Below are 72,089 nucleotides of genomic sequence, written 5' to 3' on the forward strand. Positions count from 1 at the left end.
GTATTGATTTACTCCGCTGTGTTAGCGGCATTTTGTTATTTGTGACCGCAGATCAAATTGGGAAGAGCTATGGTGATGGACGCACATGCATTTAAATGTGATTGTGATAGTATTGGTGTTAATGCTTCAAAAAGAATGTGGCCAATTCATCGGGTTGTCCTGATATGCCTTTGGTTACATTCGTTCTTTGCACACAGACTATTAAACCGCCAAAACACACGCCTGCGTTGTTAACTTTCTCATTAAAAGTAATGAAATAAGAGAGACGAGGCGCACGAAAATAAGTGGATATCGGGTAAGTCTCACTTCGAATGTAGCGATGAGACGAGCGTTAGTCCACTTGCTTTGCTGCGCGAAGTGAAACAAATTATAAATTTTAACTGTGAATGTTTTGCAGTTTAAACCATGGTTCTAAGTGCCCTATTTGCCGAGATATCGCGCAGTGTCAAACAGCCTCGGCCAAGGGCCGCGGGCGGTGCTGGCGACCCCTCGCGGTCGCCGACGGGAGAGAGCGCATTTCGCCTGCGCTCCCTGCAATAAGGGCAAGCTTACTTCATGAGGCCGGTCATTGATCGTGGGACGTGACGGGTGATTTTGCCCCTCCCATCAACTGTCAGCCTTTGAATGATGGCAGCATGCACTGCCGTTGCATTCAACGGCATGGCGTCGTATCGAACAGTGAAAACAGTGGGTACCGGCCGAATAAGTTTTCTTGTCTCGCGGGTCCGTGCCGCTGCATTATGTACCACGTGACCGTCCGTTGGATTACCCATCAATACATGCTACTCCCGAGTGCGTCCGTAACCTGGGTGAAGAGATGTGGCACAAAACGTTTAAAATTGTGGAAAAGGGAGAGAAAGATCATCCTTTACACTTGTTCATCACCCTTCATCATCATTCACACACCATACTCATCATCATCCTCAGGTAAAACCATCCATTAATCCATCCGAGTGAAAAACGAGAGAAATTTTAACTGTGGATTTTTTTTGTAGTTCGATTCACGCCTCTGCCTGCCCTGGGTACCGAGATGTGACACAAAACGTGTAAACCCATGGTAGAGAGCAAAACAATCTTTCTGGCTCGTGTGTGCCCGACACGTATAACGTGCCACCTCGCACTTGTGACACCATGGGGTTTCCCGTTCAATGGCCTATCGCAGCATGCCAGGCTCATGTTACCACGTGCCATTAAAGCGGAAATCCCGCGTAAAACGTAAAAAATGAGCGAAATCCGCAAAATACGTGTTCACAGCTAATGTGCACGTGTCACATGACACGTGCAGTATGATATCGTATACGTCTGGGTGATTGCCCGTTGGATCTCCTATCGAAGCATGCTAGTCTTGACGTACTTTATTCCTTGGCTTCTGAGATATCACAGAAACGCGTAAGCCCCTCAAAAGAGCAAAAACCTGCAAATCCACAGGTCAACACGTGGACGCCATGACATGTGGTACGTGTCACCTCACACTATCATCAATATTGGGAAACAAAATCCACACATCTACGCGCACTGCGAACACTGCAACCGTCACAAACAGCGCGCCGTCGACCACCATGCGTGCGCCGAGTTTGTGCTTACGGATGGCCCGTCCGCCAGCTGACAGCCGGACAGACTCAGCCCCGGTCGCAGGGGTGTATCGCGATAGGTTCATTTTGGTTCAGTGTCAAATGTGTGGCGCGGAAGAGACAAAATAATTTCACCAACCCTGACTCACGTCGCTGCGTGTAGTTTGCTTTTGCTTAGTTCGCCTTATTGATGTTTTGCGGGGGGATCGAGGCAGTGTTTGTTGGATTTAATTACGATGTGTTTGAAGATTTCGTGTATCATACACGAAAGCTAAAAAAGTGTGTTTTGGACAATGCTGTTTATGTGTATGGTACCCACATGTAAACCTGTCGGTAGTGTTAAATGCTCAGGTGCTCTTCATGGTGCTCGTGTAACGTGGCATTGGGCCGCTAGTTGCAGCGAGTTCCGGGTGCTTTGCCTGCTGTCTTGCCCTATGATTGTGCGTATATTGTGTTTTTATACCTACATTTACAAAAACATGTGTGAACCTGGTGGTACAAAATATACCATCTCATTGTTATTAATTGTAAAGCTAATGCATCTCTTCAATCAATCCTAACACTGCTTAGATAAGTGATCTCTCTTTTTGAGAAAACAAATGTTTAAAAACAACTCGAGGCAGGAAATGCTAGCATGACATTTATGACATCTAGGAAACCTTACGATGCTCAAAATTTTCATGGATAAGGCTGGGTTGCGATTCCCATTCAATTGCATATTATGGTTGATGGGAACTGGAACCTGTGTCGCATCAATTTGTCACCATCACGTCATCTTCCTTAGGTATGCAAGTGCACATAAGCATCATTATGTGATGAAGGAGAGAGAATATCTATGAAAGCGATCAGATGTATGATTTTGCAGCTGTTCCATTATATGTCTTGGAGTCCAAGCCTAATAACTTGCTGTATGGGATCAATTATATCAAGGGTATCATGACGCCTAGCTTTTCCCTTGAAAGTTGATTATAACTATAGCGCTCAACTTTTTTTTGCTTAGATCTCCTAGGGACTGGGATGAAATTGTCAGAGATAGGTGCCTAAGACGGAGGCGTGGAAAGAGGGGCATCTGCAGCCTTTCCAGTGAGAAGAACTGTCAGAAGACTGCATTGCTGTGCAGAGATGTTGGACAAGCATCTATGTCACAAGTCACCGATAGTGAGAACTGTGCATGCTGTTAAGAAAAGGGATGCTGTGATCATGTCTATCACTTACGCCCCATTGTTGTTGAAGTTTGTAATAAGGACATTGTGTGGCTGCTCTTGGCATTGATGAGATCATGCTAGAGTGCTTAAGTCATGCATAAATAAAGGTGATCTGTGTCTGGCACTGTCTAGTTGTGACGAAAAAGTTTGCCTTCCTCTATTGGCGACAACTGTAAACTTTGGCCCTTTGAAAACTATGAAATCTGCATTCCAAACAAGACGTGAACAGAGTGGTAACTTCTTACGCAGCAAGTTCAAGATAAAGTTTACTTATCTGCCCATGGCTACTGAATGCCTTTCAAAGGTTAGAGTACGTTGTGACAAACAACAGGTTTCGATCTCTTCAGTCACTAAGATGACCTGATGCAAGATTTAAGGTGATTATATTGGATTCCTGTGGGATAAGCAATCCGTAGACATGTATGACATGACTAGCTTACGTGCGTCATGTTGACCTCGTGTGGCCTAATCTTGGGATCCCACGTACATCTCGACAACGTAATGGCTAGAAAAATGTAGCTGACGTTTAAGTTGCATAACGCGAGCAAAATGGTTGCAAAAATATTCTGAATCATTTAGCCAAATAGTCTGCTTAACCAAAAAGTCACTTAGCCAAATAGCATACTTTTTTTTTGAAAAAAAATGAAAGGCATCAGTTGACCCAGCCTCAGCAAACAGTAGTGTAGCGGGGGTCTGCAGGTCTTTCATCTGACCTCGACCTTTCTGGTCAGTATGATTTCCAATTGTTGTTTCTTTAAGATGGGCCCATTATTCCTTTCCGTCTGCACATCTATTTCCAAATTAGGCAATGCATTTCCGAAACAGTTTTGTGAGTTTTGTCTGCCGGCTTTCCAGCCCGAGGCGCCCGGCTGGGACGCCAACCCATTAGTTATTAATACACCTCGTAGCTGATATGTTGGTTTGTTCGGTGAAGGCATAGTCTTGTTATGATCGAACCTAGGATATTTTAGGGATGCCAGCCTAAGGACCGTTCCAAAAAGCCAAGCAAACTGCGGCAGGCATGCATCCGCCGTTTAACGTAACGTGCCGAGTATATTTATGAAGTCATCAGTCGAAGCAGCGGAATTTGGCTGGATGGTCATACCACACCGTTGCAGGGCCCTGCGACACACTGACGGAACGCTAGCATGACCGTCCTCCTGTAGGAAGGCCAGCGAAACGAACGAGGTCAAAAGCCAGCTGCGTGATCTACTTTGACGCCCAGGTGTACGCCGGGGTCGAGCAGTAATTTGCCGTCGTCGCGGCGAAAAAGCCGTCATGCAATCACTTAATCTAGACTCATTTGCGACCGACATGTGTCAAAATGAGATCAACACATTGTTGGCATAGAGAGAACATGAATCGGCTAACACGCTGATGTAGTTTTCAATGTTAACTCACGCATAGTTTTGACGGTAGCGACTTGTAGCCGGCGCCAAATTTTTAAAACTCGGCCCGTTGCAAATTTTAATTACAATTTGCAGGGCAACGATGCGTTGCACAAACTCGCGAGGCGACTGAAAGTGTAGCTTCGTCAATTGTAAAAGCTGGAAAACAAAATTTATGCCTGTACGCGCAATGTGTGTCGATATAACTCAAAACGTAAAAACCTGTCAAAAATGGTCAACTCCATCTTGTCAACACGTGTGTCCGTGCCACGTGTCACGTGGCGCCAAAAACAAACATCAGTGCGCTGTTCTATTTCATTGTCTATCTCACCGTGCAAGTTTCGTGTCGCTGCTCCCCTTGGTTATCGAGATATGTTTCCGGGAAGAGAAGCGTATCGGGCCGTCGCGAAATTGGCGTCGCACATGTTAAACCTGGGAATATTTGCGCTCTCTTTCGCCCAGCACGTCCTCATTCTTGTGAAATGCATAATTTTGGCACGACTCTGTCATGCGTCGCCAATGCGCCTCGGTCGTGTGAAAATTTCATCGAAAAATTCCCGACCGTTTAGCCCGTGGGTGATCCAGATCAATTGCCGGACACACAAACATTGCTCCTTTACCTCTAATGATATAGTAGAAGAAAGATAGAAGTAGATAGGTAGAAGAAAGATAGCTATTCTTGGATATCTTGTACGAAACAGTTCGGGGAGTTTGTACACATTTGCTGGTCAGGGTGGAAAGCAAAGAAATCGTGGTGTCCCACACGTGGTACCGTTATGCCTACCGTTAGATACATTCTAAAAGGTATCAGGACCACTTTAATGGCCCGTTTGGACTTGCCTTTAACAGAGAACGTTTTGGTGCTGCCAAATGAAGGTTTTGAAGCCCTTCGCCGAATGAGTCGACCCATGATTTCGTCAACGGAACGCCACAATGTTGCAAATTTCTCCTAAAATTTGTTGGCTGTGAAATATAAAGGTTTAGGACCCTTTGAGATGACCGCTGAAATTAGGCTTCCCTGAGAGATACACATTATAAATCCCCCGACTGAAAAATATGTCTAAAAAGGTGCGTATATTGTAGTGCTTACTGGAGTTCGGCTCCTTTCGAATATTAAAATTTCGGCCCTTTCTTGTGCCCCTGGAATTTGGTGCCTCTTGGAGATAAAGGTCATGCGGTTTCGAAATGAAGGTTTTGGTATTCCTTCACCATGAGGTGTTGGTGTCGCAAAGGGACGTTATGAGTGGTACAAGGGATGGGCAGCATGGCTCATGCCTTCTTCCAGGCACCTCTGTCTTTACTGTTCGATGACAAGCAGGAGACCGTCAAATTTAGGCGGTCCTGGAACATTGTCATCACGGCATTTAACAAAGCATTCTTTTAGGCACAGTGGCTGGTGCTTCCGGCAGGAGCCCAGCAGCCACTTAAAATCACTGCCCTCCTGGAACCTTTTGGAGTGGCCTCAAAACGGCATCATTTGTGGGCACGTGCGGCGCCCACTATAACAGGCGGGTGCTGTGGCGAAGTAGTGACTGGTTCTTTTCCAGCAAATGATGAGACTCTGAACCAAAAACGGATGCAGAATCGGTATACTACATTTTTGGAAGCTATGATACGTCTATGAAGAAATATTACTAAAACATAAACGTCCATCTGTTGTCCAGTGTTTATCCTCAAGAGATAAGCTTTTGGGGATGAGAGCGTCTCGACGTTTTGAGTGAGTGCTGTCGAAACACTCGTTATTCAGCACTACAATGCCCTCTAATCGGTACCCCCCCCCCCCCCCTCCCCCCCGATATATCGAAGGTCGTTTACCCAACGTAAGAGCTTTGAACTCATGATACTGAAAAAAGTGCTTAAGTACTTTCTTATGACCACAGGGTACAGTGGACGAAATGCGGGAAGATGTGCCTCGGATATTTGATGGGCAAGTTCTATGCCGCCCGCCACCTCAATGAAAAACGCAAAGCGCCGCTGCTGGCAGTTATGGCGTACATTTACGGCTAGCAATAACGGACTACCGAAGAAGCCCATGATTGGTCCCGAAGTCTTCCCCGCTGCATGGCCATCACGTGGGGAAAAGCTACCGTTTACGGAATATGATCGGCGAGGAAGATGGGCGCTTTTGCAAACTGTTTGGGAACCAAATTGTGAAAAGGAAAAAATACAGTACAACATCCCAATTAGACCAAACTCAAAGCTTAGTATTGGTCCGCACTAGCCAACGCTTGCAGCACGAACTTGTGTAGAGCACATCTCGAAACATTAAGTTTCGCTGCATGATCGAGTTGAGGCAAAAATGCTTCCAAGCATAGCAGCTTCAACCAGAATAATTTCAGCAGGTGATCTCTTCACATACCAAACAGCATGATGTTCAAAATAAACAGGCTTATACTAATAGTCGGAATCGTGGCTGTCTCCAGCATCTTGCGACGGACGTGACCATTCTGCTACGAGGCCATTTAAAGCGCCGTGCCACCTGAGGCGGGTGGCTTCGAACGCTCGCCACGCGCTTATTAATTGGATTCAGCGCAAGGCTGTGGATTGTAGTTGCCTGTATTCGTGTCGTGAGAAGCTCACTGGCTTGAGGACGTAGTTTATCGTCAGTTTCTTTAAGGCGCTGTGCGGCTTTTCCAGGGATCTTCCACGGATGGCGTCCACTGAAGTACCGTTAAAAAGCCTGCCGAGACACGATCTAGAATACCGACCTAGCAGGCACGATCTGGATAACCGGACTGCAGCTTCAGAGTTTAACGGAGAAAGTTTAAGCGACATATGTAAGGGATTCATCCGGAGCTTCCTGTTGCTCGGATGAAGAGCGGCTTCGGGGTCAGTGGCTGAGTATGGCCGGCGCAGGCCTCGCACGCTGCCCACCTTACCGCAGATTGAATGAACTGATCTGTTAACAGGCGTGATATAACACGCTTTCCATTGTCAGTATGCTCGTGTTCCTAGATCATGAGAAGAGTGTTGTGTGTCTGTGTAAATGTGTGTGTTGTGTGTGTGTGCGCTAAATTATTTGACCACAGGTTTTCAAAAATATCGTGTGCATCTGCTGATATCAAGATGTTATGGATTCGTACCAGACTCCTTTAACTGATGTCGCGTTAAGGCGATATCATCGCGCAGTCAAAGCGTCCCCCCCCCCCCTCCTCTCGAAGAGCAAGGCCTACGCGGCTCCGCTGATACCAGAGGCCGCCTGTCTACCTGGAGCAGGATTTCCAATTTACAGCCGTAAATTGGCTTTCAATAAATGTTGGACGGGGCACGATGACACAATCAAACAATGACATATTGAGGACCATGTTTATGAGCAGTAAAACCATGTTGTCTTGAGCACGCTTTCCACTTAAAGATATACCAGTAGTTGTAAGTCAGCCTATTGCATCCTGTCTGATGCCTGTTTCAATACTTTCAAATGTGGAGCATTCTCTATACGAATCCCTGCATCATGAATATGCGCAGAAACACGCCCGTTTCAACTCCGCGTCGCTACAGAGCACTATCTGGTACCTGAAGGCAGCTTAAGTTAAAATTTAGACTGTCAGGAAAGTTTGGCCTTTGGCGTGACCTAAAAAAGTATGAGATACTGGTGAAGCCAACCCACTTTTTATGTGAGGCCCTTTCTTAGCTTGGGAATTCCAGGGGGTGTATGGACCCTGCCCTAATCAGTAGCGCTTTTTGAATTTTGAACGCTATAAAAAACGGAGAATCAGGACGTTGGTTAACAGCTCCGCATCTCGGCGCCATCGCTTCCCAGTCCTGTGTTGGCCTTACAGCCTCTGCCGTGCCGGGCGCGCGGCAGCTCTAGTGCCGGATGTGCGCCCACTCTATTGCCGGACGCGCACCGACTCCAGCGCTTGGCACGCGGACTCTGCTGTGCCAGACACGCTGCCTCTCCTGTGCCGGACGCGCGGCCGCTCCAGCGCCGGATGTGCGCCCACTCTATTGCCGGACGCGCACCGACTCCAGCGCTTGGCACGCGGACTCTGCTGTGCCAGACACGCTGCCTCTACCGTGCCGGACGCGCGGCCGCTCCAGCGCCGGATGTGCGCCCACTCTATTGCCGGACGCGCACCGACTCCAGCGCTTGGCACGCGGCCTCTGCTGTGCGAGACACGCTGCTTCTCAAGTGCCGGATACGCGGCAGCTCTAGTGCCGGATGTGCGCCCACTCTATTGCCGGACGCGCACCGACTCCAGTGCTTGGCACGCGGCCTCTGCTGTGCCAGACACGCTGCCTCTACCGTGCCGGATACGCGGCAGCTCTAGTGCCGGATGTACGCCCACTCTATTGCCGGACGCGCACCGACTCCAGTGCTTGGCACGCGGCCTCTGCTGTGCCAGACACGCTGCCTCTCCAGTGCCGGATACGCGGCAGCTCTAGTGCCGAAGGTGCGCCACTCCAGTGCTGGACGGCTCTGCTGTGTCAGACACGCGGCCTGTCCCGTGTCGGAAATACAGCCGCCCTTGCACTGGACAGCTGCTCCTGTATCGGACATGCGGCCTTTCATGTGCTGGCACGCGGCCGATCCAGCGCCGGACATGCTGCCTTTCCTGTGCCCTCCGGCCGCTCCTGTCTCGGAGATGTGGCACCTGTGCCGGACAACCGGCCGCTCCTGGCGGGACATTCGACAGTCTTAGTGATCAATACAGCGACGCTCCAGTGATCGGCTCATCGTCGCTGCAATAAGGTCTTGGCACCGCACTGTTAAAGGGAGTTAGAGTGTTCCACATTTATATTGTGATTTGAACTGAAATAGACATGTTGAAGACCTTTCGGTGTTGTTCGCAGTCCTCCCTCCCTTCTCCAGGGCCAAGCCTCGCTAGTTTCTGAGATCCACGCCCGCGAAAATGGGTGGAGGTATATCGAGGAGGGTATTTCAATGTCACCATAGCATTCATGACGTCGCGAAAACGTCAGTCAAATTCTGTCATTCCAACGGCCATGCGGAGATCAAGGCCAACATATATATAATTCTCGAGGCGTTCACATATGACGTTCGTGAGCGCGATATCCAGACACAACGGCCGCCAACTGGCTCCCAGTCCATGTTGTGCAAGGTACGATGACGTAATCAAACCATCACGAAGTGAGAAACATATGTAATTAACAGAGAACTGTGCTGTCTAGAGCAGTCTTCTCCACTTAATAAGTACGCCAATAGTTATAAGTGAGCTTGTTCCATCACGTCTGATGCTTGCTTTAATCTCTTGAAATGTGATATATTCCCTTCAAGATGCAGATCATTATAATGACACGGCGCGAGTAAATGCAGCTAGTATTTCACGCGTCGCTTTATTGTTTACCAGTTTGTGGCACGTAGCCTTTAAGTGCTAGGTCCACAGCCAGAGCGTATGATGTGCTGTGCGTGAGTATGTCCATAGCAGGCTGGCGGGCATGTGCTATGGACGGTTATGACATGTACGCTGACCAAATGTTATTTTCAAAATTCACAATTTGCCCCATGGGCAGCACCAAGATAAAAATTGTTGCTGAACACTAAGCGAGGCCGTCATATAACGACATAGTGGCAGCGCCTGAAATCCGAAATAATCAACCAATCTCTCTGAGCACGGCTCGTTATACTAACACTGACTCACCAACCACGTAACCCAGGCCATGAAATAGGTTATCCAGTGTGGGATTTCTGGTTGGTGGTCTTGGATTGAGGGTAAATCTTACCCGTGTGCGGATTGTAGATGCTGGACATCAAAAGTTTAGGCATGATGGAAAACTATAACATTTTACTTCAGACGCTGTAGTTAGAGACTAGTGCGGCGCAGCTATGGTTTTGATACGGTCGCAGGCCAAACATGTGCTCGCCTTTCTCCGTACATGCGACGTCTTAGGTCTGATTCGAACCGACGTGCTCGCCGGCCTTAAGCCCGCTGCGCTGGCTACTCATACACTAAACGCACGCCCTTACCGCCGGCACGTTAAGCATTGCAAGCAAATGATACTTTAGTGCAAATGAATATTCCGAAACGGAAATATCGATGACTATATCGCAACGGATTCTGATAGATTTCGCGTCAGGTGACTATTTAGGCAGTATCAAATTACGTCGGTGGCAGAAAAGGCATTTTTCATCCCTGATTTCCATCATAGGACACACGAACTGGACACGAGTGCTCTTACTACACATTATGACGCCCAACACTACTTATTCTTTTCCGCCAGCCGGTACCTATGCCTATGAGTTTACCAGCGGCTCATGTTCACTATCACATTACTGTTGAAGACGTCTGCTGAGAAAATAGGCACCACAAGTGTGTCGTGAGTGTTGCTGTTTAATTAGTTCTAGTGTTCAAGGTAAACATGTTTAATGTTGACCATATGATATCTCAGAACCCAATTTATTGAATTGTGGTGCAAAGCATGAAAGAAACGTCGTTCGTATTTGCGCAGAAGGCTTTTCTTTTCACCAGCCCCCTGCCATTGCTTTGCAGGAACGCATCTGATAAGCAATTTGCTTGGTGTTTAAAACTTTTTAGGTAACACAGTGACGTCTTAAAGTAATTTTCGTTGCGTTTTCAATACAGTGACATAGTTATGAAAGCAATGGATACCTTTTCAGCATAATAGTGTGGCGATTAAGGAAGTTGTTTTATTAAAAGAAATAATGAGCTTTGCTTGTTCGATACGTCAAATCAAATGCACAAATAACAAAGCCTGCACACAACACCACCAACAAAATAATGTTTGCTACATAGCTTGCAACACGCGCTACATGAAACTTTTGCACTGCCTTACATCAGCGGACGCGCATTCCGTAGACTTGCGCTAACGAATGACTCCAGTCGTGTTTGTCTGCCATATGTCTCCCACTACGACATGCGTTCAGGTGGGCCAGTGGCAGAAAAATCCTGAGTCAGGCGCACTTCGACAGCAACCGCATCACTCCATCGTGGGTCGTTGTATTTAGAGGACACCGCTGGTCTTACGCACAATATATTTGCATTGCACGCTGAAAAGGCTCAAGTGAAAGTGACAGCTAACGAGTACCTAGTGTCATGAAGCGGAACTACAAAACTGTGTTTTATAACTTTCGCCGTATATGCCTCGAAGTGTGCGGGCCGATTTCACTTGATCTTAAGATTTGTAAGTAAGTATCTGTAATTGAAAAATAAAATGAGTTCGCACGACGGAGATCGAGAGTATAGGCTCGTACGTTAGGTTCATGAAACCGGGCCCAGCATGGCGCTTCGCACAACGTGTCGCTTATACTTGTGAAGCTCGGAATCAAAGTTGCAAAGTTCAGTTGTAATTGTGCCGCGGTTACATATATCGAGGGTAGGGATATATTCAATTGCTGCTTGTTCCGTTGACGTCGTACGCTTTATTAACAAAATAAGCATTCCATTTTGATAGACGTACACCGAGCTCTTTCAGCCAGCTGAATTCGTTGACAAGTACTAAGATGAAAGGCAAATATTTCACAGAATACTTACCGTGGCTAGGTCTCTTTACCATAAACTTCTTAGCATGAGCTTCGTTTTTTAAATGTCGGATTGGTACTTATGGGGAGTCAGAAAAACACCATAGGTGTTGACTTCTCTTTCCACACACAAAGTAGTCGATTGTGGAATTTTCAGAAAAAAACACGAGCACTGGGGGAAGCGCATCTAAGCGTTTTGATTAAGCTTACACCATAATGAAGTAAAACGAGCTATAATCGAAACATGGAATAGCAAGTACGATGCTGGTAGATCACTTGCTCAATGTATCTGGTCACTGATGCCAGTATATCATAATTTGGTCGACTGACTGACCCCCTTGACTAGCTTATGTATGTGGACGGAATCTCGAGTGTCCATTAGTTGAACAGCATCCGTCGCCATGAGTGAAGCCCTTACATCTCATCATCTTGTGCAGCATTTCATAGACAGCGCACATGAGTGGAATCTGAACCACGGACAACAGATATTCAAGAGACACTTGCCCCACATTTACCAGCAGCCAGAGGCGTTCCACGCGTCGCAATCCCCAGCAAATACGGACCGCAGCTACATCCAACAAAGCCGCACTCGTCCTTAAGCTCATTCAGACGGTGAGCAACAAGTATCTGGAAAAGCGTTGAGATGGTGGCGGCGGCGGACCGCGGTCGCACGCCGCCGGCAGGCCCCGGCTCATTGCAGGAACAGCACGAGCGTATACGTCAGCACGGCGGCCACCACCATCACGATGGTGGCGATCAGCATGACGAGGAACCAAGGCGAAGTGAAGGCGCCGGGGAGCAGCAGCGCCTGGTCCTGCAACAGGTCACCAGTCTCAGCGTGGGGCTGACGGCTACTGCGCCCGGCCTGCCGACCGGCCGGCGCGGCCGGCCGGTCGGTTCGAGCGGGGATGTCGCGCTTGGGAACCACGCAGGCTTAGGTCAAGCTGCAGGTGAAATGGGACAGATGTCACTCTACTTAACACCGGCGCAGGTGTCAGTTGATAGGTGGATTCGGGTTATCGAGGCTAGATTAGCGAGTTTATGCCTAAGCGCCGGTCGGGCATGGGACTGATCCCAAGTGAACTATGCGTGCCACCAAGTTATGTCGATAGCTGTGGCCTAAGACATGTCAAACGAGCCTTTAGGGTGTCAGGCTATGTGGGTGGTCTGTGTAAAGCCTTGCTGCGACGTTTCAGCTAAGATAATAATGCAAGTGCGGAACGCAGACTAATCAGCATTGTGCTAAGAGCAAAAAGAGATATACGCAAGATCATTCATCATGAAGGAAATCGCACAACAATTATTACTGAAAGCGCTTCGATTGGCCAACGTCATTGCTTCATTCATACTCTTCTATCTTTCTTTATTTTTATACTTCCCGGAAGTCCACAGTGCATGCCTATGCCTTATTGTATTGTTGCTGCATCCCAGGGAGCACCGCCATCTTCGGGGCAAGCGCGTGCGCGTGCTGGTGCAACGCCATCTAACGAGAGACGGTGGGCTTGAAAGCAAAATAACTATTACGTTGCCACTTCGGCTATAACCTGCGTGTGTCACCGCTGAAGGATGGCTTGCGGCTGCCCGCCTATCGCGCACAAGCCCGCAGGGCCCGGTGACCTGCAATCTACACCGCTTGACCACCCGCTGCCGCTGAGCCAGAGGCGGGGGTGCTGCCGGCGGCCGGCGGCCGGTACCTCCTCAATGGAGACGGTTTCGTGTCGACTGTCGCTGTTGGCCGGAGCTGGCGCCCAAGTCAGCGTGTACCACGGCAGGTTCTTGATCTCATCGGCGATGGCGTCCATGTCCTTCACCATCCTGCCAGGGCAGAGGCACACACTTACACAGCCGCCAACGATAAAATACTGGACCAGATGGGTAGACGACAGGCGCAGATCACTACTCAAGTGGCGTTGGAACTTACAAAATGTCGGAGGACACAAATGTTCTCCTGATACCCCTGAAATAAGCCTTTTCTTCCAGGCAGTGACGTAAGGGTACTGCAAAATATTTCCGAAGTTAGGAGAGGACAGCAAATCTCTGTGTGCTGCCCTAGCTGCAACGTTCCCGGTTGCCGTGCCATCAACGCAGCGGCGCGATATTCCCCCTGCCCCCTCCCAGTCCATACCAGGCGCCACCCCGCCGACGTTCCTGCCATCACGGCCCGCCAGGCCACAGCGGAATGTCCCCCCGCCCTCTGCGACCCCGAGGCCAGGACCATCGTGGCACGCGCCGCGGGTGGCCGGCAGGTCTACGTTGTGGTCGATTGGCTCACGGCTACTCAGAGGCCGCCGTGCTCCCTTGTGTGCCGCATTGCATCGAAGGTGCTCTGAGTGCAGCCCAGAGCAGGTAACTCTGAGCTAGCCTCCATGGCCTGGTTCTTCGATTTGTTATATGTTAAGTAAGTCATTGTCAGACGTAAATGTTGATTGCATTTTCTAGCCTGAAAGTACGCGATGATGACAAAGTGAGTGCTCGTGCTATGGGAGTGCTTCCGAGTAAGAAGAACGCTTGCTTCCCCGAGGATCCCGGTTTGCAATCACGCCTGGCATCGGAGTCACCTCATCATTTTAATAATAGTGGAGATGACATCACTAGTGCGTGTGATGCTCCTAATACGCCACCCACGACTGCATATGATGAGTGCACTGCGCCGATCACTGTTCTACTTTGGCGGCGGCGTGTGCGTGACTGCCGTCCTGCATGCCATATTGGTAAATATCGGCGGTGACGAGAGCGTGGCTGCCGTCCTGTCCCACTCTCCGCTGGCCGTTCTACTTGGGCAGTGACGGACGCCAAGCTGCCATCCTGCTCCACTCACCGCTCTACCTGAGTGGTGACGCACGTGCGACTGTCGTCCTGCTCTACCCACGGCCCTACCAGGGCAGTGACCGACACCGGCTGCCGACCCGCTCCACCCACCGCTCTACCTGGGTGGTGAGGCACGTCTGACTGTCGTCCTGCTCCACCCACGGCCCTACCAGGGCAGCGACCGATACTGGCTGCCATCCTGCTCCACTCACCGCTCTACCTGAGTGGTGAGGCACGTCTGGCTGTTGTCCCGCTCCACCAATGACTCTATATGGGCAGTGACCGACACCGGCTACCGTCCTGCCCCACTCACCGCTCTATTTGGGCAGTGACGGAGGTATGGCTGCCGTCCTGCTCTCCGAACTCTCGTTCGGACAGCATGAAGCTGTGGTATCCACTGACGCCCGTGTTGATGAAGCCCACTGGCGGCGCGTCGCTGATGACAAAGATCGCGTGCAGCTCCAGCGACCTCCGCATGTCCTGGACTGCAGCACAATGAGGTCAGACGTCATGTCGTGCATGCGGGTTTCTTAGGTCAGAAGCGTCGCAGGCCGCGGCCTGCATGGACGTACTCAGGTCAATGCCGCTAAATTTGCCCGGTGTTGACCCGATGGCAGCCTCAATTGAAAGCGATAGTTGTTTAGGCTTTCAGCAGACCGCAAACGCCGCTTCGCGGCCGATGACACGATGACTCCATTAAACCAATTACGTGTGGTGACTGATTCATCAAAAGTAAGTGAATGAGTGTGCACACCGAAAGTTTTACATGCTACAAAGGCCGGCATCAAGCATCAGCCAGACACACATTTGCCATATTTTGTGTTAGGCCATCGCGTCACTTTTGAAGCAAGTGTAAAATTAATTTACTGTAGGGATACAACATGGAAAACTGACGTGTGCTCTTGGACAACAATAATGGACAATTTCTACAAATAGCATGATGTAAAGTTTTTCATAAACCCATAAGACAGCATAAAACACGACGCAAGAAAGAAGTTTGAAGTTCTGTTTTGATTACCCAGCCTCTTTTTCATAAATGTTTTAAATTTAGAGGTTTAGATAATGGTCTACAGTCACAAAATCGCTAAACCTCGGTAGCAAGAGGCATATCGAATGATTTTTGTAAGGTGGGCTAAACACAGACCGTCTTTTTCGCAAATGGTCATTGAAAGGTGATCATAAAAGTTGATAACTTTGACTTTGTCATAGACCAGTTAACCACACAGCTTTGGACAGAGTGTAAGCTTCAGCCTACTCCTAAGAACTGTTACGCTTCGGTTTTCAAAATCATCCGCCAGTGATAGGGGCTAAGCTAATTGTTAAGCATTACCATTTATCGACTAGCTTATAGCTGCGTTCACTGTTGCGAAACCATTTAACGTAAATATTCGTGGTTGTGGCAGCAGAGAACTGCTTACAAAATTGTTATGCGGTGTGCACGAGTTGTGAATGCGATCAACTGTCAGAAAAAACTTGATGTCACAGCCATAAACTTAACGTGTCAGCTTATTTCATATCACATGATAAAATCCTTCGATACATTAATCGCCCTCTTCTCGGGTTTCCTTCGCAATAATTGTTCCTAAATTTGAGAACACCCGCTCCATCGATGGTCATCACAAGAAGCGTTCCCGCGCCTGACTCCTGTCTGATTAGCAGTGTGCCGTCCAGCGGGGCTTCCAAACCACGTTGCATCCTGCCAAACTGGGTTCGCAAATACTTGAAGGTCACTTATCATGCTATCATGAGAGTATCACACACCGGTCTCATGGCCTGACATACACTCCCGACCCCGTTTCTCACGCTGGCCGACCTTGCCACGGGTCACGCCGCGCCGACCTCACCCACCCCCACCAGGCATCACGCTCAACGCATTTGCGTGATGGTAGGGTTTCACCCTATCGGAGGCCCGCCCCGGACGCGCCGGGCTAACTCGCGGGAGGAGGCAGCGCCGGGCGCCGGTCAACTCGACTCCACAATATCACAATGTTAACACCGAACACCAGTGTACATTCTTCATCGCTATAATGTGCACGGGGTGGAGCTTTGCAAAATAGGTTGGAGGCTCAGGAAGAAAAACTGGCCAAACCTACCCCACATCGCACCCAAAAATAGTTTCTCCCCGGCTTTTGGTTCACTTTCCTTTCTTTGTTGGGGACGGGCCGTGGTGGCTGAGACCCCTCCCGAACTGAATGAGAAACTACATCCCTTACTGTGCAGCTTGGCGCAACGCAAGGTAGTACGATCTTCGGACCATATACATATTTTACAACATCATATAGCATTGTTTTTAGGGTGTGTTATGAACAAATGGGAGGTGAGCTTAAGTCTCTACGGACAGAGACGTGTGAGCGAGCATGGTAACCTTCAACCGTGTAACCACGTGGAGACCGTGGCGTCTGTCCACATAACCTCCATCATGAGGGTTGCCTAATATGTCTACGGCCGCTGCTGACATCGAGCGGCACGGAGACGAGAGCAGCACGAGTCATACCACAGCGGCGTGACACGCGAGGGGACAGCACGTCAGTGCTGTTACCGTTACCGTCCGAGCCTCCCATCGACTTGGCATGGGAAACAGGAACTCGGCTCGTGTGGACGATGAAAGCTGAGGACGTGTAACCAAACGGCTGAAAGACATTGCTGGAATGTTTCCGCATGAAACGACTCGGCAGCCTTCAAAAGGCGGGCGTGCGCCGTTAACTGTGCAACGCGCCGACTCCCACGGCGGCCGCGCCACGGATAATGAATCGGTCCGGAGCGGTGCGGCCAGTCAGCGGCCGCGCGGCCCAATTATTCGGCTCGGTCAATATCGTCCGGCGATGCTTTGTTGGCGTCGGCAGTTTACGGGAACATCAGACGGTTAGATAAGCAGATAAAGGCGGGACCATTTTCGAGCTGTGTGTTTCACATATTAACTGCATACGGCGGGTGAAATTTTGGCGACATGGCAGCAAGAGAACTCTACGGGCTGTGTAAGCTCGTGACAACCCATGCAAAATCGGTAACGGGGTAGGTTGAGTAAAGCTTTTTAGAGAAATACGATAATGGGCATGGGTTGGGTACGTGTATGGGAAAGACGTGAGAATGAAATATCAGGAAGATATTCTAAGGCGAATCACACAATGTCGTTCCTTGCCACTTCCGCCGTGATAATTAACTGTATCCATACAATTTTTTGATTGCCAGCGCAAAAAGAATAAGCTTGGATGCAAGCTATTCCCAAAATTTTTCCATGATTTAGAGCTAATTTGTTGCAAAATACAGGCAGTTGATTAACATGTAGGTACGAGTGATAAGCTGGTGGAAGCCAGTGGGAATATTCTGAGGTGGGCGGTAGTGGGTTCGCGTTATTTCTGGGATCCCAGTATCCATTGTACTGCGAGGTTTGCCTCGCCTCACGATCCCAAAACCTGTATAAACATTCGCGCTTTGTGGTCTAAAATGTGAGACAATATCAAGCATAGACGAGCCCAATGCCTGTTGGGGTGAGCGTCACGAGTCGTGTTCTTGGTGAACATTCTTCCAAAACGATAGCATGCACTAGCGCTGTCGTAGCCAGGATATCGTCAACCAGGGGTCCCGATCGGGTCATTCGCACTCTATCATCCAAGGGGTCGCTGTTCGTTGCGATCCCTGATGCTTCTTTGGGCTCCTTTTTAGACTCGTGATATTATTTTGATGCCCTGGAGGAAATTTTTATGTTATATGCTCCCAACGGATGTCTTAAGCCGTCCAAAATACTGGGACATTCTGCCTTAGGGGGCCCCGGCCACCTCTAGGGGAAAGGAAGCATGGCACCAGTCCTCGGCTATGCGACTGCTGGCAGATGAAAGTCAACACCCGTCACGTTCATCGTGTGCGCTTTAACGGCCTGCAAATGCAAGGCGAGCCTGACATGATATTCCTAACGCTTGTCGATTACACATTTTTTGCATGGGCGGATTTTGCTGTCAGTAGTTAGTTCAGACTGCTGTGCGGCGGTGTCGAAAGTTAGCCTTCCTGGCGGCGGAACAATGAAGTAAAACATTGGCAACTGGAGGCAACAAAGTGACAGCAAAATCATCAATTGCCATCTTGCCGCTCCCCGTATGTGCATGGGACCACGGGCTTCAGGACGTCCCACGTCCTCCTTATACAGTTTTGACAATTTTCGTCATCACTCTCGAGGAAGTGACTGCCAGGAATGTAATGCATTTCAACAACCTGCAATTCCTAAGAGGCATTTCGCAGTTAGCGCGCTTACTGAAAGTGGTGACGCAGCTGTAGTAGATGTTGCTGATGCGAATCAGCTCCCTCCTGTCCCCTTCTTTGTACAACATCCTGCAAAGTGACAACGTGAAGTCAGCAGCAGCATGGAAGGCGTGGCTTTTTCAATCTAGAGGACACGTTTGAATTATGACTTACCTGGACACTGGCATCGCAATGCGACATTCTATGGTGCTAGAAGGAAAACCGAAGTCAATGAGTTGGCGCATCCTAGGGAGGCAACGGTGAGGCAGTGAAGCAATGAGTCTAATTTGAGTGCATGTTTGACATTTATCCTTGGCAGTCAAATGCAAACTAATCAGCCGGAAAAGTGGATGGAGCTAAATGGGGGATGAGCGTGCCTGGATGATAGACGTCTGAGTAGGTTCGAGAGCCAGACATGCTTGACATTCCACAGCGTCCGGTGATGCGATCAAGAGCAGCTATTATGCAGTCGCTCCCACTCTCGGCGTCATAAACTTACTGGGCTCGACGAAAACAAAACAGGAGGGAAACAGATACAGTCTCAGTCTAACAGTACGTTCCAGTTGCAGAATTTTCACAAAAATGTCATGTAGGCACAGCCATTAGCATATTATGTTCCAAAAGCATGCAATGTTTGGTAAGTAAAGGCGTACATTTATGTGTGGCCGACAAACACCGCAAAAATAGAAGTGCTGTAGCTATAACTGCCAGGTTAACGTGATGGGGCCCGACCTTGTATGCCCCCAATTCTGTTCTATGAACACTTTGACACTTTGTCCACGAATGGCTAAAGGAACTTAAGGAACCGGATCGGCCAAGTTAAGAAACACAACTTGTTCTTCGTTGGCCTGTCACGGACTTCTTCTCGCACAACGAGAGGACCTGGTCAGTGCTTTGCTCCGGAACATTCACGCTGACGTCCGTCAGTCCACGGGGGGGGGGGGGGAGGGGGCGGGCAGAGCCAGGGCCAGGGGCCTGCCAAGTACGAGGCCCGGCCGGCCGCGGGCCATTTCGGTCGCCGGTGGTATCCGAGCCCTCACCATTTGCGCGTGTGCGCCTCGAGCGTGACCCTGATGACCTTGATCAGGTGACTGATGAGCAGCCGCAGGCAGGTGAGGTCGGAGCGCAGCTGCCAGCCGTCACCCGACGAGCCCAGGCCCACCGTCAGGTGGCGGTAGCACGAGATCACGTGACACAGCTCCTTCACCATCTGCGGCCGGCAGGTGCGATCACATGACAGGTGGCCCCGGCGGCGTGACCTGGCCTTGCCCGTTGTCGAGCACGCTGACCGGGCGGAAGGCCAAACCAGCGGGCCGCTGTCGAGCACGCTGACCGGGCGGCAGACTGAACCTGGCCTCACGGTGGCCGGGCGGCAGGCCGAACCTGGCCTTACGGTGGCCGGGCGGCAGGGCGAACCTGGCCTCACGCTGGCCGGGCGGCAGACCGAACCTGGTTTTACGGTGGCCGGGCGGCAGACTGAACCTGGCCTCATGCTGGCCGGGCGGCAGACTGAACCTAGTCTCATGCTGGCCGGGCGGCAGACTGAACCTGGCCTCACTGTGGCCGGGTGGCAGACTGAACCTGGCCTCACGGTGGCCGGGCGGCAGGCCGAACCTGGCCTCACGGTGGCCGGGTGGCAGACTGAACCTAGCCTCACGGTGGCCGGGCGGCAGGCCGAACCTGGCCTCGCGGTGGCCGGGCGGCAGGCCGAACCTGGTTTTACGGTGGCCGGACAGCAGACTGAACCAGCGGGCGGGCGGTTGCCTTATTCTGTCGTGTGTCTTTGATTGGTGGACCGACCTACTCGACCACGCGTTTAGTGCAAATTGACATGGAACGGCGGCGCCCATTGACTATGTCGCCAGCAGGCAGGCCGCCCGGTCATAAGCCGCCCGGTCACAAACCGCCCGGTCACAAACCGCCCGGTCACAGACCGCCCGGTCACAAACCGCCCGGTCACAAGCCGTCCGGTCACAAGCCGCCCGGTCATAAGCCGCCCGGTCATAAGCCGCCCGGTCACAAGCCGCCCGGTCATAAGCCGCCCAGTCACAAACCGCCCGGTCACAAGCCGCCCGGTCACAAACCGCCCGGTCACAAGCCGCCCGGTCACAAGCCGCCCGGTCACAAGCCGCTCGGTTGCAAACCGCCCGGTCACAAGCCGCTCGGTTGCAAACCGCCCGATTCACAACGCGCCCGGTCACAAACGGCCCGGTCACAATCCGCTCGGTTACAAACCGCTCGATCACAGGCCGCTCGGTTACAAACCGCCCGATCACAACGCGCCCGGTCACAAACGGCCCGGTCACAATCCGCTCGGTTACAAACCGCTCGATCACAACGCGCTCGGTCACAATCCGCCTGGTCACAAGCCGCCCGGTCATAAGCCGCCCGGTCATAAGCCGCCCGGTCACAATCTGCCCGGTCGTGTTCAGGGGACTTCACACAGGCAGCGATGAAGGATCAGCCCCGAAGGTTCAGAGAAGTGGTGCCAATCGGATCGTCTGGATCTTGGATAGTTAATCTTTACGGGAGGATGACGATATTTAGGCGGAAATTGAAGTGTACATAAAGTAACTACATTAGGCGCGCGCTGCTCGAACCGCAAAAAGCTTGCAGTACTTTCCAAGTGCCAAAACATGCTTCATCTCAAAAATATACGAAGTCTCCATTCATGGTATTCTTGGCTAATTATGACAAAATGGCTCAGTTAGCTTTACGATTGTGGCATTTAACTGTGGATGGCATGCGGAAAAGCCTAGCAGCCTTCCAGGCAAAGCTCCTGTTATAATTGAAATGTCTCGGATCAGTGCCAGCATTAGAACGGACGAATAAAGCATATCGCTCGATGGTAAGTAGCTACGAAACCCTGGAACTGGCCGATTGTTTGTTGCCGCTTACTGGTGGACTTGTCCAATGATGAGAGGATGGAAGTAGGCTACAAATCGGTTCCATTCGCCGATAGGTGTCCGATTCGCCGATGCGTGATAGGATAGGCGCCAGTATGCCGAATTACTATTTGTCGACTGCTTTATAACAACTTTTATTTCCGCGACATGCAAAATAGCGACGTGCCCCAAATGTGATATTTGGAACATGGCAAACTGCAAAGTGATAGCAAGGAAAATGGCAAAATGTTGAAATGGCGAACTGCTAAATGGCGAACTGCTTAATGGCGAATTGCGAAATGGAGAAATCCAAAAAAGCTGACGCGCTGAAGTGGCGAATGGCTGCATGGTGGGCTGCAAAAATGCGGCGTGTAGAAAGGTCGATACTCCGGCGAAAGGTTAAATGTCGTTCAACTGCTCAAGAATCATGTTTGAACAAACAGCGACGAGGGAAAATGGCGACATGTCAAGATAATGAGCAGCCAAATGACGATACGGGAAATAAGCTCAAGTGGTAAAAGCAAAATCACGAGGTTTTCCGAGGCTACAAAGAATAGGTACTTGCTATTCAATCTGTTGTGACAGCTGTGTCTAGTGACAGTGACTCCGGTTACTGACCAACTGCCCCCGCCCCCTTTTTTCTGTGGGAACAGAGGACAGAGAGAGACTGATATTTTGCCAACGGCTTGATCTCGTAGACCCGCAGACACGCATGATGAACCTCCCGAAAGAAATATAAGGCAAGAGAGAGAGAGAGAGAGAGAGAGAGAGAGGGGGGGACCCCGCAAAGAAGAGACACCAAACGTTCACCGCTGACTCCAAGGCCCCGACTGATAGCTTGGGGCTATGCGCCAATCTGGCGCCTGTGAAGACGTATGATGGTCGTAGCAGTGGCCTGTTCGTTCGCCGTCAGATAATGCGCAAATGGTGTGAGTCAGATCCCATATTTTTGGCATAATGGTGGGCCAACTGTCAATAACGGCATCAATCATAGAAAAATGTCCGCTTATCAACAGGATCTTTGAGATTCTTGTTTCCGTCCTGTTGTTGCCCTCGCAGCATATGTCATGCATAAGTTTCTCACTAGTGGTGCATGTGAATGAATAAGAGATGAATGGCAGCGAGATGGTGTGGCAACGGATTTTTAGCAAGGTATTAATGAAAGATGCAAAGACACGCCGCGTTTTGTCTCCCACCGATGTGTGTTTATCGTGATAAACCACACACTATGTTTTGTACGAGGCTCATTACATTGCATTGTCTCTCGGACAGCTGTACCGAGGACGTGTGCTCGACAGCTGTCTCTACAGCAGACGGGCGGGGTGAAGGAAGGAGTCCCCGGGAGCAGAAAACTCCGGATATTTTTCGGTGCTCCCATGTGCCCTTGCCGTCCCAACTTGATATCCGATGAGCGCATCGCTCCCCGCTTGCCTCGGCAGACAGTTACTGATGCAGGGAAATGACAGGTAGATGACACTTTTGTGCATAGCTTTTAGGTTCGTCACATTGATTTCTATGTTGGGCGTGATGGTCCTTTTTCTAGATATTGTTTAATTCCCAACATCTGTCTGTGTCATGGCACGGCCCCTGAGGACAACTTACGGGTCATGAAAGAAGGCTTTCCAATGCGGCCTCGTTTAGACGGACTAGCTGTCCGGACATAAACAGTAGTAGAGCTGGATCGATTTGGTGATGAACAAATAGTTTCGGAGTTAAATGTACCTAAACTTTTGTCTTCAATGAGCCCGTGTATGCTCGTTTACTTCGACCGGCAGCCAATGACGCCTGTTTCTGTTTAATAGCTGACTGATCAAAAGTCTGATCTGATCTGATCTGATCTGATCAAAACTGATCAAAAGTCCGTCACCACCTCATTAACAACCAACCACCGTCGGCGGTCATTAAGAGTAACCAGATGTGGTTTTGCCCTTTAGCTTTGTTTTTGTTGTTTTACTTACCACCGTCGTCAGCGTTGTAGGCGGTGGCCGTCATCAGATGTCGACGAACTTAACCGAGCATATACGGGCGCATTGGTGACTGGAAATTATTATGAACAGAATACACACTTCGAAGCGTGCGATCCAATGGACTTGCCGTTCACTTAAGTTTGTCCTTTGCAATCTTGTCAAACATCGTCAGCAGCGTTAAGGTTTCAGCGCCACACACCGTGCCGAATTGATGGGGCGTTCCAAGCATCCGCTCTGTGATTAGCTGCCAACCAACGCACGGATGGTGGCCATATTGGAAATGGCGTCATGCTGTTGACAGCACGACCAGCCTTTGCGGCTCAAAATGGCATAGTAATTTGCCTACTTCATGCAAGGGGTGACCAAGGTATGCTTCGAAGTGCCATGTTCAGTTTACTAGCTTCACGCTGTACTGCAAAAATCTTCCCTCCATGGTCTGCAAAGACGGCACATGGCTTTCCGGGTCAGGAGCCTATGTCAGACTGTTAACCCGGCATCAGCCGGGTATGAGGTCTGCCCCCCCCCCCCCCCCGTTTAATATTAGTGATAAGAAAGAATATATTTGATATCTATGAACGAGAAATATGAGCCAATTATTCCACCATTAATATGCCTTGTCGTTGCGTTGTTTCGATATTGGACATTGAAAAATCGACGTCTCAAGTAACAAAAGCATTGATGTAAGTACAGTCAACATTTTGGGCTTCAAACCCAGAATTACGTGAACATAAAAGCAGATGTTCCCGATATGACTATGAAAGTTGTTCGTTCAAAGTTTCAAGCAATTATATGCAACAATGACTGAGTTTTGGCTTGAAATGAATCGCAGTGCATGTTGCCCATGCCCAGGTGGGCCCCAGGTGGGCCCCAAATGGGCCTGCTGACCAAGGGGTCGCTGTGCAGCTTGCATAACGGGGCTGATTGACCAGCCCGACTACAAGCGCCACAAAAGTCGACTGCCAAAGTTGTTCAAGCGACTCCGACCAGCTGAAAGTGCACGGCGCTTGATTATCATTTGATATGAGTTACAGGTAGTCGACTCTAGTTTCGTATATTTTTCTATTCGGGGCGTGTCATTTAGAAGTGTAGCGTGTAATCGCAACATTGATCAAAGTAATCGTAAAAATATTAACAATAAACGTAATATGTACATATCTGCGTGTTAAGTGGCAAATAAATTTGTGGCCATCGCTTTTACTGCAGTTTGTAGGTGCTTGACGCTTGCAGCAGAGCTGTCAAGCACCGTTTTAGGCGTTGAGATCGAACCAGAACGTTTTGAACGATCCCTTTTTGATTGACTGGACCTGCTGGACCAGTGGTCCAGCAGGTCCTCCTGCCTGCTCGCTTTACCAGGCAAAACCCACAAATAGCATGACCTCCCATTGCAGAGTTAAACGGTGCGCGGTCACCTGACTGCATAGTCTGGCTTTCCATTACAAATCATGCCACGAAACGTTCATCCAACCGCTCATTCACCACCGAAGTCATCTATTTCACCTTGACCCTCGACGCCTTGTGAACAAATAACAACACTCGCTCACGCCTCTGATACCCATAATCGCGGCTAAGCGCTCCCATTTTTTTGCCCATTTAAATGGCTCAAATGTCACTGGAAAAAGACCAAATTAGACACATAGACCGAGGTCTGGGCTCTCATTTCCACGTCACGTGACCTTGGCTCTGGACCTGGCACGGCGCGCGTTGCATTAGATACCTTTCTATGGAGCATGTTCGATCAGGGCGCAATGATTTACATCATGAGATGTGCTCATAAATGAAATGCATTGTGAGAGCGGTCAGATAATCCAAATTAACAATTCAAGAATTTGACCTTGGCCTGTGACTTTAATATACACCTTAACTTAACTCTGTCGTGTGTCTGAGACGGCTCGCCGCAGCGCTATCGATTACGACTTGAAGTTTTGAATTTGGTCCGGTCGTTCTTGAGATAAGCAGGGAAGTCAAATCTGCCCCCCCCCCCCCCTGTCGATGGTGTAGCCAGGATAGTGCTGTGTTAACTTCAATGCCACCAGCCCGGCTCCCTAATTAGTTTCGTCATGTAGCATGGCTACAATCAGGAGGTAGACAGATGGGAGGAAGCCCGACTGTTAAGACTCAATGCCATTGGAGCATGGAAAGGAGACACGAGAGGAAAAATGCCGCCTGAATTTGACTAGTCTCGATAAAATTATTCCTTCCTTAAATCGGTCTGGGTGATTACTCGATAGTGTTGATCAAACCTACCCAAAACCTGATTTACCTCCATTTTTCCACTGGTCTAATTTGCATTTCCGCTTAAATGGCTTCGATTGATCAAAATTGGTTCGCTGCAGAGGGACCTAATTCACCATTTCAAGTCGAAGTGAGCACGCTCTTTTCTGGAAAGCTTAGAACTGGGCGTACCTGACGGCCAACACACATAGGCAACATCACCAGATACTAGTGCTGAAATTTTTGCACGTGTATCGTTCATCGAAAATGGTCCGAGACGTATCGAAAAAATAGTGTTTTTCATGCACGATGACATGGCCTTACACGCGGAGACAACATATGTCAGAGAAGGCGTTTGATACACTAACATGAGATATCTATATCCATGGGTGACCTTGAACTAGCTGAGGCTGTTCAACAGGCAGGCTGATAACTGGAAGGGAAAGGCATAACAAAAACAGAAGAGGTTACAACAAGATATGAAGGAGGTGCCGTGCTGGAGAGAGATGTAATACCAGCAAGATACTATGCAATACATAATGGTCATTTCACTCCTTATACCGTGTTTTGGTTTCTCATCATTTTGTCATGTCGCCATTTTCCTCGTCGCCATTTGTTCAAAAAGGACTCTTAAGCAGATTAACATTTAACCTTCCGACAACTTGGAGTGGCAACGTTTTTGCATGTCGCAATTTTGCAGCAAGCCATTTAGCCGTTCGCTATTCCGACACGTCGATTTCTTGGTTTGTCACCATTTGGCAATTCATCATTTAACAGTTCACCGTTTCGGAATGTCGCAATTCTTCCATGCCGACGTTGTGCAGTTCGCGATATGGTAGATTCAACTTGTTGGCACGTCGACATTTCACGTGTCACCAAAATGGAAGTCATCATGTAGCAGCCGACAAAAGGTCGTTCGACAAACTTTCGCTTTTTGTCTGGCCACCGTTCCAGGCAAGCGCCCCACAGACCGTTCTTACTCGACTCCTGGTCCTGGGCAGGTGTGCCACAGAGTGCTGGTCCCATGGTTCTGGTTCCGAACAGGAGTCTTACAGACTATCAGTCCCGTGGTCCTGGTCCCGGACAGGTGCCTCACAGACTGTTGGTTCCCATAGTCTTGGTCCTGGACCGGAGTCTCACAGACTGTTCGTCTTATGGTCCTGGTCGCGGACAGGTGCCTCACAGACTGTTGGTTCCCATGGTCTTGGTCCTGGACCGGAGTCTCACAGACTGTTCGTCTTATGGTCCTGGTCGCGGACAGGTGCCTCACAGACTGTTGGTTCCCATGGTCTTGGTCCTGGACCGGAGTCTCACAGACTGTCCGTCTTATGGTCCTGGTCGCAAACAGGTGCCTCACAGACTGTTGGTTCCCATGGTCTTGGTCCTGGACCGGAGTCTCACAGACTGTCCGTCTTATGGTCCTGGTCCCGGACAGGTGCCTCACAGACTGTCGGCTCTCATGGACCTGGTCCAGGACAGACTCCTCCTGGTCCCGGACAGGCGCCGCACAGACTGGCCGTTCTTGAGGTACTGGTCCCGGACGAGTCTCACAGAATGTCGGTGCCAACGGTCCTGAACACTGGGTACACACTGAGACGCAGCTTTCTAAAGAGATATGATCAGTCCGCAGCCCAGCCCGCCCCGCCTAGCTAGTGGTCCAGTCCGCACAACCTCGCTATGTTATAATGCTGATCCACCACTAGCCCATAAGCATTATGCTCTTGCAATATGCTTTTTATCATTTCGCCTTAATTTTAGATTTAAATATTACGTTGTGCATAAAATAGCATGCAACTGCCATCTAAAACATGACATTGTTTTGCTAACACCAGTGTTGTTACTCGGAGAGCAGCAATCGAAGTACCGGTACCATGTAATCTATAATGCACAAAAATAGATCATTAACACTGTGACAGCAGGTTTCAACTGCAAATGAGCAGAAAGAGAGTGAAAATTATTTTTTTACCAATATAGGCTAAAGATTTCACCATTCTACCTCATCTCGATAAGCCACAGGGCATTTCCTCCAAACTTCCATGCATCAGCTGATAGTTTTGCACTGACGGGCTAAAAATGCTGGATGTTTCGAGTCGTAAGAAGTGTCAGTTCAAAGCAAAGTACATAAGCTCAATCAGCATTTGACTGTGTCACTATTACCACAATCTGAAATTTGTTATTGACGAACCAGAGCCAGCCAGGAGACATTTGATCTTTATCGAATATCTCTTTCACGTCCTATGTTAAAATTCTTTTTCACAGAATTGTATGTCGATGCAATGTTGGAAAGGAATGAGCAAATCAGACAAACAAAAGCCTTTGTTCGAAAAAAAGTATTGAAAAATACTAACAATTGCAGGGAGCGAAAACCGTATTGTGTAAGTGTCCTGTAGTCGTGATCGCAAACTGCCTCTTCTGCAGACAGAGATACACAAACTCTATGACACCATTTTTTTTTCAGTTTCGGCAATTGCTGCGCTTTTCATACGTCAGTAACCGCTGGCGGTATTGACAAGTGAGTGAAGCTGGGACGATGAAAGGCGCACCGCTGCTTGTGCATTTCAACATCATGAATATTTATTGTGATCTTTGAAGTATGGTTGTTGTGTGAAAAAAAAACGTTGGGTGCGCCACACCCTCACAATAGCAACCAAGTGCAGTGCGTGACTGTGTTCATGTTAAGGATCCACTTAACTGCTGCTCATTGAGACCAGGCTATGGCTTTTAAAATGTGAGCTGTTATTCTTGAATTTTGCGATGAGATGTTTGCTTAAAGCTGTGGAATCTACGCAACCTAGTTTACTAGTATGCCATGTCTGCCATGGGTTTTCTGTCACTGGTGCTCTCGCCGTAAAATATATAAATATGTTCGTTTCATGACTGCTTTGTGTTCAACAGGACGCTCGGGTTGTGGGAGGATTTTAAAACGTAAGAAATAACAAAAAATGTAATATGTTTGCCTTCTAAAATTTTTGACCCGTACAAGTCCACCAAGTCTGGTCCATAACCCCGCCAAAAGCCCGCGGGTCCTTGCAGGTCGAAAATTGGCGGGTTGGCGGGCTGAAAATTGTGTCTCTTGTGTGCCGTACTAACTGTCGGTTACCAGGGTCCTGAGCAGGTGCCTCTCAGGCATCGATGTTTTACTGATCAATCTGACCCCTCCAGCTGTGTTACAAGAAACCATTTGATGCGTCTTTCCTCATAACACTGTTATGAGCGTCCTTGCCAATCGTCGGTATTGGTCCCAATTACCGGCCGCTTATTTTCGTAGAACGCCGCGCCAATCACTACCCATTGGCGCCGCTGGAGCACGGGCGAGGGCCAAATTGCGGCCGATAATTACGCCCGGTAACGGCCGGCCATGGCGGCGCGCCCCTCACCTTATTGGTCTGGTGTTTGTTGGAGAACTCCACGGCCGGCGGGTGCTTGCTGCGCTTGCTGAGGGACTTGCCCCGGGACGTCGTGTGGCTGGGGTGGGCGTGGCCGGACTGGCCCGTAGAGCTGACCACCGCGGGCCGCGGCACACCCTGCAGCAGCGATCCAGAGGCGTGGTGTCAAACCGGGTCCAGCAGCACCGTCCTCCTCAGCACCGTCCTCCTCAGCACCGTCCTCCTCAGCACCGTCCTCAGCACCAGAGGCGGCGGCCGGGCAGTTTGCTTTGCGGCACGGAGGGATACATTCACCAGATGGGTTAAGGCTTATTCCTCCACGAGGCATGACGCATGTGCTTTTGGACGTGATGGTGTCATCACTGAATGCACGAGGGGTGTTCATTTCTTTTAGAAGCAGTCTTTCGATGACAAAATCGGTTACCAACTTATGCTGCCAGAATGCCGGGAGATAGCGAGAGCGACGCTTTTACCTTTCACGGACTATGTGAAGGAAAACAATGAAGACTGCTGTCAAGAAATTCTTTCCCGCATAATTTCTCCTTGATCTCCTTGACTTGCTCTTTCCGACATATCCATTCCAAAATGTATGTGGTTATTCAAGAGCCGTCGAAGTGTATGGTACAATGCAGCCGTTAGGCACCGCAGGAGGAGCATGGACGAGGATCGTGATGCTATGATGTAAGAGACGTATAACGATCAGGATACGTAATCGGGGATGGGTGGAGGAGGATTACATATATCGGCACGGGGGGGGGGGGGGTTGGACCGGCAGCGCGACCGTCTGGTCGCGCCGGCAGCGCGAACGGGTAAAGATTGACGATGGCGATGGATGCGTGGATTTACACGGACCAAAATAAAACAACACAAGAAGAAATTAACTGTTTTGGATGTGACACTTGGGTAAATTTCGTTGGATGCTGAAAGCCTTTCTTTCAGACATGGCAACAAGATAACTTGCGTTCCGAATATCTATTTTTCAAACGTCGAACAGCTCAAACCGTGCGCTGCTCATTTACATCAGCAAAACGATCTTGTGAAAAATAGAGCATTTAGAGCCGGAACCAACCTACAGCATTTAGAACACACCCCATTTGGGCCAGTCAGGTACTCGTTTCGCCTCCTCTGCAATTTTTTCTATCAATCGTGCTCTCACAAGTACCGATGCTAAAAACATCCTTTCTGTCGTAGGCTATCGATCTCGCTTCCCACCGTGGTTCCGCGTAAACTGAATAAGTAGATGTTTGCGTTGCTTTTGTAAAAATTGTTAAAAAATTAAATGTTTCAGTTTTTTAATATGACGTACGTTTTGAAAACAACTAAAAGAATGTTGAAACACTTATATTTAATATAGGTTGCACGTTCAGGTACGCAAGTTGGTTCGAGCACTTGCCTTTAGGTTCACCCATTCGTGACGGCATGGATTCGAGCTCTTCAGGCGTTCCCTACTTATCTCTGATTGGGATGGCCTGCGGCCGGTGCCAGCGGTCGAGCTAGGGGTCAGGTGACGTCAGAGGGCACGACGGACCGTGCTGGCGTTACTGTGCATAACGCTATCGCCGTAAAGTGATGCTATGGCTAAAATTTTGCCATCGAATAGCGAGACAAAAACTCACGTGAAACCAAAAGCTTTTTAATGTGGGGACCGTTTCTAGAAATCCATCCAATTAACGGGATGAATATATCGCACCAAATGTCTGAATTTGATACGCATCGCTTCCTAAGTGTGCCACCATGGCAACTCTCCTTGTGCAACGCTGATAGCGAGGGTTAAACAGATGGGTGTGCTGGAAGCCTTAGCACAGGAATCGGTCGCACCTAACCTGTTTGCATCGCCTCACTCTGCCCCACCCAAATTCAGCGTGTGTCATGGCGAGGAGGGTGGCCGCGAACTTGATTAAAATAAGCTTTCTGCGGAAGGCAACGGACGGGCTGTTCACACTTGGGTGTGATGTGGCGGTGTGATAGTTCCGCATCTTTAGCGGATCTTGTCCCCCAATAGGATGTTTTCTCTTTAACACAAATTGGTTTTAAAGGCCATCGAAACGGAAAGAAAAGCAGTGAATTGCCAAGCAAATACTGATACACAACTATCGGGGTTCGTTCGCAATAAAAAGTGATGGATATATGTAAAAATCTGGTACAATAAAGTAGCATCTCTTCACAACTATAAAAAACAAAACAGAATGCAGGGGTTCAGCCGTCATAAACAAATTCACGAGCACTCATGAAATGGATAGGTTAGACCTAAGAACTAAGCGGTGGTGTAATTATGCACTTCTTACACTTCTGTGGTTCTCCAAAGCCGCCTTAGTCATTACAGACTAACATTAGTCCCCTGGCGATGCATGGAAAGGTGACTTCAAAACCCGAAAGCAATTGAATTAAAAGGTGGCATGATGTCATCAAAAGTGACATGAAAAATGCTCTTAGGGTGCTCACTCCACCCGTCCTCGGACAGAGAACCCACGCCAGGAAGATGAATACATAGCACCTAAGCATCTCTCCCATACCGTGCGGCAAAGTTATGGCACGGTAAAACTCGTTATGGTGGCCAACGCCTGACGTTTTGCACGCAGGCGAAATTTTGTATTCCGAACAGAACAACATATTTGTGCGCCTTCGGTACTGTGAGTACAGCTTATGTATACATGTCGGCACGACATCATGTTAGCGATGTTTCAAAAAACTTAAATGCAATCATTCTTTGCTAAAAAGGGACAATGTTTTGCTCATTGGTAGTTCCCACCAAAAACATCTCTTATGCGAGGTCACGGATGCCACACTTAAGACTTGAGGGACAACCGGAACACTAAAATATTTTACGGATAATGCAAAAGCCGTTCGCCGAAGATGCATATAATCAGCAAGCCGTAAAGTCATGCATTTTTGTGACGTATAATTCTATCACGAACATGATGATGAGTTTTGCAAGCTTATGTAGTAAACATAAGACGTCATGACCTGAAAAGAGAAGACTCATTCGTAATACGGCGGCAACAGCAACGGGCTGTCTTCGTCCTGATAACGAACAAACTGTTAGCGGCGTGTATATGACCAGCTAGTCGATTGCGTAACATTTAAAGACGAGTATTATGATTTACGTGACGCAACATTGCAGGGAACGTTCCATATTTGTGTGGGTTTTGAACTGAAATAGCCATCTTGAAGGTCATTCGGTGCAGTTCACAGCCCTGTGCTTCTCAAGGCCTACATCTCTCTAGTTTCTGGGCTACGCGCCCGCGAAGATCTGCAGACTATCACGGGAGACTATTTCAAGGTCGTTCAGGCATCCATGGCGCTATGATAGCGTCATTCCAATTCTGTCATTTCATTTGTTATGCGGCGATCAAGGCCAAGAAGAACATGATTGTCGGGTCGTTCATATCTGGCGCTAGTGAGAACAATTTCCAGATATTACAGCCGTCAATTGACTCTCCATCAATGTTCTACGAGTCGCAATAACGTAATCAAACAATAGATTAGACAGTGGTAATATCCTTATACCTAGAAAAAAAAACAGGAGAATGGAGGTAACGAATAGCATCCGTCTCGATAACGGCATGATGGTGGAATATAACGCATCTACCTCTCCATTATCTTGGCTTTTCTACGAGGAATAAGGTTACTACTAACGCTATAGCCATATACATGACGTTCCTCGCAAATGCACTTAACAACTTTAATAATCAATGACGTACTCCGGAGTTTTGTAGCCATCTTGAAAATCATTCCGTGATGGTCACAGCCCTGTCCTCCTCAAGACCAACATGCTCCTAGCGTCTGAGCTACACGCCCGCGAATATATGCAGAGCATCTCGGGAGACTATTTCATAGCATGGTTATTCATATGTGGCGTTCGTGAATGCGATTTCCAGATCTAACAACCGTCCATCGGCTCTCAACCACTGCTCTGCAAGGCACGGTGATGTAATTAAACAATGGCGTGCTCTGGGTTTTGAACTGAAATGCCATCTTGAAGATCAATCGGTGCAGTTCACAGATCTGTGCTTCTCGAGACCTACACCCGTCTAGTTTTTGAGCTACACACCTGTGAAGACGTGCAACTCTCTCGGAAGACTATTTCAAGCCTGAAGTCCAGGGAGGCTGGAGAGGCTGAAGTCCAGGGAGGCTGGGAAGGCTGAAGTCCGCAGGCTAACCTACAGGGAGGCACGTACCCCCATACCCCTTTTAGAGCGCAAAGTCATCTGCAGAGTACAAGACCATGCACACAGAAAAATAAGTGAATCTATTTTATAAGAAGTCGGCAACCACCCCCTCATGTGCAGGGCTCACCAAGGCCGAAGATGCGAGATAAGTGCCTTGATGTGTGGTGCATGCTAGCTTGAAATCTCGTTCATTTAAGAGTGATGCCTGACGCGTTATGCGCGATGCCTGTCAAATTGAAATCGTTCGCATGTACAGGTGATGCGTGACGCCCGTTTACTTAAAATCGCTGACATGAAATCGCTTGCATGTATGAATGACGCGTGATGCATGTTTCCTTAAATTTGTTCGCATGTACACGCATTTTTTGTGTATTTTAATTATTAGGTATGTACTGAATCGCAGTAATGGCTGGCAATCGCCCCTTTTTTCCCTCGATGTTGGTGAGCTGTAAAAATTGTGGCTCTCTGTTTCAAAACAAGCATGAGAAAGTCGAGTAGGGTCGGAAGGCAATTTCGAATTTTCTACTGACATTTGTTTCGATAAAGGCATATTGCCGAAATATCGAGATATCTATCTGTTCATTCTCGTGGTTATTCTGCGAGGAATAGGGCTATTAATGTTTTTATCGTTTTGTTATCTTTGAAGCACATTTACCAAACAGAGAAATTGTGTTGTCTAGACCAGTTTTCCCCTTAAAAGCATACTAGTAGTTATAAATAAACGTATTTCATCACGTCCGATGTTTGCTTTAATATCTTCAAATATAAAACGTTCCCTTTAAGCGGTAAGCCACTTTAATGCATTTCGATCTAAAGGGCCTCGCATCCCGAGGTCGTGCCGCGGCCGGTGGTGCGAGTGAGTGGCGAGCGTGGTGGCTCTGTTGAAAGCCGCACCGAACTTTTTTGCGCCAAGTGCGCCAGCTGCGCGCCAGATGTGCCGTGCTTCATCGGTGTCGATCTGCATCCCGCCGTGCTCTAACTTTTTGCTTAGTCAGCGTGAGCGTCGAGCCAGGCATGTGACGTTCGAGAGGGGCTTATGTGTGCTGCTGTGTTTAAATGGAATGTTTCACATCCGAAAATATTGAGGCAAGTATCAGGTGCGATAAAATAAGCTCGCTTACAACTATTGGTATGCTTTTAAGTGGAAAAGGCTGTTCTGGACAACACAAATTTGCTGTTTAGTAAATATGCTCCACAGTACGCCACTGTGTAATTCCGTCATGGAATGTTCATATGACAATTATCCGTGTGCAATCGTCAGCCCAGCGCTCACATGCAGCACTTAAATCTCCCGACAAATGGCCGTGGCGGTGCTGGAGGTGTTTACTGAACTAAATATCGTTATGTGGTCATTTTCGGTGAAGTTTGTATAAACGTGCAATATCTATATATCTATATATATATATATATATATATATATATATATATATATATATATATATATATGTATTTAGTTCAGCATTAGTTCATATATATACATATATATATATATATATATATATATATATATATATATGTATTTAGTTCAGCATTAGTTCATATATATACATATATATATATATATATATATATATATATATATATATATATATATATATATATATGTATATGGTTGATATTTTGATCAAATGATGATAATTTAACCTGCAATGGCGTGATCTGATATCTGTTCCAGCCCGACTCCTACTGTCCGATTGCCAACTGACCAGCAGAACTAATTCATGCTAGTGCGTTTTCCGGAACACGTACCCACATGTCTGAGCAAGACCCAGGTACTTTGCCTAGTTCAGCGTCCTAGGTCAAGTGACGCTATAGGGCAGGCCAGGCCGTGCCGAGCATTACGGCAGGTCAAGCTCTTGACACCAAGTATGTCGCCGGCTTGGCATTTTACGATCGGGAGGTGAGGTCAGGGCTCACGCAACAAACGGTGCTTAGCGTGGGGGTCTGATCCCAGAAATATGTCGTTCAAGTCCTCGCTTGTGGCATTTTGACGGGGCCCATCCACAGACAGTCGTCAGGTGTTGTTTGGCCTTAAAAACGGCATGGCGTACGAAAACAGGACCATATCAGCGATGCGCTCGGCTTGCTCAAGTGGCTGCCTGTCCGTCCCTTGCGATGTACCATGCGCTGTGAACTGAAACGGGCCTTGACAACGGACAGCCCAGCGCCATAGCCGAACAGCTAACAACATAGCCAAGAGCGAGGCCGAACCACGCGGCAAAACGCAAGCTATAATCGGCCTTAACGCCACGTGGGGTTAGGTAAAGGGTGATTCGACATCATTTTGCAGCCCCATTTAATTTGGTGTCCTCTGAGATTAATGTCCGTCCACTGCGAGCCTAAAACTATGGACTCGTGCGACGTCCCGGGCCGATGTAGTATGATTTTTATGTACCAAAGCAAGACGCAGATCGGTTTTGCCATGCCGAATGCACTTGTCATTTTATGAGCGTTCTGAGTGCGGATATTTGCCCGTAAACTTGATCAAACTGTCGACTTGAGGTCAAGAATAGACATGAGCTTGGATGAGCTTTGCAGAGTACAATACAATGCTATACAATATGATGCTTGATTGACATTCACACCGGCTTTCGCATGTCTTCCATAATCCAGCGTCTTGTGGATTACATTGTGGTGCACTTAGGTATCATATCCAGGCCGCTTTTATTCCCATCGTCATTCGATAACTCATATCTCGTTTTACTCAGCCTTTAGCTTTTATTGGACTCCCTGGTCAACCACATAACTATTGGTGCACACTTCTGTCTCGGAGCCCTAATATCAAGTTGACCCCGTTAGGCAGGAGCTTATATTGGGACATAGACGAAGCCAGCTGGACCATAGACGGCTTACGCAATCTAATGTGATCGAAGTCAAGACACTCCTGGAAGCGCAACGTAAAGATGCGTCCAATACGTTCATCGACCGTACCGTAATTAGGGCCCTGGATAGAGGGTTACGGTCGCCGACGACCTATATCGGTGGCTGAGACTGTCATCGACTTCTCAAAAAGCCAAACTTGCGTCAGCAGTCGGTCATCGGTTTAGTTCAGCTCCGAGAAGTCGAGTTGTAAAGCTCACTGTGTGGGAAATAATGCAGTGGGAAGAATGGCCGGAGTAATATCACAAAGTTCTGTTACAGCTCAGATGAAACCGTCCCGATATGAATGACCTAGTACACCCAAGACTCTTCGGAAATCCGAGACGTACCCAAGACGTATTAGAAATCAAGTCAATCATGATTTTGCAGAAAGCCAAACAGATGCAGACGTTTTTTGAGCTGCCTTGTAGTATTTCAAACTTACCGAGAGATGGCAGCGCAGTGCTGCAAGTGTTCGATGAGCCAAATATCGTTGTGCGCTCGTGTTAGGCCGTGTTGGAGACTTTGACTTCACAAGATTCTTGAAAGGGACTGTTCCACATTTGAAGATGATGAGGCGGCAAACATGAGATGAAGTAAGCCAACTTGCAACATCAGAGTGGCTGCCAAAGTGACCGTGCGACATCGCCACCAAGCGGACGGGATGACTTATTTGTAGTGTTTCAACTTGTCGAGAGGTGTTGTGCGCTGAGGTGTCGGTGCCGGTGCGCTGCTTGCATAAACCTAATATTTGTTTGTGCGCGTGAGTTGGCCCTTTTAATGTGCACATTTGTTCGTGATTTCACATTGTTTGCTTGCACTCACATACTTGGTAATGACGCTACTTTTAAATTATTCCATTCAGTTTTGCGTCCGTCATAACTCGTATTACTGCCCAAGTTCCTGTACAACATAGCATGCAACGTGGTTCGTGTTGGAAACTTGCGTAAAACGCATCATTTTAGTCCTGGCCAATTGAGCTCCCTTGGTGCCTGAAATTGTACTAGCATACGTGAGGACACGCTTAGCTTGATTATCATATTTTTGTGGTCTTGAACACGGCATGGCCAATGAGGAAGCAGGATTTGTGAGATGGTTCTATGGCGTCATGCATGCCCGGTTGACCTTCAGATATTCTGTACAAAGTACTTTGTCCAAGTTCGTGGACGTCAACCTCAGGAACCAGAGGGGTTGTTTAGGTCTTAAAAAGGACCGGGCCGTTAACTGCACCAATGCACTAAATTATCCTTAAAAAATAGCTATCTTACTTCAGGCTAGCCACGCAACCTTCCCTAAAACATAAGCCCGCAGCGCAGCCCGCCTCTCACAGCTAGTAATCCAGCCCGCAAAACCCATTGTGCTGCAATGTTGCCCCGTCATTAACCCTCAAGAACTCCATTGTTTTCTTCAAAATGCACTTTATCATTTCACCTTAATCTTAGACCTATGCCTTAAAGTGTGAATACAGTGGCATGTCTGTGTTAACCAAAACCTGGCGTTGCTTGGCTAACACCAGTCACATATTGTCATGGGAAACTTTCCCAGTGCATCACATTGTACTTAAGCAAAAATAATTCGACTGCGTCAGAATTGTCGCAAGTTTATAATTTGCATAGAAGAACGAGAGTACGTCTCCTATGTGGTGTTTGCTGGCCTTAACAGGGACACGTCATGCAACAACTTTAACACGCGCTCGGGTGAGGGATCAAGTTGACCCTCCCCTCGAAGGTTTTCCAGAATGGTTTCCGAACGGCGCGGCGTAGACGCGCCAAATTGTCCGTAGCTGTAGACAGTTTAATAGCGGATCGTTCGACATAACAAACCAAATATACCTTGTAAGGTCGCTGACCTATGACAGGTCAAAGTTAGGCCATAGTTTCAGCGAGGGCAATTTCTAGGGGGTCGTCCAATCTGACACAATAACGTAGTGTTTGACGAAGCTATACATCTCTAAGATGCTTTCTTATGCACCACACATATTGAATGAGCAAGTTACGTTGACCTAAGTTCAGGTATAAAGGCCAGACCAAGGTCAAAATCAACCTGATTTATTACTCTAGGGCTTGCTGTATGGAATAGTTTGTGGTGCTCGTTTCGAATTTATTGACAGCAGGAACCGCATTATACATCTTCCATTAACTTCTTACAGGTCATAACAGGTCATTGACCTAAGATGACCCGGGCAACATTTTGTTTTAGGAACATTCTACCTAGCTTAATCTTTGTCGCTTATTCAAATGCAAAACTCAGAGCAGTCTTGTGTGATTTTGGTTACCATGACCTTCACAAGGTTAAATAATGTCACTGATCTCAAATGGGCCAGTGAACTTTTGCTTAGAAAAGTTGCCTAGGTTCTGGAGGCACTTAAGAGACCAACCTGGAATTTGACCTTGTTTGACCTTATTTGACCTGAAGGTCATAGCCTAGGAAGCTCAAACTTTGACCTAAGTGAGTTCACGTACAGGGTAACATATCATGTAAGTTTGGTGGTTCTAGCTTTCTTAGTTCCCGAGATCTCAGTGGGGGTCAAAATTGACCCCCACTCCCACCCCAGCGAAGGGCATCTAGCCGGCCACCCGGGCGCGTGTTAAATAAAAGTCGGTTGGTAACTTTTAACTAATCCACATGCCTCTTCTATCACTTTTCATGCTCCACTCCACAGCCATCTCCGCACGGTTTGTGTAATGTTACATGAAAGCAAGGATAGCAACGGCATTTTCTCCACAGATATTTGCCTCTTCGGTGATATTGCTGAGGCATTTAGCAGTGTCACAGAAACGTGATATACTGCTGCACGCTGCAGAAAAGCTTACATGATAATAAACTGAAGTTGCTAAAATAATTATAAGCTCCCTGTCTACATTTTACATAGCCTGCTGGCTGTAACTTTCAACATCCAAAGAATCTTTATTTGACGTCATATGTTGAGACAAATTTTGCCACACAGATTTGCATACAGATACAAATAATGACAAGAAGCGGCCACGTCACCGAGAACAGAAGCTCTAATAACGACTAACTTGAAAAAGGACGACAATCTCAGAATGAGAGAACCACATTAGATGCGAATGCCCCGTGGTCGTGGTCGCACTTGAGCTGCTTCTTTTTTAGACATGTATGGACAAACTCTTTGCCACCACCTGGTCATGTTTCGACAACTGTTGCGCATTACATACACCAATAATAGCGGGCTGCATCGAAAGATGAATGCAGCTAGGGCAATGAATTTTTTGCGCCAAATGTTGCGTAGCTGTAGAGAATTGAATTGCGAATCTCTTCATGCAACAAATTACATGCACCTTGTAAGGTCGCTGACCTATGGCAGGTGAAATTCAGTCCATGGCTTTTCTAGGGAATCGTTCAATGTGAAGCAACAACGGAGTATCAGACAAAGCCATGCGAATCTGAGATAATTTATCAGGCAATAAATCAGTTGAGTTTACAATTGCAACCAAGCTCATCGACCTAGTATCAGGTACGGAGGTCAGAGCGAAGTCAGAGCTAACCTATTGCTGTACTCGAGGACTTGGTTTTATGGAGAAGTTTCTGGTGCTTTTTTATAGTTCATTTATGGCAGAGACTGCATCTGACATGTTCCAATAGGTATTTAAACGTTACATCAGGTCGATGACCTTAAATGACCCAGGTAACATTTTTTAAGGAGCTCCCCGCGTTGCGTGATTCCTGCCGCTTGTTCGAACGAAAAAAAAATAGGAGCAATCTCGCAGGTATTTATTCAGCCTGACCTTATACAGATCAAACAGCGTCACTGACCTCATTGACCTTTTGCCTATAAGAGGCATTTAACTTAACGGCGGACGGATGAGAGAGTCTGGAGGCAATTTAGACACCAATCTGGAGTTTGGCCTTGTTTGACCTGTTTTGACCGCAAGGTCATGACCTAGGAACATCAAATTTTGACACAAGTGATTTTGCATAAAAGTCGACCCAGGCTGTGAATTTGGTGTCTCTAGCTATCTTAGTATTTGAGACCTCAAAGGAGTCAAATTGAACCCCACCCGAGCGAAGGGTATTCAGCTGGCCACCTGGTCGCGAGCTAAGAACCCACCTAACCACTGCTGATGAAATCAGGCCGTAGAAATTTTGGTTGCTGGTCTTGAAGTTTTCAGCTCATGGTTGTTTTGTGTTCGGCAGCACACTTTGGGAACTCTCATAAATGACTCTTCTCATTTCTCACTTTTCAAAAGCACATTCTTCGAACTCTCAAATACCCTTTGGAAAGATTAAAAAATCTTCGAAAACCGCACGAAAATCTTACCCACGCTCCATGCTGAATGCACATGCTTAACATAGTGCATGAAAATGAAGATGATGAAAAGTAAGATAACATCGGTCATGTAAGCACACGCTAGGCATTCAGGCGAGAGGGCTTCTAGCCATTATAACTGCGCTCGACAACATCAAGACTCTATGACCTTTCATCAAAAGGTTAGCGCTATTTGAGACTTTAAGCCATTTCTGTTTGCCTCCTTGATAGCTTCCAATAAACATTATATAAACCAATGCATGATTGTGACCAGGAGTGTTACTTTCTAAAATCGCTTTGGGGCTTAGCCGAAGAGGTTGACCTAACCTATGCTCAAAACCTGATTTCTTCCCGGATTCCGGCCACTTGAATTCGCATCCTTGATGTGATATTTGAAAAATAAAATATTTTGTAATTCAATATTGGTTTCCTGCGGGGGAATGACATCCCATCTCAAGTTAATGTGAGCTGCCTTTTGTGAAAAGCTTACAATGAGATGTAATTCACAGAAAAAGAATCTTAGTAAATTTTGGAAAGAATCACTGATGCCCACAGCTGTCGCTGTTTGTGTTGTTTAAACACCGTAGTCATGACCATGCGAAAAATACACTTGCCACTGCTGGGGGAAAACATGTGTTAACTTTTGCCTTGATCACCCTGTACTTTCAAATGCTGCCGCAAATCTCACTCAATTGTTCCTTATCCAAATCCAAAAGTTATCATTTTAAAAACTTGTCAAGCATTAGCAGACTTGGAGTTGAGGGAGATGGGGGAGTTAGCATGAAAAAACATTAAGCCTCTAAACGACACGATTTGGTAATAAATCTACGTGATACTTATGCTGGTGTATTGGGGTGCCTCCTACCTAGCATACCAATAGTTAGCATAATAGTTCTGTATTTATATGACCCAGTGTGTCCTCCTTGTTCGTATGCATTGATGGCGCTCAGAAGAGCATTAGGGGGGGGGGGGGGGGGAGACTCGAGCCCTTATTTGAGTCTCAGCCCTCCCCCGAAAGTATGAAAAGTGATGGTTCTGGTAGTGATGTCTCATTTGAGATGTCTTAGACGAGATGACGTCTGACCATGAGACAAGATTAGACGATCTAATAAGACGTCTCTCTAATTCTGACACACTTAATAGCAATATCACGAACAGTTTCGAAAGACCAAGCCTACATATGGCTATCGTAACAGCCAATCTCCCATCTGGTTTCATCGCACATATTTTCTAACAACAATATCCAGTCCTCTTAAAGCGAATATTCCACAGTTAAAGATATCAAGCCAGGCATTAGATGTGATGACAGAAGCTCACTTACGACTTTTCGCATAACATTTAGTAAAAAAGACAGCTCTGGGCAACACAATTTCTCTCTTTAGTAAATATGTTCCTCAATGCGGCAATGTTTGATTACGTTATCATACCTTCCACAACATTGATTGAGAGCCAATTGGCGGCCGTCATATCTGGAGATCGTGCCACGAACGCCAGACGTGAACGGCTCGACAATTACTTTTCTTTGCCTTGATTGCCGTATGACCAATGAAATGGCATGAGTTAAAAGGTGTTATGCCGTCATGGATGCCTGGGTGACTCTGAAATAGTCTCCTCGAAATATTATTCACATCTCCGCGGGCGTAAAACTCAGGTAGTAGAGAGGTTGAGGTCTCAAGAAGGGCAGAATTGTGAAGCGCATCGAATGATCTTCAATATGGCTATTTCAGTTCAAAACCTCACACAAATGGGGAACGCTCCGTTTGAGGGGCATAAATGGGAGCGTCGAAAATGGCGCGATTATTCAAAATGCAGCATGGTGTGTAGCTGGCTCAGCCCGGAAAAAAATGTGCTGCAGCCCAACTATAATTGACAGCAAGCTGGGGATGGGGCGGTCATCACACCTAGTGCTCAGTGGCGGCCATCCACGTGCTGTGTTTCGCTGTAAGCGCAGTTGGCCGTTTGCCGTCTCAGTTGGTTCCGTTCAGTACCGTCAGCCGAGGCCAGATGACAGTCTGTTCCAAGGTTCACTGTATCGGGCTCCGCTTAGGTCACTTCCGGCTGTCGGCTGCCGCCGACGCGTCGCCCCCTCCCCCTCCCCCCGGCCCGACAGGCTGGCGACGCCATCCGGAACGGGACGTGTGCATCAGAGCTAACAAATTGGCGGGAGCGGCGTGGGTTGCCTGCCGCCGCTCCGCGAGGACCGACCAATTTGCGGTGCCCGGCCCGCTGCTGATGCAATCTGGCATGCCGGGCATGGAGCCCAGCTCAACTCCAGCGGCCGAACGCTGCCAGCTGGTACTCTGGTATGCTGGTACGCCGCGCGGGCACGGCCTGGGACGCGTTTTTGTGCTCACTGGTCCAGATCAATAGTTCTGACCTATGACACTACTTTCCGGATGACTGTTATTCTCAGCAGTGGAGAGCGGGGAGGGGAAGGCGGGGTCGCCCGGAGTCGCGTTCACGCAGCTGTTGGACCAAGTGGAGAGCGGGGAGGGGAGGGCGGGAAGGCCCGGGGCCGCGTTCACCCAGCTGTTGGACCGACTGGAGAGTGGGGAGGGGAGGCCGGAAATGCCCGGGGTCGTGTTCACCCAGCTGTCGGATCGAGTGGAGAGTGGGGAGGGGAGGCCGGGAAGGCCCGGGGTCGCGTTCACTCAGCTGTCGGACCGAGTGGAGAGTGGGGAGGGAAGGCCGGAAAGGCCCGGAGTCGCGTTCACCCAGCTGTCGGACCGAGTGGAGAGCGGGGAGGGGAGGCCGGAAAGGCCCGGGGTCGCATTCACACAGCTGTTGGACCGTTCAGTTGACAGCCATTCGGTGAGCTCTTGAATGAGCAAGCATTGGTTCGTTCCTGTGTCGTCAAATAATGGTGACTTGGTTAGATGAGCCACTTTCCAGCAGGTCAGTTTGTAGAGTAATGCTGGTAGAAGCTTAATTTACAGCGTTTCTTCCGGATGCGAGTATAAGCCGTGTGCATTGATAGGTTCCCCGTATTGCTTGAGGTGAAATAGATGCAATGCAAATCAGCGAAGGGGAAAGATGGCATTTCCCGATGTACATAGTAAGGCGGTCAGGCATTGCTTACTTCAGTCCGACGTAATTAATTTGGTTGAGATTGGAGGCTGTCAGTAGCGTTCTCTTTGGACTCGCAGATTGGGCGCTTTGTGCCGTGTTCTGATAAAAGGAAAGCAACTAGCTGTAACAGTGTCGCACCTTATGACTGATATACTTAGCTTGGTATATAGACTTTGCATTGGTTGAATTGCTGACTGCCTACCGATGCATCCTGCATTTCCCCGGCTTGCGTCTCATTCACGCCCTGAAGGTTCTGACAAGTAAATACGAGTAAAGCTGATGAAATCGAGACCGCAGACGGCTCTGTAAGGCGCCTGTTGCAGCGTGAGACGAGCGAAGTAAAAACATAAATAATTGTTAGGACCACATAATAGTACTTAATCATATGTGGATGGAGCCAGTCACCTTAAGATGCTCATGCGAACATTGCTCATCAATGCGTCGGCACGTCCTCCTTTCATGGGGGGTAGCAGGCGCAGGTGAACGAATGTCTGCCGTCTGCACACAAATTTATAAATGACATTGCTGAACCTTGATTGAAGGGAAGTCCCGATTGTATTGTATGTCGGGATTATCAGTTTTTATGGTGAACAATTTGCCCTTTCATATACCAGGAGGCACTAGCTAAGCGACGGTATCAATCACTCGAATAGATTACATCAATGTTTCACATTTCAAGGCAAGGCTCATCGTATCGACCAAGCGAGGTTAAGCAAAAACCTGAGGCGCGTACAACGCACAGTGCTCCAAATATGTGCAGATCTCCTGTCGAATCACATGTACAATAATCAATCATCGAAGCTCGCACAGCCTAACACTCGATACACGGTACCAAGGTAACTTGCGAACACAGATGGCTAAGCCCAAAGGCCTCGATCAACTGTACCGAGTTTAGACTTATAAATACAACTGCAACGGACATCGATGCAGTTGTTCAGGTTCCCACATCATGGCATCCAAAAAATGCCGTGCCAATGGTTGCCAGAAAAATAGACGCCTGAGCCGAAAGATTTCGATGCCCAGCAACGAGTAGGTTAGAGCGTAACTCGTCGCAGTACATCAGTGCTCAAAGCAAAGATTAGAGAACGCATTATAACTTTATCACACCTGAGAAACACCGCTCAAATCACGTCTCACAGTCGTGTTTGTTAAGCATCGGACGAAGGCCAGATGATCAAATATATCCAGTCTTAACTGTGATAGACTCGGTGATGGCAGTTTTATTTGTGCACAACCCAACTTATGGTGACAATATCCACCAAAATGTTCAATTCCCACCAACTGCTGGCCACTGTTGCCATAGAAACACACTATTGCAAAGCCATCCGCCACGCCGCTTTAAATTACCGCACAATGGCATTCACAAAGCCAAAGTCAATTGACTTCACTGCTGCGGTCGGTGTATTTGCAGCGGAAGCCCGGTGCGGCCATCAAGGTATGTGGCCATGGGGGCTTGCGATCGATGAGCCCCTGACACATTACCTGTCGCGCATTGGGTGTTAGGATGTGGGAGCTTGAATGAATGCTAACTGGGGGGTATTTGAGTGCATTCCTACACGGAGTTGGAGTTTTTGTCAGTTGTGTGGCTCGCGGATTTAATAATGTTATTCATCCGTGACAATGGCCACTTTATGAAACGCAAGTACGCTCACGATACATCCTAAACATTACTTAATATCAACTTCGTACCAGTGACTCCTGGTATAAAGAAGATGGGTTATTTTCAGCATGGAAACCCATTTTGTGAGTCGTAGCTGGCTTGGTGCCTGCCGTAGTCCGGCAATTCTAAACCGCGAATTGACTGAATTTTGAGTAGTTGGCGTCTTTGCGGGCGGCAACGGAAATATTTATAGCCAAGCTGGATTGTGTGGCTGCCAAGTTTTGATATCCCGATTCATCTCAGCTAAGGACGCATCGTTTTGTGGCTGGGGTTGGTATGAGGCAATGTGAAAGCATCTTGTAGCATATTTTTACGATAAAATTTTGCATCTCCACTCGCTGTTTGCCGATCTGTTACAGGCGCACCCATGGGTCGGCACCTGAAGTTGCACCCATGGGTCGGTTAGGGAAAATTGCACGATGATTCCCTGAACGAAACGTTCGACTTCGCCTAACAGCCGTTTTCATGTATCGTGTATATCCTTCCCTGCATGTGTTACCCAGATGTGACATGTATGCCTACAGGCGCCAAACAACAGACTCATCGTGCGTTTTCCGCTCCGCTTTCTCGGAGGAATAAGGCTATTACTTCCGTCTCGTTTGCATGCATATTGTTCTTTACAAATGCGCTTGACAACTCACGTACTTTCATAGACATTTTAAAGGTCAAAGTTGGTCACTGATCTCAAATGACGCAGATAGACAATTTTTGTTGTCGAAAGCTACTGCCTAGCATGATTCCTGAGGCCTTTTAGAATGGCAAAAAAGAGGCAATCTCGTGGGTATTTGGTCACCTTGACCTTGTAAAGGTCAAACAAGATCCCTGAACTCAGTCGAACACCAGGGGCCATTGCTTATAACATGTTTTTAGTTTGGTGGCGGTTGTATAAGGTCTGGGAGCACTTAAGACACTAATCTGGAGTTTAACCTTGTCTGACCTTATTTGAACCCAAGGTGATGACCTTGTAACATCGAATTTTGGCACAAGTGAGATAAATAGAGCCCAACCACCCTGTGAATGTGGTGTCTCTAACCCTCTCAGTTTTTGAATCTTCAAGGAGTTAAATTGTTCCCCCACCCCCAGACGAGCGGAGGGCATTCAACCGGCCATCCGGACGCGTGTTTATGTAGTGGTCCTGTCAAAACATTGCAGAAATATGCCGCCTGATCAGACAGGCTTTATGAGAGCCTTAGCCTTACACCCCAATGCCGAAGGAATTGTGTTGTTGCGTGCTAGAAGCACTATGATGGTCCGACCGATCGTCACATTTAAACCTACACGTCAAGAAATATCAACCCAACAAAATCGTGCTTGGTTGGGCCGGGCACAATCTCTAAAGCTACAAGGTGTCCGGCTGGTTGATGTTGAACTGAGTTTGTCACCAAACAGACAATGATTGGTGCTATGTCAGTTGTGTTTTATTCGCAGCGCAAAGCTTGTTTCCAATTTTGCACCACTAGATGAATATATTCGTCAAAATCTTGGTTGTATTTTGGCCAATGACACTGAGACTTCCATTCAGCAAAGTTCAGTAAAATTAATTTATTAAAGCTGTTGCCGACCGATGCTATCGGTTATTTTTAATTTAGCTTGTTTACCTCCATCGAAACATCAATGAACTTCACCTAATGGGGTTAGCTCGCTGTGCCCGTCTTCAATCCAACGTTGGCATTAACAAAGATTTGGTCGTGGAACTAATGCCATCGCCGGTGGATAAATAAGAACTCTTGAGACATTTGTATTTTCTATTCGTTTCTGACACACGCCAGATAAAACTCTGTAACCAAGTGAAGCTCGCGCATTGGCGCACGGAGCCTCAGTGAAACCAGACTAGAAGTTACAGCACACTGAAAAGACTGCATCACTGATACACTGACTACTCAGTTGTCACTTAATTGCGTTCAGATATACTGAACATTACGCGATCGCGACATACACCAAGGCACACGAAGTTTACTCACGACACATAGCCTAATTACGTAAGCTTTGTATTTGATTTGTCTCACTCGGAATTACCTGACCTATATTACCTGACCTATATTGCCACAGAATACGAGCATATGTACTTTGCTCGATGAATGCGACAGTCTGGCAACACAAAAGTTTAATACCAATAAAATCTAAAAAAATTGTTACCACTTCCGCGAACGGTGAGATTGCTTTCCGGCGGCGCACATCAACCCCCGTGCCTTCATCAGATATTCCAACAACAAAAATCCTTCAAACCAGTTATACTGGAGACTGCACAGTGAAGCTACGTCACTTGCTGGTAGGTCCGTTCATTGCGCCCTCTGCCGCGCCATCGTGCTGTCATATACAACGCACGCAGACAGTAGTCCATGGTACTTTACGCAACAGTGTACAACAACAATAGTTTATGCAGCGCTTGGGAATTAAAGTGAGGCAAATGGACGACCGATCTTTATTCATATGATACCTTCATTAATTGCTTCTGATCAACACTTTCTGTAATATTGTTTGGCAGCGAATTTCCTTGCTGTCTTCATTGGTTTTGTTGTGGCAGTTAGTGTCGGGCAGTGATTTATTGCAGTGACGCAATAGGGGTGAGATCCTTTTCTGCAGGGTAAGGAAGGAAGGTATAATTAATACACATACTTTTAGAATACATTGGGATACCCTGCCAGCCTGTCGTTGGATAATGAAGCACAGAACATAAGTGTTAGGTGTAGCCTGAGTACGTATGGAAGTTCGCAAATTGAAGAATAGGCGAAATACGCAGAGCAACAATTTGGGGTCTAAGGCAAGTGCTCTGGATGAATATTTCCACAGAATCCGCATCTGCAAAATTAGCAAACATTTAGGTCACGCGTTCGCTACGCAAAAACGACTTAAGCTCTCGTGTAGCGCGCTTCCTGTGCCCCAAAAACATTTTCTGGGCCCTGCGCTTGGCTTTCGGGCTGAAACTTCCCTCCACAGCCTCATCGTATTTTTCAAAGCACCGGTCTTTACTTGACAACCCCATTGCTCGACGCTGCAACCGTCTGGGCTTGGTAAGTGTAACACACATAACAATTACGCTGTACTTGAAAATGCCTTCAATGCGCCTTTTGCGATCACGAAGGTCTTACATGCCATAGCGTTGAGCATTTCCGATTCTTTCAGCTAGAATATATGGGTGTTTTGTGGTAAGCAATTCTTTGTGGAGCTTTAAATCGTGATTATAAAAAGTCATGAGGCACTGAATCATCGAATTCATCATGGTTTTAGCAATGTGCCCCATAGGAGGCAGCGTCCCTCCAGGATACTCTCAGCTTTGTGGTTCACTCATAACAAAGTGTCTGACATATGTGTTTTATTGCATATATCGCTATTATGCTAAATTACGGAAAGTATTTTTATTTCGCAGACATCAGATAAAGGACCTCATTATTTGTAAACATATTGCTCGGATTGACAGATGAAGTGTTTGAGTCAATTCTGTGGGTGGACATATGACTACCGAGTCACAAGATGTAAATTACCCACCTTCAAGCAAAACGTGCCACTTAAGGTACTCCGTCCTCATGCCGTGGCTGCTGTATCGGACTGGCTCGCAATCAGATCGTAGGTGTTAACCTGCTTCCGCGTTTTCAACAGGGACTGTCCCAGTGTGCACCGGTGACAACCTCATCACTCCTAAACTCCAGTCAACGCAATCCATTTGTCTTCTCAGGTATTGGCGAACCCATGGCGCGTTCCGTCGTTGGCCTGCATAACGCTGTCCGAAACCCACACTTGGATGTCAAGGCGAGTGGTAAATATGAAAAAGCGTATGCAGAACTTGATTCACTAGCGTTACGTGTTAACTAAAAAAGCTCGTGTTACGATCGTTGGTTTCACTGATGGTATGAACATCACATTTTTAGAAAGGTGACAGGTTACTGTTTATCCCTTTATTTGGGTTCATAGGTGTTCAAACCTAAAGCATGTTGTCATCTCAATCAAATGACACATTTCACGTTTACAACACATTGGCTTTGAAGATAGCATGGCATAGATACGCTTTGAACACAATATACGAAAATTTCTTGAGTGTAAAGACATACATGGAAAAAAACATGAAAGCCATGTGAACATGAACAGCCAAACAAGACCTGTACATATAGACCACAATGCAAACTATGGAGTTGCATGAATGATGACAGCTGCTATTATGTCGGATAAGGCGGCGTCCTTAGAAACTGACGGAATTCTAAGCACGTCAGCCCAATTATGAATATCACAGGGACGAATTGGAAGAAGCATTTCAACTTACACGTTCAACGACACATACAAAGCCAATTTTTGCAGTGTAGTTCTCACGATTGAGTAGGTCGGGGAATGCGACCTTGCCACCCTCCAGCCACACCACGGATCCTAGTCTTCGGAAAGGAACGCTTGTGGATTTGCGATTTGAAGTGTCACCAGAGTGCATGCTTTCTTCAAGCATTCCCTCACGGAATGTGATGTCCAAATTTCATGCACGCGTACCTAGATTCGGTGCACTTGTGCCACTGCCACCCTTTCCCTCCCCCTCCCCTCCCCCTCCCCCTCCCCATCGCAGGAGTGCAACCGATGGCCGGGGGCGTCAGTCAGGCGCGGTCTGACGTACATCGTCCCCGGCGCGATCAAACGTCATGCATCGTCCCCAGAGCGTCATGCATCGTCCCCAGAGCGCTCATCTGTCGCGCGTCATATCCTGCGGGGCTCAGCGCCTCCGCTCCAGTGCAAGGCCGCTCTGACTTAGGTTGCGGTAGACGCTGGATAGCAGGATGGATTAATTTCATTCTATGTAGTTTAGTGTTGTGGTAACTTCAGCTTAAGATTTACATAGCACAATGTTGTGTCACGTCAACTTGTGTTTATTGTTATAAACTTTACATAACTTATGTGATATTTAAAACGCATGATTGCAAACATCCCGTATGTGGTTTAAATGTGTTATACCTGGCGTACTTCATCTTGACAAGTGCAAACTGATGCACCATCAAGAGCAGAGTGAAAACTCCCGGTCATTTTGTACATGGGTCTCGCCAATGCCTCACGGTGGCACACGAGGCTGGCCTTGTGTGCATTTTACTACGCTATATCCTCACGCAGCACCTGGAAACGAAAACAAATCCAGATTTATTTGCGTTATGCAATATGCATCACCCAGCGACCCGTTACAAAAGTTCGTCTGCCGCCCCTTGGTTGAAACTGCCGCATGATTTTCCGCCAAGACACCAGACGATGCATACATCACTCGTGTATGTATTCGTCATTTAATGGTGGAACATGTAAGCGGGCATGCTCGCTCCTCATCCCAGCCTTATCACGCAAACAGCGCACACGCGCCCAATCAATGAAGGTATTAAAGATGTGGCATCGTATAAAAATATGGCATGGATTCCGGGGACGGCACCAGGCTGGACGCACTGGGACTGGTAAGTATGGGCTGGCATCGACTTTCCATGAAGTCGTGCGGAAAGCACTTCCAGGTACTGTCAAAGTCCCGCAGCATTGAGAGTCTGACCGCCGCTCGAGCGCCACGGGTCGGGGCCCAGTCTGACCGCCTCTCGAGCGCCACGGGTCGGGGCCCAGTCTGACCGCCGCTTGAGCGCCAAGGGTCGGGGCTCAGTCTGACCGCCGCTTGAGCGCCACGGGTCGGGGCTCAGTCTGACCGCCGCTTGAGCGCCACGGGTCGGGGCTCAGTCTGACCGCCGCTTGAGCGCCACGGGTCGGGGCTCAGTCTGAGCACCGCTCGAGCGTCACGGGTCGGGGCTCAGTCTGACTGTCGCTCGGGTGCTACGGGTCGGGGCTCAGTCTGACCGCCGCTCGAGCGCCACGGGTCGGGGCTCAGTCTGACCGCCAGCACCGCAGCACCAAATATGTCATATATTTTAACCACACCACGGCTATTTGATCCCGTATAGTCAGCCCAATGCGCGTGGCGTTGTGTAAAATTTGCAGTAATTAGCGCGTCACCGAGCAGAACGCTGGTCTAGCCGCTCATTTAGAAGTGTTGGACCGAACGGAAGCTCGCTTGGAATTCAGCGCGTAGAGCGTTGTAGGATGCGCTCCATATTGATTAAACATCTGTCTTTCTATTGGTCTGTCTTCTCTTTTGCACTTAAAATGCAAGAATTCTGTAGTTTCGCGTCAGCATAAGTTATGCGGAAGGCCTGCAGATGATAGTACTATTTTCATGAACCTTCATTACAATCTCTTTGAAGTATATAGGGCTGCTGCCGATGAAAATCGTGCAAGGCACAAAATGTCAGTTGATGTGGATTTTGGAGGAGTTTAAGAGCTGATATGACCACTAATAATGCTATGTTGGTTCCAGAAAAGTAGTAATCAGTACACTTTTTGTGATCCCAATGCGATTCAAATGTTTGAACTTCATCAAGCTGCTATGCATTTGTCGCCTTGGACCAAGTATGGTATATTGCCTGCCTGGTGAGCTAACGTGCCTATCTATTTCGCACGGTAAACATCGTAGTAATTGGAAAGATTGGCATCCAGGAGCGGATCTGAGCCACGAAAGTATTACCGCGATGCCATTACATCTTGCCCTGTCTTCAGTCCAACGGAATTCACGAATACAGGCGCCAGGCGTGCTACACACCAGTGATCCCCGCCGTCCCCATGCGCGGCGGCCTCACCTTGCTGCTGTTGGCCGGCTGGTGGGCCATATCTGCGCGCTGCTCGGCGGCCGCGGCGCGTCGCCGGCCATCGAGGCGCCCGTGTCTGCACTGGCGGCGCGCCGCGGCCGGCCCGTGCCGTGCATCTGGCGCGAATCAATACCCAGGTCGGTTGGCGGCGGTGGCGTCACAGGCGCCGACAGCCGGCCGGGCCCGCACGGACCGGCGCCGCTCGCCGCCGTCACCGATCCATAGCGCCGCATCACGGGTGACGCGGACCGCGGTCAGCACGGGCTCACCGTCACGAGCTCGCGGTCACGGTGGACTCGTGGTCACCGCGGGCCCACTGACTCAAGCTCGCGGCTTTCGTGAGCTCGCGGCTTCCGCGAGCTCGGTGACGCGGCACGGCCGCCGCGGGCCCGCTGACGCGAGCTCGCGACTTCCGCGAGCTCGGTGACGCGGCACGGCCGCCGTGGGCCCACCGACGCGAGCTCGCGGCTTCCGTGAGCTCGCGGCTTCCGCGAGCTCGGTGACGCGGCACGGCCGCCGTGGGTCCACTGACGCGAGCTCGCGGCTTCCGTGAGCTCGCGGCTTCCGCGAGCTCGGTGACGCGGCACGGCCGCCGCGGGCCCACTGACGCGAACTCACGCCGTCCGTAAGCGCACTCACGGGGGCACACGACCACCGCGGGCCAACTGACGCGAGCTCGCGGCTTCCGCGAGCTCAGTGACGCGGCACGGCCGCCGTGGGCCCACTGACGCAAACTCGCGGCCTCCGCGAGCTCAGTGACGCGGCACAGTCACCATGGGTTCACTAGCGCGAGCTCGCGGCCTCCAAGACAAGGAGTTACGGTGTCGGGAGCACACTGAGACGCACTCGCCGTTTTGTCGTTTACACCGTTCCACTCTGGCGGACGTACGGCCTGAGGGTTCCGCCGCTGCAGACCAGATGCCGAACATACCGCCCCTGATCGACAGCATTAGGGCTGTAATCGCACCACGCTGCCGCAAACTGAGCAGCGCCGGTGACCGATGTGTCGTGGGCTCGCGGGCTTGGGACAGCCACTTACAAGACTGCCGGCTTCAGGACGCCACCCAATATGAAAGATTACCCAATGTCATAGATTAAAGCAGTTCAACAGTCCATTGTTACGAATCCACAGCCTTCGGGATTCGCAGTCATGGACGTAAGGTTTCGGCGCGCTACCATCACGAACTCACAGCTTCCAGCATTCATTGTCACAGGCTCCGGCCTCAGAGAATTAGGGTGGCGTACTCGAGCGTTCGGGGCCCGCTGTCCTCCACCAGTACTGTCAGCGGACCGCAGCGCTCCGACTCCCATCCTGACCGTCACCACCGTGTCTGTTAGAGCCTCCATCACGATCCCTGGAGTCAGAGCAGGTCCTGGTCCGCCCCTCCCTCGCACCACAAATCACTGATGGAGATGGGCGGCGGAGGATCATTGACAACCCCGCGCCCTCCCACGTCATCGACCAGGCCAGCAACCTGATGCTTCCCTCGCCGTCTGGTCTGCTGCATGATCGCCCCCCCCCCCCCTACCGTCCCCTGCCAACCTGATGCTCCCCCGGGCGCCTGTTCGTCGATTCAGCGCCGCTCATCTGCCTCCCCCTCCCCCGCCTGCCCCGCATGGCACCCGCCGCCGGTGGGCGGGCGGGCGGTCGTCAGCCGCCGGTCATGGCCGTCCGCGGCCCGCAGGTGTTTACCCCTTGGATACCAATACGGTAATCAGCACATCGCTCGCCCGGCGATCAGGGCCGACCCGGCGGGGATGAGGCATGAGCGGCCCGCTCGGCCCGGCCAGATTGCTATTGCTGCTCCGGGCCATTAGTGGAGCCCGCGCCAGTGGCGTGCGCAGGGCAAATAACGAGATGAGGTAAGGCAGGAAGGGCGGGCAGTCGCCGACGATCTGTCTGGCATGGCCAGCGAGTGGGATTGTCACCTGCCGAGATGCTGTGTGACAAATGGCTGTTCTTCTCTACGAGCATTGCAAACTGAAAGCTGTGTTTAAATGCGAAGGAGGGATGTCATTAAGTAGTTTGTTGTGACCGGTACATGTTTTGTTCTCGTGGTGGTACTTGTCTGTTCTCCCAAGGAAGCTCCAGCCCTTCATTGTGGATACAGAACGAGCATTGTGTGGACCTGCAGAAGCGTTGCGAGCTTGTTATACATTTATGAACGCAAACAGGCGAGGTATTGTTCACACATCGGTATAATGTTTTACCCATGGTCCATGGAGAACCTGATATGGAAATTATTATGCGATTTGGTAAGCTGTGATTCAGAGCTGGTGTGCAGTGCAAATGTAAGTTATGACACGAATGCTGTCCAATGCATTTCAATTCAAAGTATTCCATTCGGCGTTCGATGGTTTGTCATGCGTGCCTGCATCATTAATCGCCTGGCAGCACAACTCACAATTCAAAGTATTCCATTCGGCGTTCGATGGTTTGTCATGCGTACCTGCATCATTAATCGTTTGGCAGCACAACTCTTCAGGAGAAACATAAACGACATTCTTGGGGAGTATAATCCACACATTCACCAGCTATGCTAACGGTTGTCTTGTTTGGTATGCGCAATTAGCCAGCCATGTCATTTGTTGGAATAGTTGTAGAGCCATTTGCGCCAACGGCATTACACTTGCAGGTTTTTTTTTTGTCTTATCGCTATCTAATATAACACGGCATGCGTAGGCTCAAAATCAAATAATATCAGGTCATTGACCTAGGTGGCTTTTAGCTGGAATGTGCCGTCAGAAAACGTGGTTCAGTTTTCGTGTTCTATTAGTGGCTGTGGAGCACATTGTTAGAATTAGGGGAGGGGATAAATTCGTGTTGTTGGTCATTGCTTTCCACTTGGCGGTATTGGATTCACCACAATATTTTTGGTGTTGACGGGGCTAAGTGACCTCTCTGTCTTCCTTAATCCACCAGTTCTGCTGAATATGATTAATGTGTTTTGGCATAGCCATTTCCTGTGTGACTTATAGCCTTTGCTTCCATTAGCGTATCTTTGAGTAGCGTTTTCCCTAACTAAATCGTTTTTCTTCCCGGATGTAATGCAAGCAACGTTTTAAAGTCGTCACGTTCAGTTCAGCTCAGAAACTGAGATGCTCTTCATGTCTTTCTATTGACCACCTCTATCCCTTTAAATCTATCAAAAGTTATATTTATATATGGGTATATATAAAGTCCTCGTTGTTTGTAAGACATGATCTGGACTTTGGAGGCATGATTTGTCTGCCGCACACCCTCCTTTTCTGAGCATTTTACTTCAGCAGACAGTGACAAGTCAAGAGGTATGGCGGTGCGGTTCTAGCCCGCATTGTTCAATAGATTTTGACTCAGCAAATCACCTGAATGTGTAGAAGTTTAGCTCTAGTAAGGTGAAATGGAGAGAGTTCGACTGCATGTGAAGCGGGTCACCCAAGATACCTTGTTAGACAGAATGTTGTTTTCACTCCACTTTGTTGACAAATGTTGTGTGAAGATGTTTCTTCCCTTTAGAGTCAGCCATGCAATGAGTTGGACGGTCGACATCACCGAACTAAGCTGCTTCTGTGCCTAACTTTCCAATATTTGAACACGATTTATTTCTTACTTTGATAATATCGCAACCTTCTCATTCTTCGCCACAGAGTCTGCAAGCCAATCACTTTATTATCGTTTTGTTATGATTATCTAGTGATAAAGCACATTTAGGCAAAACAAATGCGGGCACATTTACATCAGTTGTCAGTCATGTTTGTCTCCGAGAGAAAAAGACGTGGGCGGCTCATTTCTCTCCTCTTACAATAGTCAAGCTCGACTCTAGCATGTTGCCGCACTGATAATGAAGCATTTCTCCACACTGTTGCCTATCCTATGGTGACCCATGTATCCTTTGCCACGCTCACTTCACTGTAACTGAAGTAATTTGTGTTGTGTTGTAAATGGGAATAGGCCATACATAATAAGGCTAAGCAGGAAAAATGAAAAGAACGGCTATTCGGTAATTTAGCCAGTTGCACAGCTACGTTCGCTACATTCCCCTTGCATAATGAGCCCGTTATGTGGCTTCAACTTGTTACTTCAAAAGGGACCCAAACTTCCCTAACTCGCCCAATCGAATGGTGGACGTCATTTGCAAACTAGAAGCGATTATACCCGATTAAGCTTAAATCGACTAAAAACATGACTCCATAAGTCTCGCTAGCTGCCTCGTTTTGAGATGGCAAGGACAAACACTTACCCCTCCTCGCCAGCCCCAAGAACGTGAGTGATAGCTGACGCGGAGCCCCAACAGTGTACTCCTGTGGAATTGAAGTCTTCCGCGGTTTTAGCCGCGCTTCGCCAAGTAAACAGTCATATCTTTGTGAAATCTGGTGGTTTCGAAAACTTCAAAATTTTCCAGTTTCAAGTAAATTAGCTACAATCACTGGTAGTTGGCCAACAAGAAACACACATAAAGAACGAGAAATGTGAGCAAGGTATCAAATCTTGCGAGGCATGTTAATGAGATTTCAAAGCTTGCGAAACACGTAAGAAATATAAGCATGGTTGCAAAGTTACGAGAAATGGATTTTCTGGATTTTCAGATGACCTATGAATCACGCCGGGGGCTTTGAAAGTCTTCGCAGTTGTAAGCTCTGTATAAAAGTGACAGTGCGACCTACCATTTCAAAGTCTGTTGATTCGGGTATCGCCTCCCATCGGTGCATTGAGGTCCAGTTTTTTTCTGAACTTAAGTGTGTGAGCATACATTTTTTGCATTAAAAGGAAGCTGCCAATGATATTGGTATATCTACACCACTTGATATTGACAGAATCAGTGATATTTCATGGTCAGATAAACATGACTGATATATATATATATATATATATATATATATATATATATATACATGTCATCTTGTATGTGCTGAGTGTGTTTTATGCTCTGAGTTGCTCGATAACAGCCGAACTTTCTTGACGGCTTATGGAGTCATTTTTGTTTTACCTTCCAAAGCACTGCTACCCTAAAATGGCCGCTACTCACATATATCCCCACATCTGTGGAGACGAATGCTATATAAGGACCACGCAATTGCTGCAGCTTTTGAGGTCGTTGTGTTTCGACAGACAAAACACAGAAACAGCTATCTTTCCGTTGTCCTACATGTTTACGGCCTGAAAATCTTGTTTTGAGACCTCAGGTTCGTGATGCTTTTTGAAAGAATACGATTAGGAAACGTTTTAGACTAAATTGTTAAGGTTTCTTGTACATGGACGACGAAAAGCATTCCCATCGACAATGAAGACTAGGGTCGAGTGACCCAAGGATTCGCTTTAGGCCCAAAACCAGGTGTTTTCATTTGGCGAACTACCGACCTGAGAACAGTACGAAGCTGCGTCAACAGATATTTCTGAATGTGTGTCCCCCGCTAGATGGCAGAGGCTAAATCCTGGTTTGTATATATATATATATATATATATATATATATATATATATATAGATATATATCGCATTTTTTACGCCCGCTCAGCAAGAATAAGTGGTAGAATATTATGAAAGTAAGTATTCCAGTCATTCGTTCATTTTAACGAAGATTCTGCATTATATTGTATCTTAATTATAGGTCGTAAAGGGGCTAAAATCTCTGAATAGCGATGTATACCAGATTGAGCGCGTCATTGCCGTCTTGATAATGACTGCTGGCTTTCTTGCTCGATATAACTTCGCCGTCTGGAACTGACTGCAAGACTTACTGTGGACGCTGTCTATTTCGGCATTGAAGAAACGGATACCGGAGTGAGCGAGCGATGAGTGTCTATGAAATGCTGTGAGAGGGTTTCCGATTTTTTATCTTTAAATTGCCAACGTACATACCGTTGTCAAGCTGTATCGTGGTGACGTTGGACGCAAGTATTACATTTCACCGCTACTTTGTGCGTCTCCATTTTGTCAGCTTTGTCAAGAGGCATCTGGACTAAAAACAAACACGTGCTAGGTGAATGTCACAGAAAATCAGATTGAGCACATACGTTAAATTCTATTCACTCTTGCCCTGATTGGTCCTTTTCCATAACGCGGACTGATGGGAGGATCGATGCAACCGGCCTTACTCCCTGCCGTTTCCAAACTTGAACGGACAGGGGCTTGCGAAAACACCATAGTAGGAAAATTGTAGGAAGAAGAGGGCTTGGCGATCTCAGAGGCTAAAATCAGCGCGTTCAACGCATTTTCGCCGCTGCAAGGACTTAATTATAAAAAACGGCTATGCTTTGACAACGCACACATCGTTGTCAAGTTTTTTGTTGTTAACGTTGGAAGCCAGTCTTACAATTAATCGCTACTCTGCAGTCTCGATTTTGCCGCTTTGTCAACAGCCATCTTAACTGAAACTGATAACGTGATAGATTGTGAATGTCATTTGACAGATTGTGAACGTCACGGAGAAAATCGGGATTGAGCATGATTACGTAGAGTTGGTTAATTGAGAATAACGCTTTCCCAGGGACATTTACGTTAAATTTTATTTACTCTCGCGCTGATCGGCCATTTTCCATAACGCAGAATGATAGGAGGATCGATGCGACCGCCCCCTCCCCGCTGTTTCCCAAACTTAGAATGGCAGAGGCTCGCGGAAAACACCGTAATAGGAAAATGGTGGAAAGCAGAGAGTATGGCGATCACGGGAGCTAAAAATCTGTGCGTTCAACGCGCTTTGGCCGCTTGTAAGGGCTCATTTTTAAAAACCGGCATGCCTTGACAACTGCATACACCGTTGTCAAGTTTTGTCTTGGCGGACGTTGGAAGCAAGTTTTACACTTAATTGCTGCTTTTTCATCTTGATTTTGGTCCTTTGTCAGCAGCCATCTTAATTAAAACTGATGGCACGATAAATTGTGAATGACTGTCACAAAGAAAATCAGATTGATCATGATTACATAAGGTTCATCAGTTGAAAATAGTAGCTGTCTCAGGAACATTTATGCAAAACGTTATTCACCTCTGGTCCTGATCGGCCTTTTTCCATAACGCGAACTGATGGGAGGATCGATGCGACCGCTCCCCTCCCTACCGTTTCCAAACTCAGAACAGGCAGAGGCTCACGGAAAGCACCGTAATAGGAAAATGGTGGGAAGCTGGCGAGTATGGCGATCACAGGGACTTAAATCAGTGCGTTCAACGCGCTTTGGTTGCCGCAAAGATTTATTTAAAAAACTGACATGCCCCGACAAGGCTCACACCGCTGTCAAGTTTTGTCTTGGCAGCGTTGGGGGAGAGTATTTAATTTATCGCCGCTTATTCGCTTCGATTTTGTTGCTTTGTCAACAGCCATCTTAGTTAAAACTGATGGTACGATAAAATGTGAATGACTATCACAAAGAAAATCAGATTGCGCTTGATTACATAGCGCTGGTCAAGTTGGAAATAATGGCTTTACCAGGAACGCTTACGTTAAATTTTATCTCCTCTCGCCCTGATCGGCCTCTTTCCACTAACGCGGACTGATAAGAGGATCGTTGCGCCCCCCCCCCCCCCCTCCCCTGCTGTTTCCAAACTTCGAACGGCAGAGGTTCGCGGAAAGCATGATGATAAAACTGGTAGTAAGTAGAGGTTTGGCGATCACAGAGGCTTAGAGTCAGCGCGTTCGACGCATTCTGGCCGGTGCAAGGGCTTGTTATAAAAAACGGACGCACCTTTCCAAGTACCGAAACTTTACCACAATCAGCCAGCGGCAAAACATGCAGGTTATCTTGCGCTGCGCGCACATTTCTTTTACGATTGGTAGTTTGCTTTTGTATGCTAAATATCTTCAAAAACACATTTTTCCAAAGAGAGGGAGCTCCCGTGCGCCCGCCGGGCCCTTGCTACTTCACCAAATGGGACGCTCGGCGCGCACCTAGATGCTGGATATCACCGCGCAACACACGATATGCTGTCCTTTATCAGCAATGCCTCACTTCACGCGCCACATATGAAAGGAGATAAAGTTTCAATGCAGCTTTTGTTGCAACATGACCTGCACAAAATTCAATCGACTATGGCGAAAGCTGAGAAACATGCTATTCAACGTCTCTAAAACATCATTGTTAAGTGGGTAAAGGATTATCTTCAACTTGATAATTATTTATTTCTTAACTCGAACATCAATAAGCAAAAAAAAAACACGGGTAGGTTTTCAGTTTCCGGGGAAAACGGACTCAGAATACCATGGCCACAGATTTTGACGAGGTGTAATTCCGACTGCCGAATATCATGAAGTTCCGTTTCATAGCGAACATCATGAGCATCATTTTGTTGTCTGTTGTGCGTGTGTGTCATTGGGGTCTTGCGACGCACTCAGCTGCTGCGGTTATATGGCGTTACCTGCCTCTCACCCTGGCAAGAAGGGTGGCACCAAGGGGAATCGATCTCGTCCCTCTGGCTTCCCAACCGTGCAGTGGTTAACGCGGACGCGTTAACCACTACACTACCCTATGACCATCACTTTGAGACCATAATGACCTCAGTGACCTGAAAGTGTGTCCGTTGACTTGCTTGCCTCTGCTTCTAGTAAAAATGCAATAATTCCTTTCGGTTTTTTTATATGATCATCTTTGCAGTATTGCCCAATAGCATTCATTTTGAAGACAGCACTGATTACCTCTGATAAACTAATGTCCGGTCTCGTACTCGGTGCGAGTCATCGGGGTGTTCCGGTTTAACCGTCTGTGACTCGAACAGCCCTTTCCATAATATATTGCGTCGGGTGTTTGGATGGGTTTACTTCAATGGCTGACTAAGCTCATTTTGGTCTTCAAAGTCTGCCGAGATTCATGTTATTTCCTGTGCTTTAAACAACTTGGTTTTTACGTCAGTTTCTCTTTTGCACCGATCTTTGTGACCACTAGCGCCGCTTGAAGGTTAGAAATGATATCAATCATCTCTCCTTTTCAAGCATGCTTCATGTATTTCAACGATGGATCGCCATTTTCTTCTAACCAGTGCCTCCTAAAGCTTGATTTATCCTGTTTTTAAGCATAATTTTCCAAAATGCTGAAAACAGCGAAATTTTCAAAGAAGTTTCTAAAGAAACCGAGACATTGCGTCATTCACCACGTTTGAATATTTAAATACCGCACTGTGTGACACGACCTTCAAAAATAGCTCCATCAAATTCGAGCGTCATAAGTCTTAAGATCATCTTTAACCTTCACGTGGATAGAGCCAATGGTGATGCTTGATCTGATGCAACAAGGCTGGTTCCCGGTGCTCGCATGAGCATGAGGTGATCGAAATAGACTTGCTCAAAAACCTGCACATTCATTGTTCCATGGTTTGTCTCCCCGTTAGAGAGCTACTGAATTTTTGCCGGTCGGTGGATCATTTTTAATGTCTTTGTTCACCAGAGTGCGGCTGGGATAAAGCTTTGGAGACATTTGGCGATAATCGACCCACTGTGGTGGCTGAAATATGGGACTGCATCAGTGTAACCACGGCGGGAGACCGGGAAAACATGCTTCTTTCAATTATCACAAAATGCTATTTTGCGCCCTCTCATATTGTCCATAAAGTGCATGTTTCGACGTTTCCTCTTTGAAGTGTAAATTTTAAGTCTGGTCCGTGGATGAAATAATGGTCCGGATGTTTTTGTGTCTGGTATGTTCTCGTGTGCACAACATTCCAGGTAGCCAGTTATCCGACCGTCGCCAGATATTGTTGAGTCCTGAGAAAGATTGGATAATGTTTGGATTTCAGCCATAGACGCGTCGCAACCAGAACTCACTCCTTAGAATTGCTCGGATCTGGATCGGTTCTTCTGATTACTAGTCATTACTGCGCGATTACAGAGCTCGATCAACTGAGCTAACCGGAACGACGATCCTTCCGTTCCCATTCTGTTCATTTCTCTTGCTCAGTTCAATCCCCTCAGCCGCACATGCTGCTGAGGTGGATGTTGTATGCAAAAGGTGTGATGTTCCTAAGAGAGTGAATAAGTGTACATTACCAACGATTATTGTTCATTTCAACCTTCCAGGACGGCTTTATTCATGCCTTCGTCGGTGATGGTGACGTTCTTCGGTAAAAAGCACGAATCATTAAGTCTCACCTTCATTATAGCACGTCGTACGTATGGTTGCCTTGCTTTGGCATACGCTCCGGCCGAAATTAAAGGGTATGTTCCACATTTGAAGATACTGAGGTAGGCATCAGATATGATGGAAAAAGCTTACTTGTAACTATGGGTAAGGTTTCAAGGTTCAAAAACGACGCTAAGTAGCAAGATTTCAAAGTTTGCAAAAATGCATCCCATTACGTCATTGTTTGATGGCGTCATGGAATGGTTCTGTGACGGAAGCAATACCTGGCAGCATTTGGCCGCCAGACCTAAAGAATACCTAAAAACACACGAAAGTTGACGCCAACTGGCCATTATCGTCTCGAAAGGATGTATGGAGTGGAGGATTAGTGGGTGGTTTGTTTGTGGATGTTTTGTGTTGGTGCTGGCTGTAAGAAAAGCTTTGGTGGACTGTTTGACATACGCAACGTAGCGGTCGCCAGCTTTTATGGCAGATTATTAATATCAAAGCACGATATGCCGTGCTGCTGCTGTTGCTGCTGTGCTGTTGATGATTTTGTCAATACTTTATTGTCGACCCATCGTTGCCTGCAGTGCTGTAGTCCTGACATTGATATCATGTGGTGTGCACAGCAGTTACTTTCTTTATTGTTTGTACCTGGAAATGCGGTGCCATGCGAAAATTAATAGATTTGTAACGTTGCTATGAATTGATTGCCAAAGCATTGCTATTGCTATGGTAAAGATGGTAAGGTTGGGCTACCAATAATGTTTTTTTTTTGCTTAGGATTATTTATGCAATTAATAGTTAACCCTGATATAACCATTGTGGTGCAATGACATTCTTGCTGTTGATAGTCCTTTGGCATTGTTAAATCAGTTGTTACCAGTCATTCATAAATTATAAGCTGCTGTCTCATAGGCTTGACAGAGTATCACCAGTGTGGTTAATTGTGTAATGACACGGGTCAACAGCTGTGACACTACCTCAGTGCTGTACTGTGGCATGACATAACGAACCATGGCATGGTTTTGTATTGCAATCCATGTTGCTTTTATAAAAAATTCCATCGTGAAAAGATGGGTCAAGTGTCCTCTCTTGTATTCACTCCTCATCTGACATATGACTGACTATGATACGAAACATATATATATATATATATATATATATATATATATATATATATGAAAACACACCATACGATATGCAAGTCACTTTAAACAAAGCAGACAACCAATAAGTGGCATCACTTGCTCAGCCTGTTTCGGGAATCCACAAAACGCGGGTGAGAGAGATGCAAACACATCTTCCACTTCCACAGTTATGCAATATGCTGCAGCCATCAGGCTGCTTCACTAAATAATAACAGGAAAATTTTACATGTGATGAAATGACACTGCAAACTCGCTGACCTTGCACCAGGCTGGAGACATGACAAGTGCATGTAAGTATGGTTGGATGGCCAAAATGCAAGGAAGTGATGAAGCTGCCAGTGCACACAACGATCATGATAAAAATATTATGAAGTGCTATCCACGACACCACTAGAAATACTTTTCCACCTTTTTCATCACCCAGCACCTCACACGAGTTGCAGTGACTATCACACAGATGACTCACGAGCAGTGCTCGCCCGCATACAAAATTTGTGAAGACAGTACAATGTACATCAGTAATAATACAGCTCTACATTTTCAGAATTCTTTACGGAAAGACAACTTTGCAAAGCCATATAATGTGAGCCTATACTGAGCATGTGCATTGATGAACTGAGCACCAGCCCATACTGCCAAAATGAATTGCTGATATGATTATACGCAATGGATTAATTACGTGCTGTAATACCTCACTAGGCTCAAATGTTTGCAAAATCATAATGAAGTACCACCTTGCCTTTTTACACCCCTGCCACATAAGTGCTAGTGCTTCTCTTAGTTTGCCAGCGTTCCTTCGTCATGTTCAAACACACGCATAAAGGCAGATGCAGGCATCAACATCACATTTTATTGGGAGTCAGTAGACTTAAAGAAACCAAAGCAATATTCTCTCAGAGGTACAAACTTCGCACGCACACTCCCCACCACATCAAGATCAGTACAAGCCACTGGCACACACCACCAGACACTCATTTCAAGCCCTGATTCACACTATTTTGTCAAATACGTGTGATTTCACACTTGCACAACCCGCGGGACCATCACATTGCAGGTTGTCTCGCAATTTCCGCACAGATTTTCAGTCACAACACCGCATTTCACCGTGATCTTCCTTCGAAACAAGGTCCCAACGGAGGTTCATGGTTATGCGGCTCAAGGGGTTTCTTCAAAAAAAAAAACGCCAGCGGGGGAAAAAGATTTGCCGTCGGGTCTTCTTTTTCATAACTTTCGGGAGGGTGCCCGATTTTCGGGCGCCGTATTATTTTTTTTGCAAACAGTGACGTTCTTTTTTACAACATTGACCTGCGGCCTTAAAATAAACAAAAACGACCCGTTCACGACGAGTGCCGCACAACCCAAAAATGCTCACGCTTACGTTCGCGACACGCATTCAGCAGCGAAATCTTGCTAACAGCCAATCATCTTCCGCGCATTGTATCATACGTGCCGCATCATCGCTTTTGCGAATGTACCAGCGGCTATGCTGTTTTGGCCATAAGCAGAAAACAGCCTCTGCTACGACCGTGATCGCATGACGTTTCTATGATGTCATTAATGCCGAGACAACTTCGAAACCTTTTCGCACTTTCGCGGACGTTTAACTCAGGAACCAGATCGTTTTGGGTCTCAAAAAGAGCATGGCCGTGTACTGCATCAAAAGGTCCTCAACATGGCTATTTCAGTTCAAAACGCCATGCAAACGTGGAACATTCCTTTTACAACTCGCTCTGTATCATGAAATGCCGCATGACAAATGCAAAGTATACACATGTGTCCCTACCCGCGCACTTAACCGTCCATTTGTGGGCGGCATTTGAGCCGCACGGTCATAAGTATTCCCTCGCTCAAAATCCCTTGAGTCTGGCCCCACCAGTGAACGTTCGAGATGGGTCGTCCAGGGTCGTCATGACCGCATACTGGCACTCCGGTGGGAAGTGTAGCGATGATTCTGCTACACGGAGAGTGGGGGTAGACAAATCGAGCTACTGCAGTCTGCGATAGCTCCAATGCCGTATCTTTGCCGCGCACAAACACGAGCAGTCGAGCGACTATTGGAAAACTGGTGCACTGGAAGACACCGGTTCGGTGGTGTACTGGAAGACACCGGTTCGGTGGTGCTCTGGTAGACACTCGGCCCGGTGGTGCACTGGAAAGCACTGGGCTTGGTGGCACAGTGGGAGACATGTGGCTCGGTGGTGCACTGGGAGATACTCGGCTCGGTGGTGCACTTGGAGACGCTCGGCTCGGTTGTGCACTGGGAGACACTCGGCTCGGTGGTGCACTTGGAGACGCTCGGTTCGGTGGTACACTGGAAGACACCGGCTCTAGTGGTGCACTGGAAGACACTCGGTTCGGTGGTGTACTGGGAGACACTCAGCCCGGTGGTGCACTAGGAGACATTCAGCTTGGTGGTGCACCCTGTCTCTCGGCCAACTTCTCAAATGAGTTTTACATGAAGCATGTTAAGCCTCTGAAATGTTTGCATGTAGCCCGGCTGTGCGTGGAGCTAGTCTGCACATGCTGACCAGCCAGGTGAAGTGTCTATGCATCGCCACCCGGTGGCAGTGGCCCGACTTGTCCCAAAAACACCCCTCCCCTCACCGACAGCGGCTGGCTCCGCATGTCTAACCTGGGGCTCTTCCGCGGAACAGCTGTGTGGTGAGGAGGAGGTGGCGGAAAATCAGACGCTCCTGACGGGAGGCTCAGGCCGCCGATTGCTGGCCGAGCGCTTGTTTCATTTCCCTCCCCTCCCCCCCCCCCCCCCCACCGAAGACCGCCTGATGATAACGCGCTGCTAAACTAATTGATTACGTGTTGCTTGGCTACAGGCCTCTTCCAGCCAGCCACACTACATTCCGGCTGGCGAGCTGCTCGTGTGTTGTCCGAATCAGGGCCCAGATCTCGTTTAAAACTGACACCGCTTGTGGCATGGATCCAGCGCCGCTGACACGGCTCAGCACGGCTCCAGTCTCTAACGAGCGCTGCATGATCTATCATGGGTCCATTCGTGGGCAGCCGATGAGAAACTGCCCAGTGACATTCTAACAAAATCCGATTACATAGCAGCGCTCGGCACACTTGTTGCGGCTGACGGCCTAGGCTGAAATAGCGTCCCGCCGCCGTGGTCAGGCGAGTGGCGTGGCCGCGTGGCCGCATGGGCGCGTTGCCTCGCCTGGGGCGATGGCTGACCCGGGCCGGGCGAGCTTGTGCTAGCTCGTGATCGGTCGCCGGCCTGGGTACGCGCGAGGTCACCTCAGCCGAGCGATTGGTCGGCGGGCAGAGTGCGCGCGAGGTCACCTCAGGCCGAGCTATTGGTCGGCGGGCAGAGTAAGCGCGAGGTCACCTCAGGCCGAGCTATTGGTCGGCGGGCAGAGTACGCGCTAGGTCACCTCAGGCCGAGCGATTGGTCGGTGGGCAGAGTACGCGCGAGGTTCACCTCAGGCCGACACTCCATGCTTCGCCTCATTCCTTCACAATAATTCGCCGCGGTTTCGTGGGCTGCGGGAGATCATCACGCATCATAGTGCATTACAGATGACGGTTCACAGGTCACAAATCGCGATCTGAGATCACAGATCACAGATCACGGGTTACGGTGACATATCGCAGATCACTTGCCTTCGCTTCAGCCACAGGCGTTTGGGTGCCGATAGTGGTTACGCTTCTGCGTCAACCACTACGCGTCTGGAAAATCAGGGGAATGGGTTCAGTTCCCCGCGGTGCCCGTCTTTCCTGTATGGGTGAGAAGCAGTCGACCTCATATAGCCCCAGAATCTGAGCGTGTTGTAAAGCATCAATGACACACACAGCCACACGTTGCATCAAAATGATTTAACGGCAGAGCTTGACACTGGTGATGAGTGGTCATCATCGCTGCAATCACCGTTAAGTGATAACATTTGTGAAATGGTGATGGGAGCAGTCAAGCCCACTTGTCGGTGGACTGGTTGAATCATCAATCCAGTATTCTGGGACCCGGGCGACTCATCAGTTGTTATTTGGGACGTGTGGGGAGGCGGCCGTGGTGTCTCGGCACCCGGTCAACTTCAAGGGAGCGTTCCACATTTGCATTGGGTTTTAAACTATACTAACCGTCTTGGAGATCACTCGGTGCAGTTCGGAGCCCCGCCCTTCTTAAGACATAAATATTTCTATTTGCCGAGCTGCATGCCCACGAAGACGCGCAAACTATTTCGAGTAGACTTTTTCGAGGTCACCCAGGTTTCCATGATGTCATAATTACGTCATTGACATTCTGCCATTCTATTGGCCATGCAGCGATCAAGGTCAATCCAAATTTAGTTGTCGAGTCGTTCAAAGGTGGTGATGGTGAGCGCGATTTCCAGATATATCGGCCGTCAACTGGTTCTCAACCATTGCTGCGCAAGGTATGATGGCGCAATCAAACAATGACGTGTGGAGGAACATATTTCATAGAAAGAGATTGTGCTGTCAAGCGCGGTCTTTTGTCTTAAATGACATCAATAGATATAAAGTGATTTTATTTCATCATATTCTATGCTGGCTTCATATTTTCAAACGTGGAACATTCCCATTAAGCTGAGCCCCGTAGCCCGTCACAGAGACGCAAGAAACGGGGCCTCGTCCATACGAGCTTTGCGTTATGCAATGCGTTGCGGCTCAGCTGCCTCCTCATATAGTTGGTTACGGTTTCCTCGCCGTGGAGGCACCGGATCATCAGCAGTTCAGCCTGGTCTCGACGGTCTCGCCCCTGAAGAGTTCGCGATACCCAGCGGCTGTCTGAGGGTGCTGAGGTACTCAGCTCTGGGAACCCATGGGCTGCCGAGTGGAAGACTTTTCTTTTGCCCCTCATTTTTTCGCTTTCCCTCCCATCCATTTCATTTTCACGTCTCTCGCCCAATGAACTCCAATGTTACGTTCCTGGTCCTACCACCAGCCCAGCCAACCCAGTCCTACTTCACCAAGGGCAACGCCACGGATTCTGAGTTGGGGCATTGTTGTCCAGGGCCGATCTGGACAAGATGGGGCCTGTTCGCAGGCGGCATTCTGGGCAGAGTCGTATTCAAGGGGGGGGGGGGTGGAGCATCAGGGCTATGTGGCCCCTTACTGAATTGTTCCGTGCTTCACCATCCTTTACATATACTTCATTGTCAACAATGGTTAAATCCGAATAGGGAGCTTATGACGAGTGCATTGGGCTTCCAGGTCCGCGAAAGGGCTTGGCACAGGATCTCCTTTTCCGTGCCAGAGCCTCCTAATTCAGAACAGCATCATTCCAACTCACAAAGAGGGCATCCAAATCCAACAAATACCACATCATTCCCGAATTGGTTCACCCTGACTCAGAACAGTGGCCTTCTTTGACATAAAATGGGGCGTACTTCTCCAGAGTAGGGTCTGCTGATGTGTAGGGGGGCCTCCTCATCCGTAACGGGGCCCTCCTAATATATAAATGGGATCTCGCGAGTCAGCAACTAGCCTCCCAACGCAAAAGCGGTTCTTATGTTGATTCAGAACATGGGACTCCTCACCCTGGCAGGAACGGCGGGCATCGAGGAGAGTCGGGCCGTGTGCCTCTGGCTTTCCGGTGCTCATCTTAACCGCCGCGCTAAAATGTCCCGAGAGTGCCTGGGTAGTGCCGAGGTTTTTCGTGTGCTGAAGGGACTTTTAATTTAATGCCGGGCGGGCCCTGAGTAACCATGAATTCCCTGAAGTGGGCCGAGTGCCCATGGTGGTTCCTTGAGGTTCATTTGTCCATAACAATGGCCTCAGGATGGCCAAGTGGAGCCTAGTGAGCAGGCAGAAGATAACGAACTCTACTCATTCCGCGCAGCCGCCTTTCTTGCAAGAGGGCTTCAGACCTTAAGAAGGGCATAGCTATTAAGTACGGGGAGCGATCTTGAGGACAGGAAATGATCTTGAAAATGGTTTTCCCTGCTCAAAACTCCTTATAAATGTGGAAGAGTCCTTTAACACGGAGAAAAATGCGTGCGTACATTAGACACCGGTGGCTGCAAGTCTGAAAGTGTTTCCTGCAGGGTGTGTCGTTATTGTTGGCGACTGGCCTGAACAAAGTGTTTGACATTGTCCCCGGCGCTGCTCGATCTATATTGGCAAACTGTGTACAACGAGACGCGTTTTTTGAGCATAGAAACGCCGGGTGAGGCTTTTTATTTCGCCGGACTCTCAGAGCGGCATCTTATTAGCTATTGAACATATCATAACTGAGCATTCCCTAGCAGATGAAATCTTCCAGCAGGTGGTAGTTTTGAGAGGGCCGAAAAAACAAGTGGTCTTTGTTTGCGTACCTGAACACATTGAGCTGGTTGGGAAGGACAGAACCGACGCTGCTGTTAAAGATGGCCCTAACATAGCCCTCCACCTCGCTCTGACCAAGCACCGCACTCGGACTTCAAACGGTTGCCATCTGCTCGTCTGGCAAGGAGACTGGAGACACGCTCGGGATCAATGGGCACAGATGGATACCATGGCAACGCGAACAAACGCTGGGTGCTAAATGACACGGTGGTTGGCTGGCCTCTAACCGTGGCAACAGAAAAAAGGTCAGTCCGTCTCCACCGCATCGGCCGTACAAAGACACTCACGGTTTTCTTACGGTCAGGAAACCAAGCGCCAGTGGGCCTCGTTGTGATCTCCTACTGGCAGCTGACCCGTGGGCTCGTGCAGTGTCGTCACCTGTGATCACCCACTGGCAGCTGCCCGTGGGCTCGTGCAGTGTCGTCATCTGTAAGCTGAGCCTCAACGCCTGCCCCGGGGCTTACACACGGCGAAGGCTGCCCCTGGTCCTTCATTGGGGCAGAACTAATATTTTATGCCACGGTTGTATGAGGCTCTATGAAGCACATGTTTTCAAATAGGCTGCTCATCTGTGTCATACTCCGCGACAGTGTAGGGCTTCAGCAATCAGCTGTGATGCCTATTTAAGGCCGGATGGCTTGGAGCGCTTAGCGCACTGTCCATGCATGAGCTGAATTAATAAAGATTGCGGGACAAATTAGTATGCGCATGCTCGCTGCAGTTGACGGGGCCCTAAAGCTGGAATGCTTCTACTTCTTTTACAATGCCCTGCATCTTACGGTTGGGTATGTGCACACATTCAAGTCCATGCGATCTAAACTGTCCAAGGTATTTCAGCATTCCATATTTTCACAGCTTGAGTCATTGTGTTTTGCCGGTTTGTTTGCGCTGCTTGTGTAACGATGTTGCGAATTAAGAAATACACAGGAATGTAACCATTCCAGGGATCCCAGGGTTAGGAAGAATATTTGGGCTAACCTGGTTATGTAGCGTAGCAGCTTTTTACGTCAGCCATTCTGTCACGTGGAAATGATGCTGCATAGACGTTTTTTGCACTGAAGTTTTTGCTGCGTAGAAATTGCATGCGTTAGGACCTCCTGCTTGGGAAGTTACGTCACATAGAAAACTGCATTCGAAGTTGCCAAGCAGAAGGTCAATGTCGCTTTCAGGTGGTGCCACATGGCAGCTTTCGCGTCAAAAGTTTTTGTTGCGTGAACATTTTATGCATAATAAATAATGACGCGTAGAAGTGCTGTCATGGAAGCTTTGCCGTTTGCAGCATTTGTATTACAAATGTCGGTTTGTTCTGTCGGCTCCATCTGAAATGCTAGTAAAAGGGAACACGTTACTCCAAACGGCGCATCGTTTGCAGCGCTCTGTCAACGAACGAGCCTAGCCTGGCACATGCGTTTGGCAATACCCAACAGCGTTTGGGCACGTTCCTCCAACCAAGCGTTCTTCAGACCCCCCCCACCCCCTCACGCGGTGCCGCCACGTGCCGCCACGTGACGCCCCCTCCCTTCCCCGGCTGGCGCACCCATCCCCAACTGTCACCCGTCCCCGCCCGGTCCCAACGGTCGCCCGGTCAGTCATCGCAGCTTGAAGGCCGCCGACGGTCAGTTCCCCGCCCCACTAGCGCACGTAGCGGCCAGGTGCTGAAGCACGCGCGGAAGCGTTGCGGGCGGACCGCAGATACGTCGCGATTGCCGGGCGGGCCGTTGGGGCGCGTTACGCCAAGATGGCGCCGCGGCACAAAGCGGCGCGAGCGCCGGCGGTTTGGCTGTGTGCTGTGGCTGTGTTGTGCGTGTGTGCCGCGCCCTGCGTGCGGACAGCGGCTGTACGAGACCGCGCCGCAGCCCTCGTCACAGGACGCGTCAGCGACGGGCAGCGGGGGCGTCAACAGGGATCGATCCGGCGGCGATAGCGTGCCGCGCACCAACCGCTTCGGCGAGCAGCGCGCCGGCGATTCCGACACCGGCGAGACGCGTGTGGGGCCCAACTATGATCCGGGCAACAAGCGGTTCGGCGGCTCCAACCGCAACCCGTACAGGGGCGGCACGGGCGGCTATCGCGGCCGCTTCAGCTCGACCAACTTCGGCTACGAGAAGTACGACCCCAACCGCAAGGTGGAGGGGGAGGGCATCCTGGCCGGGTGGCGTCCGGACCTGCAGGGCGTGCGACGGCCCGAAGCCGCCTTCCTCAACCCGTACCTGCAGGTGCAGACCCGGCTGGGCCCCGTCAACGGCTTCGTCGTGCAGCTGTACGACCAGCCGGGCCTGCCCGAGGAGCTGTGGCCGGCCAACCTACAGCTGAGCTGCAGAAGCACAAGCTGAACGTGTCGACTTTCCTCGGCATCCCGTATGCCCAGCCGCCAGTGGATGAGGGCCGGTTCAATGGTGAGCCAGCCGCCAGTCAAACCTCGACATTGTAAGGCATGGCAATCCGATCGAGATCTCGTCGGTGCCAGACCGGTGTTTGGTGCTAATTTTGCCTTACTGGTTGCTATTTGTGGCCTTGTCTGGTGCCAAACGCCGGTGTTAGCGGTGCGACATGCCGAGTACTAACTGGTACGGCTGCAAAAAGACGAAGTCGTAGGGGTTTAGCTGCTGTAAGCTGTGGAACGACGGACGCGTTACAGTTGCCTGCGGTCACCGTATCACCGTATCAGCTCATTTGGGCGGCTTCTTTCCTTTAACACTTTTGATCACACACCCTTTTCTGCTGTGTTCGAGCAGTGGGACAGTTAGTCACATTCCACGGACATTCAGTCGACATTTACTGAACACTTTCCAAGATACCATGCTTGGGCGCAAACGTGTCTGAAAACCCCGGTCACCGCCCAAACTTGTTAGTTTTTGTG

The 72,089-nt window shown here is 48.5% G+C and overlaps 1 protein-coding gene and 1 pseudogene across 1 annotated transcript; both read right to left on the reverse strand.

Moving 5' to 3' along the window:
- Positions 1 to 10,898: 10,898 nt before the first annotated feature.
- LOC119101114 (uncharacterized) lies at positions 10,899 to 51,776 on the reverse strand. Its single transcript, XM_037224385.1, has 7 exons — positions 51,746 to 51,776; positions 29,087 to 29,233; positions 19,687 to 19,856; positions 18,660 to 18,736; positions 14,727 to 14,898; positions 13,300 to 13,420; positions 10,899 to 12,419 (listed from the first exon to the last, which is right to left on the reverse strand). Exons 1-7 carry the CDS (start codon positions 51,773 to 51,775, stop codon positions 12,297 to 12,299), a joined length of 840 nt encoding a protein of 279 aa, XP_037080280.1. The 5' UTR covers position 51,776; the 3' UTR covers positions 10,899 to 12,296.
- Positions 51,777 to 71,766: 19,990 nt separating this feature from the next.
- LOC119100368 (neuroligin-4, Y-linked-like) overlaps positions 71,767 to 72,089 on the reverse strand; it is a 39,958-nt pseudogene continuing 39,635 nt past the window's right edge.

This window comes from Pollicipes pollicipes, unplaced genomic scaffold, assembly GCF_011947565.3.
Source record: "Pollicipes pollicipes isolate AB1234 unplaced genomic scaffold, Ppol_2.1 Scaffold_4881;HRSCAF=5763_pilon_pilon_pilon, whole genome shotgun sequence".
Classification (NCBI taxonomy): Eukaryota; Metazoa; Arthropoda; class Thecostraca; order Pollicipedomorpha; family Pollicipedidae; genus Pollicipes; species Pollicipes pollicipes.

What these genes read in the sequence shown, in the direction of transcription:
- LOC119101114 (XM_037224385.1), bottom strand. Translation starts at nt 51,775, where the DNA reads ATGGCCCACCAGCCGGCCAACAGCAGCAAG. An exon ending in AGCCGGCCAACAGCAGCAAG is followed by an intron (nt 29,234 to 51,745) that starts GTGAGGCCGCCG and finishes TCGCTGCTGCAG; the next exon opens with GGTGTGCCGCGGCCCGCGGT. An exon ending in GAGGCGCACACGCGCAAATG is followed by an intron (nt 18,737 to 19,686) that starts GTGAGGGCTCGG and finishes GTCACTTTGCAG; the next exon opens with GATGTTGTACAAAGAAGGGG.